The 61,298-nt window shown below is 41.7% G+C and overlaps 6 protein-coding genes across 6 annotated transcripts; all 6 read right to left on the bottom strand.

Moving 5' to 3' along the window:
• Window positions 1-30,569: 30,569 nt before the first annotated feature.
• LOC128712522 (tripartite motif-containing protein 45) lies at window positions 30,570-37,564 on the bottom strand. The gene is made up of 7 exons (XM_053807415.1): window positions 36,702-37,564; window positions 36,335-36,546; window positions 35,452-35,612; window positions 34,680-34,943; window positions 32,610-33,186; window positions 30,899-31,428; window positions 30,570-30,824 (listed from the first exon to the last, which is right to left on the bottom strand). Exons 1-7 carry the CDS (start codon window positions 37,562-37,564, stop codon window positions 30,570-30,572), a joined length of 2,862 nt encoding a protein of 953 aa, XP_053663390.1.
• A 547-nt stretch (window positions 37,565-38,111) lies between these two features.
• Window positions 38,112-38,522, bottom strand: LOC128712521 (uncharacterized). Its single transcript, XM_053807414.1, has 3 exons — window positions 38,469-38,522; window positions 38,244-38,399; window positions 38,112-38,165 (listed from the first exon to the last, which is right to left on the bottom strand). The coding sequence occupies exons 1-3, from the start codon at window positions 38,520-38,522 to the stop codon at window positions 38,112-38,114; spliced, it is 264 nt and encodes an 87-aa protein (XP_053663389.1).
• Window positions 38,523-40,260: 1,738 nt separating this feature from the next.
• On the bottom strand, window positions 40,261-40,674 carry LOC128715374 (uncharacterized). Its single transcript, XM_053810260.1, has 3 exons — window positions 40,621-40,674; window positions 40,396-40,551; window positions 40,261-40,314 (listed from the first exon to the last, which is right to left on the bottom strand). Exons 1-3 carry the CDS (start codon window positions 40,672-40,674, stop codon window positions 40,261-40,263), a joined length of 264 nt encoding a protein of 87 aa, XP_053666235.1.
• Window positions 40,675-42,047: 1,373 nt separating this feature from the next.
• LOC128712520 (uncharacterized) lies at window positions 42,048-44,295 on the bottom strand. The gene is given in 7 exon segments (XM_053807413.1): window positions 42,048-42,074; window positions 42,677-42,837; window positions 42,905-42,998; window positions 43,060-43,159; window positions 43,225-43,521; window positions 43,801-43,981; window positions 44,292-44,295. Coding segments are annotated over 7 exon segments (864 nt in total).
• Window positions 44,296-44,408: 113 nt separating this feature from the next.
• Window positions 44,409-47,073, bottom strand: LOC128712519 (uncharacterized). Its single transcript, XM_053807412.1, has 5 exons — window positions 46,301-47,073; window positions 44,905-45,004; window positions 44,746-44,835; window positions 44,526-44,681; window positions 44,409-44,462 (listed from the first exon to the last, which is right to left on the bottom strand). The coding sequence occupies exons 1-5, from the start codon at window positions 47,071-47,073 to the stop codon at window positions 44,409-44,411; spliced, it is 1,173 nt and encodes a 390-aa protein (XP_053663387.1).
• A 1,909-nt stretch (window positions 47,074-48,982) lies between these two features.
• Window positions 48,983-56,007, bottom strand: LOC128712681 (plasmanylethanolamine desaturase). Its single transcript, XM_053807569.1, has 6 exons — window positions 55,882-56,007; window positions 53,273-53,456; window positions 49,722-49,933; window positions 49,416-49,634; window positions 49,157-49,326; window positions 48,983-49,073 (listed from the first exon to the last, which is right to left on the bottom strand). The coding sequence occupies exons 1-6, from the start codon at window positions 56,005-56,007 to the stop codon at window positions 48,983-48,985; spliced, it is 1,002 nt and encodes a 333-aa protein (XP_053663544.1).
• Between the last annotated feature and the right edge of the window lie 5,291 nt (window positions 56,008-61,298).

The raw sequence follows: 61,298 nt of genomic DNA, 5'->3' as shown, positions 1-61,298 counted from the left end.
CTTCACTTGCCTGCATTCTCGTATACATCATCATTGTATTCTTTACTAAAGGCGGCACCAGTTGGAACAGCAACAAACCCAGCCAAGAACCCGATAAACAACAATTTAGCATAAATTTTACTGCCGCAAATATCTTTACCGTACCCTCGGGCGGCTCTACAGCGAAGAAATCCGTCCCTGGTGTGGCGTACACTGGACGACAAGTTTTTGCCGGGTGCCCCCGAAACCACACCGGCCAGCGACTACCGGGAGTTTGTAAAAGGATACTTAAAAGAAACGCAGGACAGTTCGAAACTGCACGAGGTAGAAAGTAGCGAGACGTTACGGTTGCTGGGCCACTCTGCTCGGGTTTTGCAATTTGACTTTCCCGCAGAGGCCCTTCAGAGGTGCTGGACGGTGATTTTCTGCAAAACGTTCGAGCGTTCAGTGCCAAAACCAATCATCCATCCCGACTGGTAAATCCTCGCCGGGTAAAGTTTAATCGAAAGAGTGCTTTCTTCGACGTGAGGAATGAAACTTTTATGATAGCTTTAACTGGTTAGAGCAGTTCTTAAGACTTTTTCTCCATGTATTATTTATCAATGACAGTTGAGTTATTGAAATGTATAGTGAAATCATGGTAACCTCTCATTAGTTTGTTTCTAGATATGTAAAGCAGCAATATTATTGACAGATCGATTTTCAACAAATAAAAATGACATCACATTATTTAAAGCTTTTCAGCTTTTAAACTCAACGTTTTTCTTTTAAATGTTCCATAACTCTGACGCTTTGTAATTATTTCTTTAGGATTTTATTATTGAAAGTAAGTGCTTATAGCGCTTCAATATGATTCGTTTTATCTCGATTACCAATAGTTTTGCACCATTTAATAATTTTGAATCGCAAAAGTTGAAAAGCTATGCAAAATTACTTTTTGTAATCAATAACATATCTAATTACCATTCTTTCTTATGATTACGTCACGTCCTCAGTGGTGAATTTAATTACATTAAATTTAGAATTCTTCTTGCATGAAAATATGTTAATTAATTAATTAATTAATAATTAATTAATCTTACATCAAAATATGTTTCTTGCCATTAGTCCCAGTTATCATAATAAAAATAAGATAGTATAAACAATTGTACGTACCGTGGAGTACGCACTAACCCATTTACTTCTAGCACATCATTACAACCCTCTAACGGATAAGGCCGATGAAATGCCACTACAGCTCAGGCATGTTTCCGGCCTCAAACTGTGAAACGTGCAGGGAATAATAATCTCGTCAATGTACCACATCCACCGGGGAGCACCAAGAACCCGGTGACTACCCATCTTACTGGCACTTCATCAGCCTATTTGCGAGTTGCTTTTGTACAGGCTCCGTATGGTGCCGGAACGCGCAACCGTGTATGAGTGCGTTTTTTTGCACAGGTACACGTTTACGCGTGGCGTGTTAAAAAAAGGCAAAAAGAAACCCCGATTCACGTTTTGCACCATTTTCAGTTTTCACGCTTTCGAACATCAAACAACAGCTTAAATACATGGAACAGGTCTGTGGGGTGTATTTTTTCCGGAAATAAATCACGTGCTCCTTCATCCTGATGGATTACGACGGATTTTCTGTTCAAAGACCCTAACGAACTAACCGTTTCGCAAAGTCGCGTATCAGCAGGGTACGAACGCAACTGCGAAACATGCCACGTGCCATGTTCATTGCATTGGCACTAATATTTCCTGAACACTGCAAGCAATGAATCCTGTTTATTAATGCACTACTAATTTATGCAACTGCATTGCAACATCCGAGTTCCGGTTGGTTCACGCGAGTCGACCGATTCCGAAGCTTTGCTTTGCAAACTTAAAATAATGAACAAAATAAACTCAAAAGCGTTATTTTTTTCCAGGCATATTTGCACCATCACGGCACATTAGATGAAGTGCATCGTAGCGTACAAGCACAAACAATTTTAATAGCAACTGAGCTACTTTTTTGCACAGGTAATATACGCGAATGCAGATACCGAATGGGGGATAGGGCAGGGTTCTTCGATGCAGACTAAGAAATGCTCTGTTCCTGTTTAATATTCTTGCCATCTAGAGCTGGATGCGGCTGAATTCTAGTTAATTATACACACTTTCCACAAACGAGAGTCAGCTGCTAATGTGCAACAGAAAGCAGCAGGTGCTAGAGAGTTATGTGTGGGAAATATTTAAGCGGGTGGTACACTCTGACACCTAACAAACAAAGATAAACTTAAGTTTTTTTTTACCTTACCACAAATATATGAAACAAATGCATATGATTATTGTTACCCCTTTAAAGAATTTATCGCATTATGGTCAAACTGCAATGGTATAAATATACACCTTTCAACGAGCAAAATCTTACGTACCATTCAACGAAGTATGTAAAAATATTGTTTTCTTGGGATTTTACAGGGTTTTGATTTGAGGATTGAAAATGGAACAAAAAAACAGTGAAGAATTTGCTGAATTTTCTAATCTTCCGAGAAACTCCTAAAAACTTTAAAATTAGCTAAGTAGTAAAGAGAACGATTCCTCAACCATTTGAAGATATTAAGACGATGTGGACAAAATGAGATGCTGATTCTTCTTTTAATCAAGTTTTTCAGTATGAGGTGTACATTATACACATTAAATATATTTTTAAATGTAAGCACAAACCAAGTGGTCTAGCGTGAAGAGAATACTACCCCCTTCAAATGATTCAAATTCCTACACGTTCATTGTATCATTTGCATCTTGAATTGCTGTTGTTTAATAGTTTGATCTAGTACTGTTAATTATGTAGTTTTGATAATGAAAGCATCCAAGAAACCAACGCGTTTTGTTTTGTACGTGAACTTTAAGAAACTTGCTGTACTACCTTGCTTTATTATATGCCACCTTACAGAATCTCCAGTAAAGAAACTTATCAGTTTAATATACGGTACGTTTTACCCACCATGCGGCATGTGTGAAGAAGCGATGTAATAGCTTTTCCGTTCGTACCGTGCATTCAATTTCCTTCGCAGAACGTGAACAGCATAAGGAGTGTTGTTAAGCTGGTAAGCACAACTACGGCTGCAAATGATATTTATTCCTTACACAGCACACCCAGCACTGTGCAGGTGTACTTGAGCTGCAATCTACCAGGAAAATGTGTCCCACTACGAAGAAATTTAAACCCCTTCTCATTCAACCTGGCAGGTCCACAGCAGGCATAAAGCAAACCTGCCCCGTTTGTTCAGTCAACATGGCCCGTATTACTAATACATACCGCATCCAATAATGGGTTGGGACATTCTTGGTCCGCAAGACATCACAAACTACAATTATCAAAACAATCCACAATCGTGTGTCTAATGAATGGTGAGCTAATTCAAGTTTCCTGAGTCGTACGCTAATTTCTTCCACGCCAGCTGATTGTTGGTTTCTGTTCGCCAACATTTGTCACCCGGTACTTTTGGTGGCGTCGTCCCAAGTGCCAACTGTTCACGTTCGCCCTTTTTTTTACCGGCTTTGTTGCGCACAATAATAGTGCAAATGAACAGCAAAATCGGCTAACGAAAATGGGCTACTAAGAAAACCTGTCTCTATTTTCACGCTCTTCCTTTCCTACCATGGCGCCGGGTAACTTTGCGCGTGAATAGCAAAACTTCTGACTGCAACTCTCCCGCTCCAAGATACCACATTTCCCATTGCCCAGCGTTGGGAAAATGGTTCGTAGAAGATCCTGCAACCGAAATGCATACAAAACGATGACACAGAATCCTCCTTTACCCATGCAATAGGTAACGTGAAGCCGGGGAAAAAGAATCGAAAAAATAACAGTCCAAACTCGATTGGCTCCTCCCGGACGCCACTGTTGTTGGGCACTTTGGGCGCTGGCAGCTTTTAAGGTGATGGTATATTTTTTCCATTTTTGAAACTTTTTGCTTCTATTTCCTTCACATAAAACTACCTCTTCCTGGTTCATTGTTGCCGAGAGAGTAGCTACCCATTCCCGTCAACCATGACTTTGGACAGGGGTGCAGCAGCTGCAAAGTACAAAAAAGCTCGCGGACACACACATACACACACCACCGGTACCGGTTGATTGCGTTCGGGCAAAAGTTTGTCCATTGGGGCCGGATTTCAACCGGGAACCGAACGCTTCTCACCTTATTTGCACAGTTGCTGCAGCAATTTAGCTTATTGTCTTTTTTATATGTGTACGAATATGTGTGTTGGCTTCTTTCGGGTTAGTTTTAGCACGCCGAAGCGCACAACTTTCTTGCCAGTTCGATTGCGTGTGATTGCCATAATATTTGCACAATGGCAGCTGTCATGTCGTCATCGAAGTTGTGAATCGAATGGTACAGGGAGGAAAAAAAAGCAAGAAACATCCAAACCAGATAAAAGAAAGCGGAAAGGAAAACATTCTTCTTCAATCAATTCGAAAGAAAATCGCATTTTCACTTCACCGACAAGGAACTACCTTTTCGCTTTTCTTTGCTATTACAATCACCTTCATAAATGTGATTTGTGAGTAGGAGAGTTTTTTTTTATCTGGTTGGTTCCCACGGTTTCAAAATTGTCATTTTTATTGCTGATCTTTTTGCGCGGTGAGTGAGAATTTCCATTTGCATCTATTCGTTAATCCTATTTGTGCGACGATAAGCGGATTTGTTCCTGGGACGAGAACGAATGGGAAACACTACATAGTGTTCATTCGATGTTTGTTGCTCGACGGCAAGGTGTGTAATCTCGTTCGAGTGAGTACTCAACCCATTCCTAGAGCATTAACAGCATTCCTCTTCCCCGGAGTTAAGCGGAGGTGATAATGTTAATAAAACAATTGAAGCTGTGTTGGTGTTCATAAAATATTGAGCTAAACCTTCAGCCGAGCTGGTGAAAGATTAAGAAAACAATCAACTCAATATATAAGAAATATCTTAGTTTTATTGCACTTACCAAAGTGCCATACCATCGCCGCAGTCCTAACTACAAACGATGTAGATCACATAGGATTTTTTTCTCACGACTTTACATTTGCTTAGCCAAATGTGTTCCAAGAATTGTAATAAAGCAGCTCTAAAATTTGCTTTTCGCAATGTGTTCCAAAAATTGGAATAGATCAGCTCTAGTTGAGCAATTTTAAAGCTTTCAAGTTTTACGAAAATGTAATACGAATTATCGAGCTCCAATAGTGCGATTAGACATGCATCTAAAACTTGCCGGGACGATAGTGTACAAGCTTTATTTAAAGTACACCATTATATTAATTAACCAGGTTTCCCAAATAATAAAGACAATCTCTCCTTTCGGGCAATATAATGCCAATACACCAAACACTTTGCCAGCTCAACCATTCCCTGTGTAATATTCATTCGTACTGCAATTTGTAGACCATTTCATGGTGCACCTATTATTTTCGTGCATCCAAAACAAACGAAACTCATAAAACCATTTGCGAGACCCCTGGCGCTTAATGCTGCGCCTTTTGCGCACCGTGTAAACACACACACATAGACACATCTATACTTTTTGTCCTAGAGTAATTTTGTCAACTTATTGCCAAAACGACGAGCTTTTACTGTACACTCAACTGTGCGATGCGTCTAGGTTGGCAGAGTAAAACTTTGTACCCTGTCAGGGTATTGCTCGATACAGACTAATTAACGGTGTGCAGCACTCTAATCACGTACCTTCTCTGTGTGTGAGCAGATATGTGTTTTCCCCCTTTATTTGGGTTACCTCGCTAGCACCAAAGGGATGAAGATTTGTACCAGTTCGTGGTAATTCGTGTCCCTGGGGCGTTGTGTGTTACCTGCATTTTCGGCATACCTTTTGAATAAGGAATAACGATGGCGGTGGCGTACCTGTTGTGCAATAAACCATCATGACCGTCTGGTACTAGCGCGAGTGTTATTACCACTGCCATTGGAATCACAAAAATGGAAGGTGTTACCACCGATACGACGTAGATGCACCAGCGAAAACGCAGCTATAGTATGATCTCGTGTGGAGAAATTTTGCACCCAGAAATACACAAGCCACCGTCACCGAAGACATACTCTCCTGCAAAACCGTAAAGTTTTTCACCTGAAACCGAAGTCAAGATTATGCACAAGTTTTCCACAAATGCAGTTCAAGTGCTGCCAGGAAGTGTACTTTCGCCCATTGTGATGTCGAAGTTGTGGGCACTGTTCGTACCTTTGCCAATTGTATTCCTATTTGTGGAAAGCAAGATCGACTCAAGTGTCGTCTTTATAATACGCTCAACAGTAAGTATGTTCATTCAAAAAACATCCCCATCTCCACCCATTCAATCGTACACCAGCTGTAAAGTAATAGTTTTAACTTCAGCATTGCAAAAAACTTATTCCTTCTGGATTCAAATGCAACGAAATAAAGGGTGCGACTCGTGCTGGAATAAATACAACCTGGCAATCGTGATAAAAAACAGTAAAAAACGGGGGAAAACAACTGCAAAATGAAAAGCTTTTTCAAGAGCAACGGGACAACCACATCTTATCACGGGTAGGTGCTTCATCGTACACCTTCCAAGAATAGGATTATATCAGTTTTGCCGTGTCTTTGCAACGAATTGAATCAAACCCAGCTTGACAAAGTCAGTTTGTAATGCTTGCCTCCACCATCCACGATGCAACTGATAGACCACGTGCACTGCGTCCGCGTGCTAACTTCATAACGTTACATTTTACACTCCATCGCGTCTCGCGATCTATCACAACGATCGGCGTACCCGAGCAGAAGCATGTTTATGCCTCGCCGCGTTTACACTGCAGCGAGAGATTTATGTGTACATACACCGTATGTTACGCCCGATGCTACTGATGTTTGCGCATGTGAAGACTGATTTCATGCCAGTTACGCGACGAAAGAACGCGGCATGATTTGTGATTGCGGTGCATTTGGTTAACTGGTGTTTTTCGAAACAATTATGTTCGGGTGCGATTGCGATGCGATCAGACGGAAACGATGCATATGGATAAAGCGCTGGGTTTGGGAATGCGCGTAAACAAATATTTAATTTGTATACATCTATTTATCTAGATATATCAAATATTTGCACAACTGTAAACCACCACTGTGACAAACTTTGGCAAGTCATTTAACAATGTTCAATTACCAGTTATCCGCTAAAGTATGTTACTGATTCTCTCCACTCAATGAAATCACGTCCTAACTTTATGAACCTACCTACTGTAATGCTTCGAAAGAGAAGAAAACTTGTTTGTGAACGTGAGCGAAATAGTATGATACTTAGATCGAGCAATAAACATTAAAAACTAACCTTGATGCACAGCGGATGACAATAATATTCTGCAACCAAATGTGATATTACAGATTGACTAGAAGTCAGAGAAGAGAAATTTTGGAATGGGAGGTTCGACGGAAACTGTGTTGCATATTAAAATTAATGTTTTTAAACTCTATTTATGCATTTTAGTTTTTTTTTTAAATAAATTTTGCTATAACAGCACCTTGATAAATTTGAAAACAAGAGGGTTCCAAAAGAAGTGAAGATAAGGCTTGCTCCTTACCTGACGTCAATGGACTTCTATATTGTGTGCAAATTTTATTTATCTTTTGTTTTCAATCAATCCGAAAAAATAAACGCGTAGCACGCTCCTTAATCTCATATTCTCCTTGTAAACCTTGTCTTTGTCTCAAGACTCCACTCTTTATAACGTTGTCTGTTACTAGAGAGAAGAAACAAAAAAGATCCGTCTGCTGGTTGTCATAGTTTTTCGTTAAAAATGTCTTTCATCTTGTTAAAGGTTTTTTTTTTGTTCCCTTCCTAGTACGGGAACACAAATGAAATCTGCACATGACCACGGCTAAACTGACACGTCCTGTCCGGACGGTACGTCGAACCCGGGTGAAACAACCGCCCACCATCCCGCCGGCGCGGTCCGTTATCGGCTCTCAACTGTGATCAAAATTAATTCCACTAAATTGATTCAAAATTCCCCGTCCGCGAAAGTAAATTATTGGTCCCCGCTGAGACGCATCACGGCCGCTTTCCCGACGAACTACGCCCTGTTTTGTCCCGTACCGTCTGTGAGTCGTTCAAAGGCCACGGATCGGTGCCCGAAGTGTGAGAAAGGGCGAGGCATAAGTGTCCCTTGTTTCGTTTCCCACTTTCCCCCTCACTCCACTGGGACGCGATGGGAATCCTTTAAACTTCGCAACAGAAACAACTCAAACAACGGCCCGAAACCGTCGAGCCCGTTGCGTTGAATTTCGTTTTTCCTTCCACTAACGGTATCACTATAGTTTCCCATCGCACTATTTACAAAACCCACCCAGCTATAGCGTACCGATTTTCCCGAAACCTGAGGTCTCTTGCTTTCGCTGCCAGTGAGGAACGCGAACAAAGATACTTCGGGCAATTGCTGAGGGTACTGGGAAAAGGAACACGGTAAATTGAGCAGAATGGGTGTAATTGAAGGCGTTGAAATTTATTGTTTCTTGTACTTGAAGCGTACAATTTATATCCCCCACGGATGGATACACAGCCCGCGGGGGTGAGTTTGTTAGTTTGTGGCAAGGGATCGCTTTCCTCCGACTGATTTCCATGCCTTACAGCTATTACTTCCTTTGCACACTCGTCTACAACGCCAACTTGATGAAGCAATTCTATTGCTTGAGGAAAAAGTGTGTTTTCCACGGAACCGGGAAGGTTGATATGGGTAAGTTTTTTTTTTTTTTGAAATGCACCCACGAATAGAAACTGTATTCGAAAGTAAACGAAAATGGAAAAGAATTTAATTTCGTCTACTCCATTGCGCGCTGGCCTAGCCTCGAAGAGGCAGAGGACGTTTCCAAATCTGGTTAATGCTTCAGGTCTCGAAGTTTTCCTACGATACTGGGATGCTCCACGGTTCAAGAACAAAAGGTAATCGTTGCACTCGTTGGAACGCCTGAGAAAGGCCTGAGGAATAAGCACGAACTGGTACAACAACAACAAAAGTATACACACAAGGTGAGCATCCATTGTGAACCCTCCAAATCTACTGTCCGTGGGAGACTAATTCAGTGAAGCTTATGAATAAATTATGAATTGCTCAGGTCCCCCATGACTACGGTGGCGTACGTCCTTTGGCAACAGTGGCATCGTTGGGGTGTTTGCTGCTTCAAGGACTTGTGCCAGGTTCTTTTTTTTTCGTCATCTACATCCCTTTTCCATTCATCCTTTCTCGCTGTTATTCATGGCGATGGTCCTAGGCAAAAACAAACATTCATAAAGTAGTGCAATTACGGTAGGAATACCAATTAGAGCGCTCGTTGCACGGCGGTTTGTGGATGTGAATGAGCTCCTAGGAGAATTTTTCCAAGTTCATGTTCTCTCTCATTCTCTCTCTCTCTCTCTCTCTCCCTGTATATCATCTTCTTCTATTCCCTTTCCTTCGAATAGAGGATTCTACTTCCGGCTCATTCCTTACTATTACAATTCTCGCTGCTACTGCAAATGCTTTGCGGCCAGTGCAAATGATAGCACACGACAAACAGACGGGAAATGAACTTTTAACTCCTTCAAGGCGTTAGCGGTCCACGTTTTGGTACAGGCGAGGTTTACTTTCATTACGCAAACAACATGCTTTTCTGGTCCCGAACCCCCGGTTCAAATATGCTCTTTTTTCATGTGGAAGACTATGTTTTTTTTTCTATCGCGTGTGCATCCATACTGTAAGTGAGTGGGTTGCAGTTTTACGCGAAAACCAAAGCTTTCATGAGTCTACCGAATTGGTAACAAATTGGGCGCCAACCACTACCCTTTTCCAAACCGGATGCGCTGCTATTCAACCAGATTTGAACACCACACCGCAAAGATACAGAGCGAAAACTTTTCAACACTACACCAGGACCGGAAATTACAGACCATTTCGGTAACCGGCCCCGATTTTAGTAGCCGCTTCCGGCACTAAATGGTTCCCGGGTGGTAGTAGCGAAAGGAAACATCGCCCACCAACGTTGATTGGCGGGTTGGCAAGCCACGCTGCTGCTGCTGCTGGCGAACAGCGAACATGCCTGACTTATTCATGGATTATGAGTTTATTAAATAAAAGTTATGCAGTCGCGTTTAAGCCCCATTTCCCGCGTGGGTAACTGTCCTGAGGGAGATTTTTTTTCGTTAGTTGTAGCTGCCTTGCTTTTCTATCTTGAGTATCTTGCCTGGGACAATTATGGCAGCTTGTTTGGAATGAATTATTGCACAATGCACGGCGCCCGGGATGCTAAATTATGCACGTGTGGATTACGGGATGCCGGATGGCATGATCTGGTTTGGCCGCAGCTACTGATTACATGATGATAGGAGTGGTTTTGTCGGCAAAAAAATCGTTTAAGTTAAAAGAACTCAAAGCGCTATTAATCAAGCACAATAAAGAGTTTCGTTCATAAAATGCGCTTGTGTGGTTTTCGGATTATGGCACAAGAAAAATTCTAATTAGAAGATGACAAACCCATTGTTTATGACACTATTAAGAGGCTTACAAAGCTGAAAATGGTGCGCCACATATGGTGAAACATTACCCTTTCAAGGTAAATTGACAGTAATTATAAATTTGATATACTCTACTTTCGAAAAATTTCCAGAAACAAGGATCAAACGAGATTGGTTTCACTATCCCCAAAGCAAAAATGAGTCGAAAGATCGAAGAAATCGAATTATCGAGGAATTAGAATAGTGTATAAATATATTAAGTAACATTTTTGTTTGGTGCGGCCCAGTGGCATGAAGGTAGCGGCGCCGATCTTCACACGAATGGACCGGACCTATCCCCCGTACGCAGGACTGACTATCCAGCTTCGGGTAAATAAAGTCACAGAAAGCCAGAGATGGCAGGCCTAGACCTCTTGAGGTTGTTGTTGCCGATAAAGAAGAAGATGAATATATTATGTAATATTTATGGTTAGTTGTTGTAAGTTCTAAACCATTCTATATGGTGGATGGAAGTAAATAATCACAAGCAGTAATGAAATAAAATTCATAACAATTGCCCTAATTGAAACTAATCATAACAGTTTTCATCACTACAAGTTGTGCAAATTAAACAAGTTCAACGTCATCGAAACAAGAACTAATTAAAACACTTTCCTCCATTTACGGCGCTTCAGCAACCCTGAGTCCTGTTGACCGTGCATCAGTAAGCGTCACTCGTCCCAGTAATAATCCTCGAATCCGTCGCCAATCCAACAACAGCAGCTGAGGTTGGAAAACAATTCAATAACACTAGCTCGCCCTACTGGAAACAATGTTGCAGGAATGCAGATTTGTTAAAACACAATCCAAAAGCAACAAACGGGTAAACCAGCTCGAAACTTGTTTCAATTAATCCTCAACATTGCAAACATCAATTTACAGTGCAGTTAAATAAATTTTCTAATGAATCAGGGAAAGTTATTTGCAACTTTTTCGGCAACGGAAAAACTTTCCCTGTCGGTGCTGTTCTAAGTCAACCGGGGTAAACGCCGAGCGTGGCCGTGGTAAAACGGAAAAGGAACGGCGAAGGATTCCAGTTTACCGTGCAGCATATTTCAACATCATCGTTCATTCTTTCATTCTTGTACTCTCTCCCACACACACTTTCCTATGTCTCTCTGTCTCGCTCTACACTTCCCTCTAGTACTGATCCACTCCGTATTGAGTGCAGGAAAATGGTGACGTGTTATCGTGACGCTGTGCAACGTGGCGAGACCAAGTTAATGGCTGTTTGTTGTTTGTAAGGACGAAAGTTTTCGTGATATGCTTCGTGCCGCCAGCTTCGAACGTTCGGTGATATTTACAAATTTCGTACTCGACAAAGTACCATGGTCCCTGCACACCCGGTGCTCGACGAATCCGGTCGCTCCCGGTTCACGTTGGTTCAAAGCGGGAGAGGAATTTAACCCATTACGACCGATTAACAAGAAAAATCAACAATCTAAAACGCTTCAATATACTCGCTTTTGGTTCCAGTTCTCTGGCCACCCGCTCCTTTCATTTGAGATGGGATTATGTAATGCACATTCTTGCAATGCTCTCCTCACTGTTGCGGATGAACATTATGGGACAAGATTAAGTTTGAATTAGCCCTGGGAAGATAAACTGGGTTTCCAAATGCATCCCGAAGGATGCAACTAGACTGAATTGGAATGAAGCATAAATTCCTTGGTTTGAGTCAAAAGTACGTATTGCGTACGTTTGAACAATTTGAGCCGCAAATTGTGTAGTTGCCGTCTTTTAGTTAGGAGATTCAATGCTTCAAAAACCCACTGAAGATTTCGATTCCCATTCATCTCACCTGGAATTGGATCCGGTGACTTTGGGCTTTTAGGTGACGTAAAAATTGTTATATTGGAATAATTCTCATAGGCGGCTGCACTCACATGTACCAAATTTTGCACACTGAGTCAGAAGAGTCATTACTTTGATGTCCCCCGATCTCCTACCTCACCTACCATCTCCTCTATCCAATTCCCCTTAGTTTAGGATTTGTATTTTAGGGGTTAAATTCCAAACATTGCTAAAATGTTTATATTGTACAAACTTTTGTTATATTCAAAACGAACGGACAGGCTGTTTTACCTAGATTTTAGGGTATCGTAACCTTAAGTACAATTCACAGTAGTTACCAGAACTATGAATATAAATAAACATCAAATAAACTAAACGAAAATGTTTGATATTTGAATATTTAGGCTCTCTAATTATTGTGTACATGAACTTAAAGTGAAAGAAATCATTTTCCTTTATCACTTGTTTTAATCTTCGCAGCGCTAGGCATATTCGAAATAACAATTGCTTTTTAAATGAATCAAACCAGTGTCAAACTTTACTTTACCTTACCTTCCACTTTATTGTCAAATTTGACCATTTATTGTGAGTCAATGCCTTTATTCTCTATTCAGCATATACTCACACATACTGATGGAAACGCCTGGTCTCAGCATATACAACAAATAAAATGGCCTGGCAGCATGTATGAACTTTCACAGAACGCACCGGTTATACACGAGCTCATAACCGAACAGCTTTCCTGGAACAATCAGGCACACTCTCATTTCGGGGTAGCAAACCCCAGAACCCTAGGAAAGGTAGAAATAGGTTATCACAATTGTTATTCTTTTCCATGCGACGGTTCAGAACACCGTCGGATATGGTGGCCTGAACATCCTTCCTGTTCTGCTCACTGTTGCTTTCTCTCGCACAGAATGTTGAAATACAGGATGGCAGTAAAATGGCATCGGCGACACGATTCTTCCTTTCGCAAAAGGGAATGCTAGAACGTTCTAACAAGAGCGAGTCTCGATACAAAATACAGCCCGAGGAATCGTTGAATGCTGCTACGAGCGAGCGGGGTGCAACAAAAGTCCTTTGTTCCGACGTTTATCAAACCGACACTATCGTTTCCCTTCAATATTTTCCTCCGAAACCCAAACACGGGCTTTCGGGCTTGTGGGTCCAGATAGATGGCCGGCTACTAGTGGATGGCCATTGTTGCTGCTGCTTTATTCAGTGAAGGCCAGTTGGGTCGGCCTGGCAAGTTGGTCGTCGAGTTGGCCGATCTATTCACGCTTTCCAAAGCAACGAACCCGTTCACAGGAGTGCCAGCACTCGACACCTACTTCGGACGGTATCTTAAGAAGCAAAACTGAAGCATGCACTTTGGTTAAAATACCTTCTACCGAAACCATTAGTGGTATATTTGATTTATACAATCTACACGGCACGGCAGTTAAAGCTTTCTTCCCATTTGAATCATGTTTCGGTGTAGGTGGGTTTAAAGATTGATATACCAGCCTTAGCATTGTCTCTACAATCTTTGCATTCGTTTTGTTTCCAATTTTTCAATAATATGCCCCGCCTTGTTGAACAATGTGTTAACTTTTTAATAAATTAAAAATGAATCTCACACAGAAATCTTGATAACGAAAAACAAAGGACTTGCATGATTATATTAAGTATTTCAATACCAACGATCGCTTTTGATAAGAAGCTATAAAAACGAATCAACACAATCCACCTCTTAAAATTTGCATGATGAATGCAAAATGTGAACACCTAACCGTTTAGTCCAACCCGTTGCTGAAACGTTAAATGAAATATGGAAGTTAAACTTGACGTTACATGCAAACCGCATGAAACTTGCCACTGGTGCAATATCCCAACCAGGTCCAGAACACTCACCACTACCACAGCTGAAGCGATCATTAGAAATGTGTTTAATTTCCACAGTACCGGAACACACTCGGACAACCCAGAAGCGGCCAACTCCAACCATCTTCAATCGCTAGTTGGCGAAACGAAACGTTCATGCAACAATTATTTCACACATAAGTTTTGCCATGAGCTCACGCGAATGAACAAACCCATGCCGTTTGTGAGCCTCGGTGATTTTCCCACGTCCCAAGCACAAGTGGGAAGAGCAAGCAGTGGGCGTAAGGGGTTTTGTTGAATTGTGCAAAGTAAACACACACGGGCACCGAGCGGGACCGTGCCGGAACAACTTTAACGACCTGCTGATGGTCGCAAATTTATGCTTCCAAAAGCGAAGACAAACCACCACACCCGGCAGGGCCACCCAACCCACTCGCGTAAGGGGCTTTGTTAACGAAATGGGACGGTGCAGGATGAAAAATTCCGCAGAAAAAGGAACTACAACCCAACGTGCGGTGACAAAAACTATCAACACAAAATGCTGAAACTTTTCACTAAGTGATTAAAATGAACTATGGCGCACCGTTTGACTGAATGGGCGATACCCGGCAAACAAAACCGTGCGCTTTGGAGAAGTGATTGTCAAATAAATGTTGTAAAAAATATTGCACTTTCTTGGACAAGTGTTTTTTTAATAAGAAAAACATTTTACGTTTAATTGAGTTGCGTATATCACACATTAGAGCGTAACATTTATTTATGCTATAACTCCAACTTTAATGAACATTGATGTACTGTTATGATAAATTACCAAATTTTTATTTCATATAAAAATAAAAGTAATTATTAATAAAATACTTAATTATTCCATATGGCTATAATAAATGCCAGTGCAAATACCAATAGGTCCAAAAATGTTACTAATCAAGTTTTCTTTTCAACTGCTCTAATAATAACAAAAACAATCTTATTTGCATTCATCCAGCATTGTTGGTTAAAATATCAGCACATCCAAAAACTCAATGTGTCCCCGTATGCCCGGATCTACATTGCCAATCAGTGAGCTCCTGCGCACGTCTACCAGTGTAGATTTGAACTGATGCACAAGTTGCAACAAATTAGGGCTACTTGTTACGAATGCGAGATAATCGTTACCCACGGTTGGCACACTAAATCATCCCCATGCGCTGTGGGGATCTGTCCACACAAGCAGGGAAGGCACTAAACCACCGAAACGCTAGATACAATAACCAAACTTCAGCTAAACCCCATAGCACCGGATATCCTTCCCATTCCCCCAGGATCGTGTACCATTCGGATGCTCTAGTTCAGAATCGGAATCCATTACCCGCAACTTAAATGACCACCCCGGCGCCATAAATATTCGCTCATTATAATGAATTTTTCGGCCAATCTCGTTCATTCCGGGGTTTGCCGAACCGGTTGCCTGCCTGCCTGCGGCAATCTCCTGCACGGAAAGGATTATTAGAACACGCTGGCCGCAGGGCGCATTGCCAGTTGCCCGGTTGCCATCAGATTGGTGTGCATGAGTACGCGACCGCACATTTCATTTCATGCTTCTTTCTTCATATTTTAGATGAAATCCTCCCAGCGCTATGCCTGACCGTCCCTTTTAGCCAATCAGTTGAGTAAATCATAAGCCCTCCAATATGTCTTCATTATGCGAGTTCTTCCTGAAAACAGCACCTATGTTTGGGCAGTAACCGATGGACATCGTCAGTACTACATCACTAACTGAAGTAATGTTAGTATGGAGAAAAACAGAGAGTTTCAATGAAAGTAAAAATTTGATAGAAGTTTACAAAATAAATTTTTAAAGTCAAAGCAAAGCATATTTATTCCATCAACATGTTTAACAGACAATCGATTAATGATCATTCTTTCAATTATTCATTCCAGTATGACGACATTTGTCGTATTAGCAGTACTGTAATAAAATTGTTAATAATAATAAAGATATCAACCGATTAATTAATTAATGTACATAAATATCTTCCGAAAATAAGACAATTTTATAATAGTGATCCAAAGCTTAACTCGAAACCAGTTATTAGTATATGTGAGTAAACGAGCGCAAGAATTCTCTTTTACTCGCCGCTTCTGTGCTGCCGTGTGCATCTAAAATCCCCTAAAGCATTATGCCACTGTTTCATATGCACATTTTTAAACGTATTCATAGTCACTAACAGACCGTACACGATCAGGTCAGTGCGATAGTATTGTCAAACCGTACGGTCATTTCACACATGCTGAGCATGTTGCTCCGGGAGCATTATTTATAAATAAATGCAAAAGAATCTTTTAAATACATGCACGATACGCAATGCAATTGCAATTGCATATATGTATACACACACACGCGCGCTTACACAAAAAATACATATACGTGTACATGACCGTATATGGCAGCGTAAAGAAAGGGGAAAATAATTTCAGATATTTATTCCTGGCTGAAATGGCCATCGCAAAAACACAACCCTAAAGGACGATCACCATAGACGTGGTGCGGTGAATAGCTCAGCCAACCATACTGCACAATACCAGTTGCCAGTTTTGCCGCCCCGGGGGCGCGGTTCACTATCTTCCGAGTGCTAGAGCAATTCGTGCGGCTGCAAATGCATTCAGAAATTATAAATTATTAATGAAATATGTACGTTTTCAACACCCAAACCGCTGGCAGATGCTGGCGCTGGATAGCTTTAGCCAGAGTGTGTATATGTGAAAGTGGTGTCAGTAGAACATTTTTCATTTTAGTTGATTTGCAATCTTTATCTAGTTTATCCGAAGCAACCGGGGAAACGAGCTAAGCACGCATCGATGTATCTGGTTGGCTGTTTTGTTTCATCGCCAACCATCATCATGCTTACTGTTTTGTTCAGCTGGCTTATCAACCCTTTTTGCCTCGGTTGAAAATCCCGTAACCACCAGTAAGGATTTAATAATTCACCAGAAGGAAAGTAGCATAGAACCGTTCGCAGTAACCATCTGGTATCCGTTTGCAAATTTGCCACAAATCATTTGATCATCTTATCTCGGTGCTATGCGATAACAGTAAGCAAATAGCACAAACCACAGCTAAAACGGGTCTTATTGGCAGATGCAATGTAAGCCCACAGTAACAACACACATGATCATTTTGTGCACAATGCAATCAAACCAAACTGACGGCATCCGGGGGCTTTTGAAACTAGAAACGAGAGCATAAAACTGATCCTTCCTGTTCATGGATGTACGGTAAGGAGGATTCTTTCTGCGAAGGAGAAAAGTGAATTTCATGAAATGTGTGCCTCCACAACTACTTCAGAGCTAACTATACCACTGTGTACCGGCATGAACGCCATGACTTCTCCGTCTCCAGTATGTGGTTCGTTCGTTTGTGCCACGGCTGCCACTTCGTTTGTGTTTGCAATTTGCAGCACGCCTCTGGTATAATATTTATCATCTTCGCTTCCAATCTCCAAATGCTGCCCGAAAAGAATGAAAGCGATTATTTCCTTGCTAAGCTCGTTCTCGTCCTCACCGTGCATAGCCAGCCGCACACAATGCGTCCCAAACTTCACTATCACAAGCATGAAGACGGGAGGGATACGTCTTTCTTCGCCCGCTCAAGTGGCTCAAACTCATCTGCAAAACCCGACCGACCAGACGGCACGTCACGCCGACGAACTCGATTTGTATATTTTACCATACAGATGGTATCAGCTGACAAACCGAGCTGCTAGAGACGGAACCTGGCGTTCTTGAGCGAAGGAAAAGAGGATGGGGTTGAGACATCACGACACCCAACATGCAACGGTATCGGAGTGCCGGAATCCGAATGAGCGAGCCGTGAAAGTTGAAGTGTTTTCTGCCACTACTGACCCGTTCAGTGCCTTGGAGCAGTTACCCCCTTGAGCACCCTGTCCGACTCGGATGTACTGCTGAGCTGCTGATGACGGATCGAGCGACCGACTGTGCCAAACCCCGAAGCTATGGCCCGTCTGACATCTAGCATTCCCGGTACAATCGAAAGGATGACTTGACCCACACGAAAGATGCTGGGAGGCTGTCGAGTGGAGGTTGAATGCTAAGCAGCTCGTCAGTCTTTCGGAAAACGTAAGGTACGTGATGATTACTGGGTTAAGGCTTCATTCTCTCCGAACCACCAAAGGCAAACCATTTCGGACCGAGTAAGATCTAGGGACAAAACCCGGAAAACGGTTTATAGTTCAACGGGAAGATGATCAGCTTCACGCCACCCCGGTTTGATGTGACGGTAGGACACGCACACACGCGGTATGGAAATGGAGCCAGAAATCAAGACCACATGTGCTGTTCGCTTACGGTAGTCTTGCCGGAAATTCGAAAGCATCCCTTTCAAGAGCCACCGGTTTCCCCGATCCGGTGCAACTCTCGTGCCGATGTGTTGTAGGTTGATTTTCAGTAAATCACCCGTCCATCTACCGACGCCCTCCAGGATAACGTGCCCGTTATAAATAGGTTATATCTGATCGGAGGGATGTGTTGCTGCCAGGACACACACTCACACGACTTCCGAGTCGGAGAAGATTCACATGCTGCATGCTAAACTCTGTCCCTCTCCGTTCTTGTTGCCCTTGCCTGCTTAAGGTGTAGAGCACTGGTGGAACTGCTTGGGACATACGGAAGCGCTATAACTTCATCATACTCAACCTGTCGTTTGCCCGGGAGGGTGGTGTTCAGTCAGTTTGGACACGATCTCCACGATGGTTCGGAGTGTTGTGGAGTGTGGAAATTTCAAGGTAAGGATAACAAGCTATTCCCACCCCTTTCCCAGGCAATTCCCCACACACACATACACACACACACAGTGAGTTGAGCTATGCTGAGTGAGTCGCATAAAGCAGTACGAGTGAGTCGACCTTCAACAGCAACATGACGTTCCCCATCCTAAGCGAAACGCACATACAATTTTTTTCCTTCAAAAGCATGCACAAACTGCCCTCGGCAGGAATAAATAGGATGCAGTTCACATTGCATCTCAGCCTCCGTCTCCGGGTTGCCCTGTGCTATCGCTGAGAGAATCGGTCGCAGCGTGCAGTAGCAGCAACAGGATTGTATTCGCGTCTGGGCCTGAAACGTAGTACTGTATTGAGGCATCAGTTTCGCTCGCAAGGAACTGGCTGTGAAGCTGCATTATACATCACGGCATACTCCTCACAACTCCTTCGCACCGCCTACCACTCCAAAAGACGGGACAATTTGCACAGTGCCGATGCATATTTTTGTTATTTTGGGCACACAGCCACACTCACAGCAATCCCTTCGGTGATTCCAGCACAATGGGCGAGCAACAATACCTTTCTCGAGCGTCGACTGCCATTTGAAAATAATTCCTCTCCCAGTGAGAAATAATCGTAATGTGTACACAGCGCTGGATTCACACATATATCCGGTTTTGTGCCACCACGATCGCTGTCACCGTCATGCACACGGCTGCTTCTACCTGCTATTGCTGCAAGAATACAAAAAATAGCAATGAATGCAACTTGGAGACGCTTTATCTTCGGGTCGGGCTCAGAAGCCTTGACTATTCTTAAATAAAATGTACTGTCTCAATCTTTCAGCTAAATCCCCTTACTTTTGCCATTTATAAACGAAAAGCAAAACGAAACACTGCTGCCACCCCAAAATGACGGAGAGCAAAGATATGGAATTAACTTCCTAACGGGTAGCTAACAATGGGAAAATGCACCTCTTCTCTACGAAATTGTTCGCACAGCCACAAACTCACACACCAAACACAAATGTTGAGATGCTTCCCGCTGCCAAAAGCAAAGGAATTGTGGCCCGTGCCGGAGCCAAACTAAATTTCAGACACATTCAAATCCAGAACCCCCTCCGAAACCCATCCCGAGTTTTCGATGCCATCCGTTCTCGCCTGCAGCACAATCACCGTACGGGTGAACTTTCAGCAGGGGATTAAAAAGAATTACCAAGCATAATTTGTATCACAAGACGCATTATTGTGGATTCCGGTGAAGCATACGAACGCCGCAACGTGTGCGAGGTGCTCGAAAGAAGAAAAGTGCAATCACACCCTGTGGGGTTTCGGATGCAGTTGGTTTTTTTCCAGTTTCTTTCGTTGTCGTGATGCGAATCTCTGCCAATACCGTGTGATGGTAACGTTTTTTTTTTAAATCTTCCATCCCATTTGCTCTTTCAGTTTGGTATAACGAGAAGGTATGCTCAATAAACATTTAAAAAAAACATCCACATAGAGTGCATTCCGTGCTTTTGCAATCTGGAGAACTACCACCGATTTCCGGCTGATACCACAGCGTAATCTGATGTTGGTTTATGTTTTGCTGCCGTTTTATGAGCATTGATTGGCAAAAGTTTAATTCGAACTCATTTTATGCACTAACTCCTAAAAGATAATTGTTTCGAATGTTACTCACACGGACACTGAGGGCGAAGGACCCTGGGGCGCTTCAAAACTTACAAACAGTACCATTTAAATTGATCGAAGTTCGAGGTACTTGTTAGCAGCACCTGGTTCTGGTTGTGTATGAAAGCATTACCCGAATTGCATTTACGTGTGGTTCCTCTGATGAATATTCAGGTGAATTCACTGTTAGTGAAAGCATCATGAATAACACATTTCATTGTAGCTCGCGGAAATTACATCAAAATGTGTGGAAAATGGGTCTAACAGATCGATCTCTTATCAAACGTTCATGGAATGCTTCGTGGCAAATTTTGAATTGAAAATCACCACGAAAGACTTAGCGTTTCTAAATTACAATGTTCTATTTGCATTGAGTTTTCAGCGAAAATAGGTCGAACCGTTATAATCGCGTGGTCCTCGCGTCAGATGTACCCGAACTGATGGGTCCAAATTCAAGGAATTCTTATACATAATCAAAGTGCGTCATGAAGGTCTTTATTGGATTGATGAGAAATCGTGCTCCGACTTTGTGTTCGAACACGTTTGTGTACTTTTCCGTCGGATTTCACAGAGCAGCATATTCAAAAATCAAACTCAGTTCAACATAAAAAAATAAAAGCCAATTACTAATAACTTCAAGTCTACTCATGAAGATTTCTTGACGCTACTGTATACCGCATAAATTAAAATCACAAAACCGGGAATTTCCTCAAACTTGAAATTCTGGAGATACCCATTGAGCCTATCGATTGAGATCATGCTATTTATAGCAAATTCATTTCATTATATTATTCATTTCATTTGCACTCCTGTTTTGTGCAGCCACCGCAAAACTACCGATTGTTCGCATAGTAAACACAGTCGCTCCATCCATTATCCACGTTGACACAGCGCTGGTTACAGATCGGATCATTGTCACAAATCAAACCTACGCAAAGATGGTTTATAATTACGCACCATCCCAAATTGTGTGGAGGTATGGGATATTCTCCTGCACCGTTTCGATGATTATCTGATTGAACGGCAAACATTGCATAATCAACGCTCAACTCCGATTCCATCCACCATTTGTTGATTTGAATAAACTTAATAAATTCCCAACATACCATTAATACCAACCCTTCGCCGCTATCGCAGTTTCCCATATCCACTCGTCATTAGTCCCACCACACACCTAGGCAAATTAAACCACCCACACGCCCGCCTACGAACAGAACAGCACTGAAACAAAAACTTCAAATGCAAGCACCAAAAACTGTCCGTATATAGTTAGCATAAGCATTAGCCCCGACCCGTTCCGAAGTATCATTCAATTGCTTTCCAAACACATTCTTTTTGCTATTGTTTTTGTTCCACCACAACACTTCGTTTGCTGCACCGACAAAAGCGGTTATCTCCGATTGGCACTAATGAATATAGAATCGGGTCGACGCCGGCTCCAATATCCGCAAACGGCAAACAAAATAAATTATTTTCCCGGCGCGCTGTTCCCGATTCAACTCCCTCCGGACGGTCGGACTGCACCAGGAAGATTGATTCTGTATAAATTGTTTAACTTGTTTTCTTGTCCCTTCGTTGACCACCTTTCAGCTTTGACCGATTGTGGTTGGAGCATCGCTTTGGAGAATATCCCGATGATAGAAACATAATTTAACCGCAATCGCACAAAGCACTTGCACTTGCAACCCTTTTTGCCGTCGCTTAATGCAAGTTGCAGTGAATTTAAATTGCACTTCACTCTTGGAATCGGGACGTACCAGGCTGGGAAGCGGCCACAGCAGAAAGACCTTGCACTGTCATCATTCGTTGGAGTTTGAACTCGCTCACTAAGTTTCTCAGTACAGGAAAGATTTTCCGTTCCCTCGCTAAAACAGTTACCGAATCCAATCAACAATCAAATATAATGGAATGCATATTGTTTGTGAGAGTGTTTTTGAACATGGATTGGACTCGTTCTTCGTTGAAAGAAAAGATGGTAGTAGATGAGTTGTAGTCATGGCCTATGTAAGGCGAACATTAGGAATTTTACCTGTCAGATTTGATGCAACAAGACGATATGAGAGTTATCCTATTCAAGTATGATTTGTTACGTTTATTAGGAATCGAACATTTTGAAAACATTATTTCCAACTACTTGGGATGTGTTGTTTTTTTATTCAATAAGGATGGCCAGGCCGTATTGCTAGATGTGGTTTAAAAATCACTTTAAATTGTTAAATTGTGGAGAGTTCCAGTATCGATTCTTCAACCAATTCTTATACTGCCTTGCACTCTTCGTAACTGATAACAGATAACTTATTAACTGAAAGCGTGTATATATTTCATTCTACACTCCAAACAATGCTATCAATATCATTTAAAAAAAAGTTTAAATTGAATTGCACAAACGAGAAGTTAAACACTCGGATAGAAAGAGAATACCGAAAAAGGACGACAACGTTCAGTACCGATTCCGGAAAACGAGCAGATGAAAGTAAAATAAATGCTGCACTGCATAATAAATTCAATGCCCTCGTTACTCACCATCCGCCAGTTGTCCGCTATTACTGTGTCCCCAAACAAAGGCATTGCCAAATTCCACAAAACACGTTCGGTGTAGTAGAAACCGGTACAAAACTTTGCCCCGTAAAACTACCACTAACCACCTGGGCCATGGGTTGGACCACACCGGGCAACATTAACCATCGGCTCGGAGACGCTTTAGTGTTGTATTTGTGTGCCGCTGCGATGGTTCAAGCCGTGTGTACCAATGCATTGCATGTCCTGCACATAAAGCAAGTGCAAAGCATAACAATTAGTGCACACCCGGGAACTGGCAGCAATGGGAATTAGCATGAGCACGAAGGAAACGGTTCCACCGCTGCCCTAACGCGTCCGGTGAAGAACGGACCCAGACATAGTCCGGTGACAAAGTTAGCAAAACGATGGACAATATGTCGTTGCAGTTTTCGGGCTGAAAAGCACAGCAGTCCAACACAGTGTCCTAGTGACTTTGATGCTCCCTGATGTGTGTTTAGAGAAAACCGCGGGATATTTCGCACGGATCTTCAGCTCGGAGTCATGCTTAAATCTTCCACAGAGAGCGAGAGAGAAAGAGAGAGAGAGAGAGAGAGAGAGAGAGAGAGAAAGAGAGAGAGATATGACCCACAGAGTTTCTTAGGATGTCGACAGTGTTAAATATCAGCTGGTGCTTTGTCGTTGGTGGTTGGTGTGAGACTTCCAACTACAAAACCAACAGCACACACGACAACATTTGCCTTCTATCGTATTTACATTAGATGGAAAGTGCTTGGTTTTATTTTTCTTTCGCAATTGAGTTGAAAGCAGTACTGGGTTGTGTTCTGCACTGGACCGCAGGTCACAAGCTCGAAGGTGTTAACTCGCGGGCCACAGCACTCAGTATTCAGGTGTGAAGAATTTCCAATTTCGCCTACACGAATATTGTACCATAACACTTGCGAACGGGCAGTTGAAACAGTGAATATCAAACGAGCAACCGTACATGTTCTGACAGTAATAATATTGTGTAACAGCAGAAAACATATGTATAATCATAAAATTGTAGTTTGTTTCAGCTCACTTGCAGGTGAGTTTCGTGAGACATGTTCAGCGTTTCACCAACCACAATCAACAGAACGGATGAGTTCTTTGTTTTCTTGTGAGTCACATTTCCTGGATTTTCTTTGAGCTGTCTTGCAGTGTCAAGTACATACCACCGATTTTAAATCACTTTAGTTTTTGTTTATACCTTTCAGTTTCATCGTTTTTGAACCGGAATGGTTAAGGTAGTGTGATGATGTTGCTTCAGTTTTTTCAGTTTAAGTTCTTTTAATATTGTGATTAATGGAACTAGGACTATTGCGCGTGTTAATCTTTTTCATTCGAGTTTTATCTGTAAATATATTCGACGAGTAGAATAATGTTCGTACTATTCAATAAATACGCAAATGCTATGCATTAAATATGACAGATATTTTACCCTAAAAAAGTACTCCATCCACCCATTCCTATGAAGCCATCAGCCATTTTCGTTTATTAAACATACAACGCAATTTTAAACATGATATTTTAACATGATTGAACTGTATATTATGTCCACAGTCCTAGAACTACATAATAAAAGGTAAAATAATTAATTATATAAAATATATTAAAAATTATTAATTATTGATTTTAACCATATTTTATGGTAAAATTTTATCACGAATTGTTTACGTAAAATCGAAGAGCTTACCATAGTTATTTAATTTTTACTTTTTTTCAAAATACTGTGACATAAAACCATACACAGTAGTCATACTTTTGCATCACGGTACGCGCAATTATCGCTAATTTGCACCTTGATCTGCCCATTGATCTTTACACTCGTAGTTTGCCTATCGGCTGAGCAACCACATCCACCGTACACCTTTAAAACGCACAAACCCCCGGAACGAGGATAGATAGGACGGAAACAAATACCATTAATAAACCAACAATCACCTCAAACAATGGAAGCAAACATGCTTGGTCGCACCGGGTTTCCCACGATCGAACGCACGCAAGCACGCACGCACATACCCGATGGCGCCGTGTCTATCGAACGACAATGGCTTCCGGGAACATCGGATGCCACTTTCTAAACAACACAGGAAGTAAGGTCAGAGAGAGAGAGAGTGAGAAAGAGAGAAAAAGAAAGAGAGTGTAAGTGAAAGAGGGACATGTTCCCGCTGTTTCCACTACTATTATCATTTTCCTAATGCCACAGGTATATGAGCATCGGAAAGCTGACTGGGCTCTGGAACGCTTGTGGAAAACTAAACTGTGGCCAATCATTGACGACCCGGTCACATCCAACATTCCCATGCACCTTTTGTGGCGCAAGTGAAACCTATGAAAATACAAACGTGGGATAAGGATGCGAATACGCTGGAGCTTTCACTACAGTATCGTTTTAAACTGATCCGGCAAACATAAACTTTGCCCGGTGAGCATGGGTGTTAGTATCAAACATGCACATAATAGATTAACATTTGGTTTGTTCAATTAGCAGAAAGCCAGTCACATGCTTGCCTCTCGCTTGCTCACATTTCCCTTTCGCTTTGTCGCTCTTTCTCAGTCACATTATTTATCTCTCCCTTTGTTTCACCGTAAGCAAATACACGCACATACTTCATCATAACCGAACGCAACGAGTTTTCTGCTCGTGATCGAAAAACACTTGTTTTATGTTTCACGGTTGAAACAAGCGTACGCTTACCCACATTCACACCGGGTTGAGTTCTCGACTACGGACGATCGTCCTAAGCAAATCTACCTTCGCGTACGTAGCCCATTATGTCTGTCCGGGCTCACCTGTTCCACTCGCAATGCTTCCCACAGACCACCGACCGAAAGAGGGGAACTTTGCGGACGAAACTAAGAATCGAACACACTCCGCACGACATGACTGGTACCGTTCCCGGGGCAATATTGGCCGCTATAAAATGATAATTTCTATATTCATGATAAGACTCATCCGGTGTTGTGGTACGCTTTTTAGTGAGATGCATATCATAGTACCATCTGCCATGCTCTTCTACCATTTCCCTGGCCACTCGAACCCCCATTACCACATCGCGACGCTCATTTGCCAAACCCCACGGCACCAACAGCACATTGCCGGATGCTATACGCTTCGAAGCAACGACCGCATTATCGTCTACCGTACCAGGTTCCGCACCAATAGCGCTACTGTAGAAGCCGAATCAACGCGATCCGGCCAAAGCATATTTGATATAGCTTCAGGTTTCCGCGATACCACGCGGATACCAAACATGCCCAAGTTCATACATTCATTAGGCATGGGGTGAAATATTTATCTTTAAAAAATCAATAAATTTTCATTATCATGCTTTTCATCACAATCACACAGCGCTTGTCGAGTGCTCGCTGGCTCGCGAAAGAAAGCTACCGGGCGCCTCCATATTGTCCGTACGATCCAGTTTGCGTTGTGTCGACGAATTGAGGCACGATGTTAGCCTATCCTAGGTCTGTGCTTGAATTTGATAGCAGACAACCCGTCCATGGGTTATCAAGCACGTGGCGTGAAAGTGATTGAAGATGAAATTGCAAATGCCAGGAAGATCGTTTTAATGATTCGCGATTGCGAAATGCATCACACTAACCGTTTGTTTTTGATGCACGGATGTCCCTACGAGGGCTCTGCTTTATGCATATTATGAATTTTGTATGATGCAATCAAGTACGTGTTTCACGATTATGTATTAAGTTTCACATCAATATGGTGCAAAATATTAAGAAATAGTTTAAATTTGACTTGTATACTGAATATTTTCTGCAATACGTCACTTATCTGTAACTAAATAAATTAATCAAATGATTTGGAAATTGAATTTTTTAAGTTCTAATACTTTCAACACATAGACAATCAACATCTGCAACAATCATGGAAAATGTTAGACAAAGGTTTTTAAATGCTGAGATTCCTCAATTATTTCAGTAAAATGTTTACGTCCAAAATCAACAGCGGTCAAGATATCATACCTAATACCATGTATTAATCACCTTCTCATGGGATGAAATGGCTTTACAGCCGGATCTTGACATCAAGATTTATTGCGTAATCCATCGGACTCTCGAGGGCCATCTGTCGCAGGGCAATCATCGGTGATTTGAATATTACATACCACCGAAGGTCCGGTGTGTTTATGCTAATGGCATCACAGTCATGCAGTCTCCACGTAACCGAACGATGCATCTACACTGTTGCATTTCTCCGTATGCATCGTTAGACGACTTGGCTTAGCTCTATCGCAACCACGATGTCCGGTGCTGATTTGTCTGCAATTCCCATCGTCAATAATTGATGCGCCAAGAAGAATAACAGCCAGCAGCCAGCACCAAAAGACACCGGTCATTATCCCGCTGAGCAAGTCAGCCCAAACAACTGAACCAGGAACGGTTGAAGGGATGGGTCCCGTTTCAGCTGCTGGCACAATTGACAACTGCTGCCGAATAAACTGCAGTGCAGTGCATCTGCAGAAATCAACTTCCGGACCCGTCAGCAGCAGATGTAGTGCTGCCGTTAGCCAATCTCGCTCCAGCCGCGTTGAAACCCAGACACACATAAATCTTCTGCATTGAATGCACAAACCCACCTCTTGATTGCATCGATAGTGTTGGATGGTTTTGTGATCGGAATGAGGAGAATTTCATAATCGCAAACGCCATCATCTGTCACCGGGATGTTAGCAACGCTTGGCTGAAGACGGAAGGTGACAGCCTTTTCTCCGGAATTCTCCCGCTTACAAGCCTCTTACGAAACACAGCGTCGATATCGCAGCAATTGCATTGTATGTGCAGTGCAGCGTATTGATCGTCAATCCGGGACACAGCTGTCGGTGCGATACAGATTGTTACTCCATTTTACATTTCAAATCAATTCACTTTTTACCACCTCGCTGTTTTGCAGTCGAAATGAACTCTCTTTTTCTCTCTTTCTTGGTTGTCTATGACGAGCAATAAATGTAAACGACAAGCTTGTACCGTGACATTGAGTGACGTTTCTTCAATGCCAAAGGAAGAAAACATCAGACCAACAACGACAAAAAAACTTTTCTTCAAGTAAACCCTGTCCTATCGTTTCTGGCATACAACCTGGCGCAATTGCATTCGCCTCTAATTGAGCCACAAATCATTTGCCGAAAATGACCCGTCTTCCCGAAAGCAGGGAATTATTCACCTTACGAATCGGCGGCGCTTGCAATAGCAAGCGTCATAAATTTCCAGCATCCCAATGGGCACGGTAAATTTGCGTCTCACCATTTTATGCCTGTAAAAACACTCACACCCGTAAAACCGGTACCCGGTGCGGTGTAATGCGTACGCAAAGTTCGATAAATTATGCTACATTAAAACGGGAGAAGGAACGTGCAAAAAGAAAGCCAAAAATAACATTAGACGCAACGCAACATGGAAACATTATTGCGGAAGTGCCAAACAAAACCGAAACAAAACAGCAATGGAAGGATGAGCTTTTTTTATTTATTTATTTTTGGTTTTTTCAACGCGAACAGCGTAAATGAAGGGAAAGGCGGATCGTTTTTATTTAATACCCTGCGCCAAACCCTTGCACCCCTTGGTGGATGTGAGGGGATGAAATATTTGATCAATTAGTCCCTGCGTGGAATCCCAATCATTTTCATACCGATCCACGGTCATTCAATACTACGCGCACTCACGTACAAAAAAAAACCCATTGCCCAACGGCATAACGCAGGACGGACGATAATGTTGCATACAAATTTGTGTCGTTATTATTATTAAAAATGTTCAACATCAATGATTACTAATTTGCACTTTACTACTCGTTACACTAACTACTCTACCAATGTCTCTATGTAATGTCGGCAGTAGCATCAGATCATTAACTCTGAGAATTTGTAATAACGATTGAAGTGAAATTAATTTTGCCTCGTTTTTGAATGGCAAATTACACAACATATTTTGTTCCATTATTTTATGGAAAGAACAACGTTGCTTTAAACTGCAAAACGGTTATGCGTTCATTTCCAAGAACGGACACTTCAAACATACTGGAAAATTTTACTGGTAGTCATTATGTGATAGACTGGTAGTCCATGTGTAATGATTTCGAGCTTCATAAAACAGTATTTTATTTTGTTTTGATTTCAGCTTATTAGTCCATCCTTTTGCTGGCATGTTTCCGTCGTAAAATAAGCCCTGCCGTGAGTTAAGTTAGCAATAATTCGTTTCTGTAATATTCAATCAATACGACTGGAAATTCTCATTTTCTTGTTATAGTGTATTATACTAGATACTACTAGAATGCTATATATCGAGTTTAGAGAATTTCAATAAATAACACAATGTTTTCTCCAATGATGCAAAGTAGTGACCATTTTGTTATTCTGGGTCTGGTGCATTTCGACATGTACGATTCTTGAAACATTGCTAAATGTAAGTGAAGTTTAAAAGATTTTTAACATTTTCAATTTCACCACTATTAAATTCACTCTATTTTACTCTAATGTCAATAGCATCAATAGCTTTGGTTCCCCAACAACCCTATTTTTCCAGCGAGCAAACAAAATTGCGCTTCACATTGAATCAATCCATTTGCAGAAGCAAATATTAAATCAAACTACTACCCCATTAGTTATTGATGCAAGCAGTACCGTGCAGTGATGGTCTTATTTATCGCGCACCATTCATTTCATGCTCGGTGCGCTGTATAAACGGATCTAGCAAACAAAAAACTTGCAGTCAAAAATTGACTAGAATCAACTAAATCAATTACACGTTTTGTACCTCACTCTCTCCCAACTCGGAACTCGCTCCCAACACGCCGTCGAAGCTAGTGCTCATTTGATTTAGCGGATATTTACCCGTTGACCGTTTTTGAAACCCTTCGCTTTTTTAATCCACCTCTAAGCACAACCACCACTTCATGATACGGTGATGGGTTAATAGTTTATTTCCCTTTGTTTCAAAAGTCTATAGCAACGCGTTTTGCGATTGTGGTTACGGTGAGCAGGATAATAATTCTTTCCGTATCGTGGCACAGTTTTCCGCGTTTGATGCCATACGCAGAATTGGAAAACAAATATCATCGGCAACATTGGAGAACAATGTACAATTTATTGCTTCAAATCTCGCGTACAGGCATGCATCGAGTAGCTAGCGGGGCACACCTCCCGAATGAACGTTTACCGGCATCGTACGCGTCCATAAAGAATGAACGCCGTTACTCGACTGGTGCTATTTGTTGATTTGAAATGAGAAATCGCATTAGCTTTCTGGTTGTGTGCGTGTTAATGTATGTAGATGCGACTCCAACGGAAAGTGAGCTTTTCCGAAAAGTGGTCTTTTCCCCACGTGGTGTTTTTTGCTCATGCGCCGTATGGAAACCGAACCTCACCCGAACACGAACGTTTGAACGTTCTTCGCTAAGCTTGGTTGCGAAGATTCCCGCGAGATGGCTATTCTACTTTTCTACACATGCTGCTGCGTATCCTTTCCAGCCGTTGCCGCACAGTCGGAGTATTCCTGCAGACTCCCGCAACACGACCAGTGGCGCTGTCCGGGATGGCCTGCATGTCCATGACCGCAACCTCGGTATCCTCCGGGCATGATACTTCCACACGCACACGAATCACCCTTGGCACCACCGCTCGAACAGAACGAACAACAATGATACACACCGTAGTGCGGTCGAAGTTTGTGAATTCTCAAAACTACTGGACATTCCTGTGAAATAGGACAAGTCAAACATAATCAAAACGTATCAAAACACAGCGCTTCCCGGAGAGAGCGAACCCTACCTCCAGTACCTTCCCGTCGACGAACAGCATCAGATGCATTACACCGGGGCGTGGCGGCACAAACGTTAGTCCGTAAGACCCGTCTCTATTATCAACGATGGACATCGCAACCGAGTGATCTTCGTCGTCTCGAAAGTGGAGATCCGTTTGCACGGTAATACCACCGTGCCCGAGGCGTCTCCCTTCATAGTCCCGCACGACCAACGTCAGCTGGACGCGCTTGTGTGCCTTCAGTGTGGCCAGCTCGCCAGCCGAATGCTCGATTCCGCTCTGCCGTGGATCGGCTTTCTGTGTGGTTACGATGCCAAACAATGGAACACCGGTCTGTACACGGACGCTGGGCGCTTCCTCGTCGGCGAGAAACTGTACCGTATCGGTAACGGTGCTATCGAGCGTTCGGGTCGGTTTGAGGCATTCTTCAAACCGCTTCAGTAGTATGCTGACAAATAGTAGATTTTCCACGTCACTACCCTCTGCCATGAGCTCCTCGGCAAAGTTAATCGCGGCACGAGCGTTCTGGGAACGACATTCTGTAGAGAATAAATTGCATTAAAATTCCTATGAGTTACTAAATTATGTTTCAAAAGGAGATCGTTCTTAAAAAGAAAAAAAAATAATTTAAAAACCGCGAAGGTGATGCATAACTTTAAGATATTTGACTGATTTTATGTTTATGTTTTAATCTCGTGTTAGAGTAACTCAATTGCAACTTCACGCTAGGAGTGGGGCTTGATAAATCGTTTGAGATGACCCATTTAAATCAAGATTCAGTAGATTTTTAAATCTGTATCTTTAAGATTCAAGATTTCTTAAAGAGTTATACATTTTAAAGGATTATTTAATCCAAATAGCTCCAATGATCTCCATAGTCATAGATTTCCTCACTCCTCATAGATTTATGATTCCTCCTGGATGTATGTTTTAAATGTTTGAAATAAATAGTCTACACAAGTACCACATCTCTTATTTTGGAATTAAAATTTACTCTAATTTACTCTCTAAAGACTTTAAATTTCAAAAAGTCATAATTACTTTAAGATTCATTCTTCTGTGAGGATTCGTAAAGCTTGGAAGATTTGTGAATCTTTGCAGATGAGTAAATCTTACAGATTCCTGTCGACTTTTTATGAACAACATTATGAAACATGGCTGCAAAGGAATTGTATTTAACATTTAGATTAAATTCCTTTGATTTGCTAATCCACTAATGGTCTGACCTTTCGCCGACTATGACTATGAAACAACCATCTGAATGCTCAATATACATCTCACACGTAATCCATCATCAGTGCATAAGCTCATTACACAGATATAAATACTTATTTTTCTTTTTTTTGTAATTAACAAGAACTGTGTACATGATCAAATAAAATGCACCACATAATGGGTTGTACAATTAAATGCTACCCGTAGCAAATAGTCGGAAAAAAGAAACCATTACATAAACGCCACAAATTACGCTGCCATTTTCCTGGAAGGTAGTTGAAGTTTGTTTTTTACCGTTAACTGTTTTCCCGACTAAATGGGTTGTTTAATTACAAATTCGTTTTACGTCATTTCATCACTTTATCCCTTCGTAACGGCTACAACGTATGCCTCACATGTCTTTAGCGTTTTGGGAAATTCGTTTCGTTTTCCCGTTTCCGTGAGGGAATTTGTTAATCCTCAAATTTGCAAACTACTTCCCTGTCGCACGCGTTTCACTGCTTACCAAGGTCTAGCTTCTGTGCCATAATCATCTCCATCTTTGCCTGGCGGATGTTATTGATCTGCTCCACCAGGGCACGCCGATGCTCCTCGAGTGCTGCCACGTATTCGTCCACAAATGCGTCAACCTCCTGCAGGACCGCTTCACAGCGGCTGTTGATCCGCACGGTCAAATCGTTCAACCGTCCAACCGACTGAAGCGCATAGTCCTCTAGGGGACGCGTCTGTACGATGGCACCCCGCACGAACCGCCCGTACACCTTCCCGGCCCGTGCTACTGTCGTGCAGCGATGGTCCCGGTGCAGCAGCGTGCTACACTCGCCACAGATCACCTGGTGGCAACTGGTGCAGAATAGGTTTAATTGATGTTCCGGATGCATCGGACATTTAATCGAGCGTGGTCCAACCGACTCCGTCTCCCCCGAGACGCTCAGGTTCCGCCGGGGCCTTACTTTCATCAGCTCGCTCAACCCAACGCCGAGGCGCACGATACCGTGCGAAGCCGTGCCACGCTGCCGCTTATGGGCTTCCTTGCAAAAGTTGCACAATTTTAGTGCACACGTTTGACACGAGGCGGTTGCCTGCTGGAAATCAATGCAATACCGGAACATAGATGCACAGTAGTTTGGATGCGATTCATTTTTTTAAGCATTGCATATGTACGTAAGGGCAACCGTTGACGCGAAAACCCGTTCGATGCGAAGGGTGTGAAGTGCACATAAAAATGGAAAAATCAAATTAGTTTTTAACTGGACTATGGCACGTGAAAATTGAACCATGAGAAAAACACTGTTGCGCTACATCGTACTTTTAACGCAGACTAACGTGACGATTTTGAGGACTTTGTTGGGGGGCAACAAGAGATTGGAAATATAATTCCATACAAGTCTGCCCTCAAACTAGCACCATCGTAGCGCGCGAGCAACAAAACAAAAAAAGAAACGACCACAACACAAAATGGGGACAACTATTGCAAACCGGAAAAAACGAGCGAAATTGAACCCAGCGTGGCTGGGTACCGCATGGTATTGCGGTTGAAATTGGTTCCGCTGACCGCTAACCCCGTTTCGAAGCAATTTGATTACGAGTGATGTGATGATGAAAGATTAGTGGGTTAGAAAATGAAATAAAGCTTAATGCACAGCGATTGCAAAAACCGTACCAGTTGCTAAAGTACGTAGCGGAAAGTTTTACTATTATTTTGTTTTGGTTGTTTTGATGGTATGACTTTATGGATTTTTAATTTATCCTGTAAACTGTTTGCATCTTTTCTGTTGATAAGATTACGGCCTCTTTAATTTATAACGACACTTTGAAACATTCACCAAATTTTTCCGACGGTCGAATACTAGTATTGAGCTCAATTTTGGAGTTTGAAGAAAAACCTTACTTTCAATTAACAGCAATCGTTCAGTTGAGCCGTTTACATGTTGAATACCGGTAGTTGAAATTGATTTGAACAGTTTTCTCAACGCCACATTCTTCAAGCCTTCTCTTTAACCTAATTGTAAATCAACTTACACATTATTATTCAACTACTACTCCAAAAGCATTCTGTCGCATCTGTTCTTTCCCAGTGAAAAGTTATTTGCATGTGATTATTATTATTGTCTTGTAAGTTTCCAACACTCATTCGTGTACGAAGTTTTGCTCAAAACTGCTGAGAACTGTAACTAAGTATTGTCCCTTTTTTTGTCTCTAATCAATTCAAAGCATGTTTTTCTTCCAAATACCGCACATAAACAAGCCAGAACATGTTTTACAGCAGCTATACGCTGCACATATTTCAAACAAATAATCTGTGAAGATCAACAACCACAAAGTGCTCGTATGAAAATGGTTGCAACAAACGAAAACAAAAATGAAAAGAAAAAAAAGTTTATGCATTGGATGATAAATGTCAAAACTTTGAGCCACTCTCCAATCCAATCCAATCCGATGTTTTCTCTGCGTCCGCTTTTTACTGACACACGCTGCGGATTCCTGTCCTTCTCGAAGGCACCATGGGACCCAACAAGGTGTAAAACTGATATCCTTTTTACAGAAAATATTCCCCACGTCATGTATGACTTACCGTAACCTCGTCAGAGCATAACTCGCACAGCGCCAATGCGATTGATGATGCACTGGTGGTGGGCGATCCGAGACGGGATGAAACCGGCGACGCCACATGCTGGGAAATGATGTTCTCGATTTTCCTTGCCAGCACAAAGTGCTGCGGCAGTTGGCCAACACCGCCCGGACCGGCCGGCAGCTCCGTCGGATGGTTACAGGTGGGACAGACGAGAACTTTTTCCCTGTCACCATATATTACCTTGGCCTTAACTTTGTCCCTTCCCTGCAAGAGACGAAGGATGAGAATGGGAGGCATACACGGTACACGCTGATCGTTCTCCAGCCTGGGTACGTCATGGGCTACCTTAGAAATATGCTTTTGAGGGATGTGCCTGCTAACGGTGACACCTGCTTGGTGCGCTCTTTCCAGGAACATGTTCACCAGAATGTGTGTCATCTTTGCTTGCTTTGTACGACGCGACACCGCATAAAATGTAGCGCAAATTGAGAGCTATTCATTTTGTGCGGATGAGCTTTAAACTGTACGCTGCATGTAACCTGAGCTACTATCTCAGTTTCGGGGATAATCTTGTGCTGGTTGAACCATACGTTACACTACCTGTCTGTAAGGATGTATCTTTATGTGCTTCTTACCACCGTCCACTTTTGGATAGCGTACGACGTGTCAAATGGAGTGATTGGTTATGAAACTAAAACCCTACAAAACGCTATTGATTTACTGCATTCTGTGTAGCAACGAAATCACACACTTCAGAGGTACAACTACATACCTTGTCTGGCTTTACCGGGGATCGTAAACAGTTCTGCTCGCGAAAGCTCTGAAAGGAGGCGCGCAACTGCTCGAAACGTGACTCGCCGATGGTGCCCAACAATGAGGATTCATTATTATTGTCCGTTTTCCCATCTTCTGTACCTCGCTCGTTATTCTGTACTGATGAACAACAAAAGCAAGCAATTCGTATTTAATATTCTTCATAAAAGCGGATCGTATTTGTCTGCGTGGGACTTATTGCTTTCGCGATGTACAACAACATTTACGTTTCAGTCTTCACTTTTTTTGCACTGTTTTGTTTTCTAAATGCTGAATATTAAGGTTGTGTATTAAAAATTTAAAAAAAACTTTGTTTTACATATTTAGTATACAATTTAATTCTAGTGTTTTTTTGTGAAACATTGTTAAAGATTACAACAGGGTCGAATATTGTTGGGATTTAACATTGCTCATTAAGAATACAGGAACAGTACAAAGTGATAGTCTCACTGAACACTTCACGCTAACACCCCACACAAAGTAAGTGTAGGCGTAAATCATGTTAAACCATCAAATTAAACGTATCGTACAGGATGAGCAAAAAAAACACATTACGACCTTCAATTGTTTGTTTGCTCTAGGCTCAATGATAGTTTAGCCACGCTAAAGAGCAACCAAAGCCGTTACAGCAACAAAACACACCTACTCACATCGAGACAAGTGCTACGACCGAAGCCATACCGATAGCGAACGCAAAACGTGCCCCACATGTGGCCCCAATAAATCTTTGCTTATCGAAGTCATACACAGCCAACGAACTGAGGTGCATCACACAAACACAATCACACACACACACACAACCCTGCCAATAGGTTTGGCCTTTTGGACGGCACTCAACTTACGGTCCCAATCGAAGCTGGCACTTTCGTTGACGCGCTGCCAGAACAGTGCACTGTCCTGTCCGTGCGTGACCGTTGCTGCTGCCCGTTCTAAGCACGGCCGGCAAAACGTGTGCAGACAGTCCAGCACACGTGGCTCCCGCAGTAACTTCTGGCACAGCGCACACCGGAACTTGTCCGGCAGAAACTCGGTCGGAAAGTGGTCGTAGATTGTACTACGGTACCGTCAGGTCATCGCAAAGTTACAGCCGGCTCCAAATGGAACGATGTGATGGGAGCATGACGATGATAGAAGCAAAAGAAAAATGGTACAGTGGCGGAAATCGGGATGAGTGAGTAAACATCGATCGAACGCCGACCAGGTACTCACGATATCTCGTCAAATTTATGTTGTGCCCTGCGTTGGCCACCCATCGATGCCCTCGAGCTCAACGAACCTCGCGAACCATTGACATCCTCCGAGCGACCGCTTTCCGGCGGTATCATCATCAGCATCATCTTTACCGCACCGGGCCCAGTCGCCGATGGATGGTTGCCGGAATGTTCTTCGTACGATAGCCCAGAGCAACCCGGAACTGGCTCCGGATGCTGTTCCCCGGCGAGCTGCTTATCCAGCTCCGATTGATTGCTGTACGCCGAGCTGCGCCGGAGGCTACTCTTTCGTGGGCTATCCTCGGCAGTAGGGCTGTCCGTGTTTGCGCTAAGTTTCTCCGGTGAAAGAAGGTACTCTCCGGCGGTTCTACACTTTCTACCACGGTTCGTACGTTCCGTGGCGTTTCGCACACCTAGCTGCTCCGGGGTTAGATTAAAAGTCAATTTCCCACCACCCTTGGGCAATGATTCCAGCACCGTTGGCACCGCTCTGGACGCACCAAGCCCATTCGTTAGCACAACAACGGACGCTTCGATGTGCTCTTCCTGCAACCGGACGTATCGCTGCACTGCATCGGACCCTTCATCGGCGGGCGCTGGAGGTCGGGGCGACGCGGGACGGCCCTTGACCGATGGGGGCCGTTGGCCATGGCAATCAGTCTCTTCACCGTCCGAATCTTCACTAGCCCACGGTGGATGACCCGTCGCGTCTGCATCCACCCTGGTTCGACCGCCGCAGCGTGCTCTCGGGGATTTTCGTCGATCGTCCTTTACCTCACTGTCCGTTGTTGTCGTTGAATCAGTGCGGGCAAGTATAGACGGATGGCACCAACTTGAAACGTTCGTTATTTCACGATCCATTAACAGTTTTCAATTCACCAAAGGCCACCGTCAAAGCAAATCGAGCCCAAGCAAAACCCCGTTTATCGATGGTGGAACGTGACCCGACGGACATCCATTGCCAGCGATACACATTACTGAACTAAAACTCAATGCTGTCCGACCAGAACAGCACAGCGGTATCGTTAAAACACACTTAGAATACCTGATAATTGAATTAGTGGCCGGACGGAGCTGCAATTCACCGTGCGTTGAAGGGCCCATATGCTTAGCGTTCCAGGTGTAAGTGGCACACAATGAAGAGAATTGTTTTACAGATTGACTTGTCATCTAAGTGGCATAGATTTCGAAATTAATTGATTGGCAAAGTTTTGCCCCTGCATGGCTCTTCAATATTTTATGCAAAGCAATTAGCATACTCGTGTTATTATGTCGTTATGTGTAATTAAAATCTGTTCACACACTTATTGCAAATCTACTGGTGCGCGTGTTTGTTAGAGCTGTTTTACAAGCAATACTTGCAGTCCAATTAAATGTAGCTTTTCTATATAATAATATGCAATATGCTTTACTCAACGTACTGCATGATCATTACAAAGAACTGATATAAACCTCTCAACACCTATTCAAGACAGTATGAAACAATAAGTTACATATTTCGCCTAAAGGAATGGTAGATCCCTGCTATATAATTACTCACGCTCATGTACGCCTCAAAGTTCATCGGGTGAAACCCATAAGCTGTCAACATTAAGGGACGCTGTTGTCTGGATAAAAGGTAACAAAACTCTTTCTGTTCCTTCGGCGGGAGCTTATACCATGGCATGGATATGACCTTATCATACATTTGATCAATCTTTAAGAAACACAAATAGACTTATTCCATTTATAACACTGAAGATCACATAAAACATTACAAGTATACCTTAAGTTCAATGATATGGCCAACCACGAAGTAAGCTGTAAGCTCTGAAAACATAACCAACAAAAAGCAGTACGTAGGATACCAATCCGTCTGAAAGATAAGTAAAGAACTATCTGTTGTTAATAAATTATTACAGTCGAACCAAACAAGCAAATCAGAAGATTCACAGCCTGTCGAACCACCTTGTAATGGTGGACAGATTCTTTGGTTAAATGAAACTAGAACTCACCAACATTACTAGCAGCATGCAGTCACATATTGTAAACACACCCATGACCACCTGTGCTAGACAGTGGATTCCAAAGATGTCTTCAACGGTGTTCAAGAAGCTTTGATGATCATGACGTAGAAAATCAATGGGTCACTACATAACATGATAAATTTCACAACACTTTAACCTCAACTTACTTAGTTGCCTGCTGATGATCGCACATACACTGTGTCCACTTCTCTCGTAAGGCTGGTCTCTTTGTATCATCCTTCATGGGATCGTTCAGCATGGTTTCAAGTTCAACAAGGTGTAAAATAAAGATATCTGCTGAAGTCATTGCGTACATTGCGATCATCAAGTACATGAAATCAGCCAGCAGAAGTCCCACAACACCGTTAACGGCAAGGTTCAATTGAAACAACATATTCACAACATATCCAGTGATGGTGCTAAAATTAAGGTATGGTAACTCATGCAGAAACAAAGGTAATACTACATTTGTCGCGTAATATGCGAATATTGGATATAATAAAAAGCCAACACAAGTAGTAATAAACATTACTCTTATAACTAGAAACATAATCCGAAGAAAGCGACCAGTTCGGCTAAGCATAGCTACTTCTTCAGGTGTTCCTTTCTGATAACGTTCCAGCACATCGTGCTCAATTTTTTCAGTTAGTTCTTTTACCGTATGTGCCTTTGAGTGGGTAACAAAGTATTTAATAAAAAGCTGTAAACAAGAAATCGTTTTTGTCATTTCAACCGCTCTAAACTAAGAAACTACATTAAATCAAACCTGTATTGAAAGGCCCAAAGTAACGGAAATTTTCATCAAATGTAATTGATCATTCTGATACTTTATCACTGTACATAATGTGCTGATAACGTAGATGACCATTTGAGTCATCATATAGTACGAAGCTGGCAGAAATTTTCCTGGAGCCGTCCATATTTCCAATCCTAACAGTTTCGAATATAATACCAGCGGCTTCAAAAGCTGGCGGAAGCCTTCAACGGTTGCCATTTGTAAATCAAGTATATCACTAAATAAGATAACCGAAGAACTCGTTTGTAAATATACGTTTTTTTAACAGATAATCTGTTCTCGACCTATCAAAATGCTCACCAATGTGCAACTGATAAATAGTTCTTTCATGGCTCGCTTCTCCATCATCACTTTATTGTTGAGGTATCTGCAATCAACAGTTTATTTGCTTCATTACTTATTACTAAGCGTGAGGAACATCTGCGAGTATTGCAGCATTGCAGAGAATTCATCCAACATCTGCTACACAAAGCTAAGCAATTATACGTGCAATTAAAATACCCGTGCGAAACTGTGAATCAAACTGATGGTAAAATATTACAAGTGGTACAAGTAGATGTTTAACTGTTATTAACTTAATTGTATTTCCGAAAGCTATTTTTTTCATAAAGCTTCAATTCACAGTTTCATTACGCAAACGAACTTATTCAGCATTTCTGATTTTCATGGTGCAAAATAATAGAATAATGAACTGTTTTTAGCACTATTTTCACAACTGTTGTTTAAAATTTACGAACTGCTTTCTAAATTACACCTTATCCGACGTACTGCATGACCATTACAAAGAACTGATATAAACCTCTCAAGACCTATGAACGAATATCACAAAAGATGCATCAAACTTTTCATGTAGCCCAAATAATTTAATTTTTTAATACACCATTACTCACGCTCATGTACGCCTCAAAATTCATCGGGTGAAACCCATAAGCTGTCAACATCATAGGACGCTGTTGTCTGGATAAAAGGTAACAAAACTCTTTCTGTTCCTTCGGCGGGAGCTTATACCATGGCATGGATATGACCTTATCATACATTTGATCAATCTTTAAGAAACACAAATAGACTTATTCCATTTATAACACTAAAGATCACATAAAACATTACAAGAATACCTTAAGTTCAATGATATGGCCAACCACGAAGTAAGCTGTAAGCTCTGAAAACATAACCAACAAAAAGCAGTACGTAGGATACCAATCCGTCTGAAAGATAAGTAAAGAACTATCTGTTGTTAATAAATTATTACAGTCGAACCAAACAAGCAAATCAGAAGATTCACAGCCTGTCGAACCACCTTGTAATGGTGGACAGATTCTTTGGTTAAATAGAACTAGAACTCACCAACACTACTAGCAGCATGCAGTCACATATTGTAAACACACCCATGACCACCTGTGCTAGACATTGGATTCCAAAGATGTCTTCAATGGTGTTCAAGAAGCTTTGATGATCATGACGTAGAAAATCAATGGGTCACTACATAACATGATAAATTTCACAACACTTTAACCTCAACTTACTTAGTTGCCTGCTGATGATCGCACATGCACTGTGTCCACTTCTCTCGTAATGCCGGTCTCTTTGTATCATCCTTCATGGGATCGTTCAGCATGGTTTCAAGCTCAACAAAGTGTAAAATAAAGATATCTGCTGAAGTCATTGCGTACATTGCGATCATCAAGTACATCAAATCAGCCAGCAGCAATCCCATTACACCGACCACGAAAAGGTTTAGTTGAAACAACATATTCACAACATATCCAGTGATGGTGCTACAATCAAGGTACGGTAACTCATATAGCAACAATGGTAATAAAACGCCTGTTGTGTAATATGCGAATATTGGATATAACACAAAGGCTGCTCCACAAATAATACATGTTAAGGTGGTAACTCGAAAGATAATCCACAGATAACGACCAGTTCCGTTAAGCACTGTTATTTCTTCCGTTGTTCCTTTCTGATAACGTTCCAGTACATCTTGCATTATTGTTACATCAGTAAGTTCTTTCAAATCGTTCGCCTTAAAAAGGGCGACGAAAAATTTCATATATAACTGTAAATGATACAAAATTGAATTCGTTTTCCAATACTTCAAATACATTCCGATCATACCTGTACAGCGGTGCCCAATGTAACGAGAACTTTCATTACATGCAATGGATCGTTCCGATATTTTATCACTGTGCATAATGTGCTGATACAATATACCGACATTTGAAACGAAAGATAATATGACGCTGACAGAAATTTTCCTGGAGCCGTCCACATTTCGACTCCAATGACTTTCGAAAAAAATATCAGCGGCTTCAAAAGCTGGCGGAAGTCTTCAACGGTTGCCATTTGTAAATTAAGTATAGCACCAAATAAGCTAACCTGAAGAATTCGTTTGTGAAATATCCGTTTTTTAACAGATAATATGTTCTCGACCTATCAAAATACACACCAATGTACAACTGATAAATAGTTCTTTCATCGTACGTTTCTCCATCATCACTTTATTGTTGAGGTATGTGCAATCAACAGTTTATTTGCTTCATTATTTATTACTAAGCGTGAGGAACATCTGCAAACAGTGCAGCATTGCAATTATAAGTGCAATTAAATTAAATAAATATAATCAATTAAATAAATTAATCTGCAACATTATTTTCTAGTTATTATTGAAAATTATTGTATGGCTTAATAAAAGGAATTTTAAAAATTTTAGTGCAGTTTAAAGGGAGATTTCCAGTTTCCTTCCTTAACAGAATATAGCCCTTTCACATAGAGTGTATTGATATTGTTTTTTCCAGCTCTTCATACTTTCATTCTAAATGAATGATTTTTCCTGCAATTCTTTTGATTCCCTCTCGATTTAACTTGCATGCAGCTGCAAAACTGAATTACTTTTGTTTATAGAATGCTAAATTCGGAGCATTCGTTTCTTAACTAAACACGCAAGTAAAATTAAATTAAACGGACATTATTAATCATAACGTATGATTCATTTCTGATTTTGGGTGCATATTGTGGAAAGCGCCAAACTGTTACAAACTGTAAGAGGCATAGTGTTTCATGCAACATACTGCATGATCATTACGCAATTCGTTCCAGTGGAAATGAGTTGTGATCCAAACATTATATTTCGAACGCCGGCTGAACAATTCCGAACAACAGCATACTTACGCTCATGTACGACTCAAAGTTCATGGGTATAAAACCGCAACCTGTCAACAACATGGGACGCTGCTGTCTGCAGAGCAGCAAGAGAAACTGTTTCTGTTCCCTAGCCGGTAGCATATACCACGGCATCGAAATTATTTTGCTGTACATTTCATTTCATCAAGCTTTACAAAACAAATATGTACTTATTTGTCGTATTCGAAGCGCACTTGGTATAATATTACTTAATGCTTACCTTAAGCTCTAGAAAGTTGCCGATAATAAAATAGATCGTAAGCTCTCCAAACATAACCAACAAAAAGCAGTACGTAGGATACCCATCTGTCTGAAAGAAGCTTTTCCGTTAATTGCATGAACGAGAAATAGTACGATGTACAAGAACATACCAACGCTACTAGGAGTATGCAGTCACAAAAGGAAAAAACACCCATTCCAACCATAGCTAGACAAACCAATCGGAACGTTTCTGCTGCAGTGTTCAAGAACCTGTGATGATCGAAATAAAATTGTCAATAAATAAAACATATCACTGCAACTGCAGCACTGTTTACCTAGTCGGCAGCTTATGAACGTTAACGCACTGTAGCCACTTCCCTCGTATTTCCGCTCTCTTTTTATCATCCTTCGCGAGATCATTCAGCATGGCTTCAAGCTCGCCCAAATGTACCATGAATATGTCTGCTTCGGTCAATGAGTACATCGATCGAATCAGAAATAAAAAATCAGACAAAGTCAATCCCATTGTTTTGGTGATTGTGGACACATCGTAATAGGGTATCTCGTACAGAAACAAAGGTAATACTACTCCACTTTTCGAATAGGCCAGCAAAGGATACACTCCAAACCCGCTGATCGAGATACTCATAACACGAAAGAAAATCCACAGATAGCGACCAGTTCGGTTGAGCACAGCAACCCTTCGCCCTTGGTTCCATTCTGATATCGTTCCAAAATATCTTGTTTTACGTCTTCAGTGAGCTTATGCTTGTGCTTTTAAAAGGTCCATCACAAATTTTATGTATAGCTGGTAAAGAGAAACAATTGCGTACATTTATCCCGACATGTTCACGCTTACAAATCTTACCTGTACAGCGATGCTTAATGTAACGAGAATTTTCATTACATACGCTGGATTGTTGCTGTACTTCACCACTGTGAATAAAGTACTGACAACGTAGAGCACCATTTGTAACGACAGGTTGTACGACGCGGGCAAAAAAAATCCTGAAGCAGTCCATATTTCAACTCCTATGATTTTCGAATAAAATATCATCGGCTGCAAAAATTGACGGAAGTTTTCGATGGACACTATTCGCAAAACAATGTTAACACTCAATAAGGAAAGTATCGGTAGATAGTTTGAACAGAATTTTGAATTTTCTTAACAATCTTATTTAAATTTGCCAATCCACACCTCTATGCACAAATGTATCTTAGGTATGCTAAAACAGGAGTTTCCCAACCCCCTGATTCACTATTGAGATGTGTGGAATCAACAGTTTATCTCCTTCTTTATTTTTTAATAAGCGTGTGGAATATCGAAGAATGGTGCAGCGTTGCAAAAGCCTGCATTAAACAACTGTTTCCTCCTATTATGCAATTATAAGCACAATTAAACCCATGGTAAAATGCTAAACGTTCTGATGGAAATAATGGTACAAGTCCTACTGTCGCTATGCTAATCATTTTGTGATGCGGTTTTTTTTAATTGTGTTCAGAAATATCCACCCATGCTCTACTTCAAAACATTCATTGCGAGTGCAAACACCTGATATAGCATTTTCATAATCTGTATTGAAAAAATAGATCATTTTAACATTTTTTCCAACACAACCCAAAAATGTGTGCTTACCTGTGTGTAGGTTTCGTAATTTACCGGTGTAAGTCCAGCGATCGACATACCGGATGGCTGTTGCGCTCGTAGCAAAAGCAGCTTGTATTCCTTCTGCCGTCGATCGTCAAGTAAATACCAAGGAAAATAAATCAAACTGATGTGCAGATCGTCGACCTTAAGTCAATGAAGGAATAATATTAACTTCCAGTTCTAAATATTTCACCAACATTCTTCTCACCTTTCGCTCAATGACAGCTCCCAACACAAAATGAACCGTGAGATCAATGAACAGGGCAAAGATTATGGGATACGCTGCGTACCAATCGGTCTAGAAAACAAAATACAATTTGTAAATTCTTTTCTTCTGCAAGTAGCACTTAACGGTTTTGATAGTTACGAGAAAAATTATCAGCATATTGGCGCAAATTCCGAACACACTGCAGCCCACTTGAGCTAGGTTGATCATACTCCACAAGTCGGAAAATTTATCAAAATATCTAAAAATTAGGATGAATCAATCCTTAGAACCCTTGGAAACATTTTTGGACAGAGATTCAGCTGCATTTTCTTCAATTGGTTTGTGGCGAACCGGCCACAAACACTACCACTACAATCTACAACGCACGGCATCAGAGCCAACAGCAACAACACAGCGTCTTCGCAGGAAATCCACCGGCGCATCAATAGCCACCCGAGCAGCAATTCCCTGAATTCAGTTCCCCGTCCTGCAAGGCTTCAGCGCAAACAGTTGCGCTGAAGACAATGCACGGGATTGTATTCAGGAATGCAACGCGCACACACACGTTCCTGTGCAAAGCAGTTCTGCACACACATCAGCCAGTCTGCGATCAACTGCAGAGGGATAAGACCTGAGTAAGGACTACTCTGCCGGATGCGATCAGTGTTTATACCGCGAATACAAAGCTACACTAATTCCATGATACACAGTGCTATAATATCCATACCAATAAAATATATGATAGCCTACAAAACCCCTAACCTACAAGGCTACAGGTTCTTCATTATAAGCTTTGCATGGTTAACGAAAACTAATTGCCCAGTAACATAAAGCCACTGAGTTTCATTGTAATTAACAAACGATCATGGATCGTGAATAGTGTTGGCTCGTGAGCGCTAGAGCTACCTCAATTGCTCAGCTCAACTAACAAAACGAGCTCAGAGCGCACAAAGCAGAAATAGGTAGCTCAAAGTTCAAACGATCGCTAAAACGAGCGATCTCTCACTGCATCCTGCGTGGGCAGACAATGAAAACTTTGTGTGATCGATCAACGAATCGATCTCCCGTGCTCTATCTACGTGCTCTTGACAAAGTAAGACCGTGGTTCTTTTGTATACACTTTTACCTTTCAACTGTGATTAATAAAATTTCTATATATAAAAATACGTTTCGCACAAAAACACTGGTCATTCGTACAAATTTGAAAGCACTTGTTTGAGTTCGACGCGACCAAAGCGCTCAACGAGATCGAAACGTTTAACGCGCTCAAAACACTAGATGCGCTCAAGCGCTTGTTTGAGAGCTTTGAGCTACCTCGGGCGCAACGCACGCCTTGTTGAGCGCGAGCGGTGTGCTCAGCTCATTAAAATGAGCTACTTGACCCAACACTAATCGTGAAGGATTGACTGTTCAGATATATAGTCAAATATGTCTAGAAATCCATTATATGGAATGACCTGGTCGAACATTATCTCAAGATCGAAAAGAGCAATGAGTTGAACAATTTTGAAGATACAAAGATATCAATTAACTTCAATATGATAGCGATACTTACTCCACAATCTGCTGATGTTCTGCCAGAGAATGTCTCCATTTACGATTAACCTTCTCGATTACATCCGTTTCTTTTCGCATTTGATAGCTAGTGTCACGCAACAGCTCACTCAGCTCGTCCAGGTGGAAGCGCAAAATGTCCACGTAAAGTAACCCATTGATGGTGAAATAGGCACACAAGTAATCGACCAAAATCAACCCACAGACCCCGGTGCAGTAGAATGCAAACTGCAACGTAATCGTGAGCCAGTATCCTCTCATTACAGTCCAATCCACGAACGGGATTTCACAGAAAAATAGCAACATTATACGACCCTCGGTAAAGTACATGAACAATGGATTGACGAAAATGAGAGACAGCGATGAAAAGTAGCCCACCATCATGATATATCCGCCATAATACAGCACACGACTATACTTCCACACCACCGGATATTCGTTGGACGTTTCCGAATACTTCATGTACATCTCCGATTCAATTTTGTTGGTCAGCTCGCGGACTGGTTCACCATTCCGTATCATCGTAAAGTATTTGATCATAAGCGCCGCCCCGGTCCAGATGAGCGATTGGGTCTCCAGCATCTCGAGCGCACTATGTCGGTACTTGTATCCCGTCCAAATGTGTAAAGCCAGAAACAGAAATATCTGCGTCACACTCCTTATTCGTCCCCAATTAAAACCGTCATATTTCTCCCAAAGACCAGCACCAAGAAGACGGCTGGAAATCTTCAGCCGGTTAAAACTTGCGTTGTAAATCTCGATTGCGGGTCTCATTTTGAATTGGGACACTTTCCGAAGAATGTAGCTTCACAACTGTTTGTCTAGCGTACGTAGAACTTCTGTTCACAATACGTTCTTGCCACAGGTACATATTAATTTATTTATTGTGACAAGCTTTCTGTTCCGATTGACAGACAATTGCATATTTTATTGCATGTGCTTCAAACATGATTGGCAGAATACGGGCTCAACTAAAACAGTAACGCAATGTTTTGCGCAGAAAACATTCAACGCATTGTCTAGAGTAGCAAAACAAACGAAAAAAACATATCCACAATGCTCTTAAATTTGCATCTCACCTTTATTAATCATACTCTTTGCAATGTTATTGATTCTTGCTTGCAAGCGATGCATTCTGCAATGCATTCTCTCTCGAAACGTAAGAAAAATCAACTAAAAGCGAATTACTTTCATTACTTTACTCTTTTTACTGTTAACGTCTTTTTGTGATTTTGTTTTCACTCTGTTTTTACATAAGCTACAGTACAAATCTAGTTTCCTCCGCACCTTTTCGACATAAAAAGCTTTCCTGTGCCTCCGTCCTTACTCCTGCTCCAACTTCTTTGTGTAAATTTGTTTTCTCTTTCGCATCGCCTAAAGCTCCAGCAAATATCTTTGTCTTGAGTGTATTTTATGTACTTCGTTGTGGTACTATTGTGTATGTAGACCATTCACTGCACCGTATTTGTAAACTAACCTCTAAGCCTTACACATTAAAATTGTAGCACAGTGTGTTTATTGTTCCCCGAACGTTTCACCGATTCAGGCCGCTATAATACATTCGACAAAACGTGATTGTACGATTGAATCTTACGCTAGTGCAACGTAATCGTTTTCTGATAAATAAGGTGTTTTTGTGTAAGTATGATTTTTGTTGTGTGCTCTTACGATTTAGTTTGTAATGCGTTTGTTTGTTGAACTAGTTGTTTTTGCTAGCTTTTGTGCTTAGTAGTTAAGCAGGCATCAGGTGTGATAAACTATAGATAAACAATTTCAGCAATACATTTTAATCAACAATAGTTTGAAACAAAACATACTTTCTCGTATACCTCTTTGTTTCACCTCACAATCATGTTTATTAAATGTTATGTTATTAAATTAAACATTCAAACAAACCTTTAGCAACAATCCTACCAATGCCGTTACCGAAGTGTTTAAAAGAATAATGTTTGCCAACAGAAACCTCGTTTAAGATTTTTGATAAGAAAAGTGATAACAAAATTTATAATTCAACATTTAAAAACTACATGCAGTAGTGTACAAAAAGCTCTGCTGAAACATGTATTGTTATTTACTTCCTTTCACTATTTTTTGCACCTTCAAAAGCGTGAATTCCCATCCAATAGAATTTGCTTTTTTAATAATCCTGAGGCCTTGCTTGTTTAAAATATTAAAAAGTAACGTTGAAAGCCGCTCTTGTGCTCCACAAAAATTGAAGCACTTTAAACATCATTAAAATGTTTAATTTCATACGTTGATTCTGCATGCGGAAAAATGTGTAAAGATTTCATTATAATTTCTCTTTGCTCTCTTTAAATTTTTTTTTCCTGCTTCTAACTGACGACGGTTGCGTCCGTATAAAGTATCAAAATTGTTCAAAACGCACGTTAAAATATTTCCGAAACGCTAGTTATAATGTGTGCAAGTGCACAAGCAGCACAGAAGCACTCATTAGCTCTCTTTCTCTTTCTCTCTCTCTCTCTTTCTCTTTCTATTCCCGTTTTTACAACGCTACTGTGCAACTACAATGTTTGTGGTGGTTGCACAAAATGCGATAGTGCTGGTTCGTTTGTATGATTCCGGGTAGTATGCATACTGTCGTAAAATTCAAAGCTATTGCTATCACGCGGTACAGTCCGGTCAATGTTGGATGGGACAGAATGGATGCGACGGTGCGACGGGATCAAGTATGCTTTTGGGCCCATTTTAAATCATCCGCCCGAGGTTTGTGTCCGGTCGATAACTCGATGATTGCCTCCAGTGTGGACCAGAATCTGTTGGAAAGTAAAATGTAAATGATTAAATGCTCCCGCATACAAGAAATCAACCTCGATCTACTCCTAAATATGCTAATTACTTTATCTTTTCTAGCGGCCAGTTGAGCCATCCTGTCGTTATGCAAAAGTATGTTTCGTGTGGTGCGACGTGATGAATACGATGATGGCGTCGCGGCAGAATGATGTGGTGATTTTGCAGAAACAGTACCCACCTCGGCAGACCCCAGTAAGTGTGGGACCATTTGTGAATCTGGCAAAGTACAAAATAAACATCAACGTTAACCAGTCCAATCGCTCACCAACTACTCCACACTAGGCAGTCAAGCAATAATGTCTTACCTGGTTAGTCATAGCGATAAAGATCGAGCAGAGGAAAAGGTACGCGCTGATAGCATAGTCCTGCTGTATTTCCGCGTTCGTTCTCGTGAAAAAGTTCCACGCCAGCTTGCCCAGAATTGGCAGCGCGACCATAAAGTTGTCCCCGTTCGTTTCGATGAAGTCATGCCGCGTGATCGAGGTCGGGTCGATGTGATGCTCACGGAATGGTCGAAGGAAGTTCTGCCAGGAAAGACAAACAGTAAGTTCATCGCAGGTGTAACTGTTGAAGGCGCGAATTCTGAAAGTACATTCCCCCAAGCAACTTACCTTACCGACAATGGGTAAATCAACGGACCCCCAGGTATCGGCACCCCAGTGCACCAGCCCGGAACCGAAGTCTGCCGTCAGTATGCCAAAGATGGCCGCTACCACGACGTTGCTGATACGCTCGAAACGAAAGTGTCTTAGTATTAGGGCGAGATTCAGCACCATCAGCGAGATGCAGATATAAACGCAGACAAGTTCCTGAGTTCGTTTTCCTGCAAAGATCAGCACATAATTAATTTATGACTTCAATGCGAATAACAAGCGCAAAAGTTGTTGGTTACAACTGCCCACCGCATTGGAATCCCACAGCATTTTTGTTCGTTTTTGTTCAAACCGCAATAAATGGACGTGAATTTGATGCCGCACGCCTTAACCAGAGACACGAAAAAGATTAAAGGCCGTTGCGCGCTCGAGTGAAGATAATTACATCAAACCGCAACGAAATGTCAATTATGGGTTTTTCAAAGGGTCATAATGTCACCAGCTCATTTCCACCATTCTACTTTTTTGCCATAGGTCCATTTTCGGTCTAGAATGCGGTTAATTAAGAGCTAATTTATGTTTATCTTCGCATTGTGACCTTCAATATTGCTATAAAATTATGTTAATATATCAAAGCTTGATTAAAAAAGGTATTCTGTAGATCAGTTCAACTTAAGTCAACTTTCAAGGAAGAGTTTTCAAGAGACTGAACTTATTGAGACTAACTTCAAATAATCATTTTAAATGACATATTCAATTAATGATGATCATTATCTTGAATGAAAAACAAAGAGATACAAATCACAATTCAAACAGCATTAGTGCGTCTACTGCTGAAACGGGTCATATTGTCCTAATCGATAGAAAGTTCGAATCAAATCTTATTTCAAATCCATCGATCGTCACTGACGGACACAACGCCTTTGTCCGTGCAGTCGTTTCTCCACGGCCAATTTTGCAGTAATCTCCAATCAATTTATGCTAACCGCAAATCCCGTGACCGACTAAGCATGCCCCATTAGTGTAGCGCACTAGTTGTGGGCAGGTTGTGTTGCTTAAACACCACCTGTACCAGTATCGCCGTTCGTACAAACGTAACGTGTCCGGTCGAAAGAAACAAACAGTGCCCAAAATGGAACCACTGGTGCTTGAGTGCCAAGCGGAAGGAAGTAAAAGTACGGCCAGAGGGTAAATATCAACAGTCAAATCTCATTTACATAAAACAATCTTTCGGCACCGGCTAATGACCAGGCGGCTCCACCGTCCGAATTGGAACCTGTAGCGAAAGCCATTCAACCGAACATGGCTTCTGACCGTTGACGATCGCCTGTGCTGGAACTATTTATGTCCAGCCACGCGAACAATGTCGGGCGCGAGTTCTTCTCCGTGAGTGTGTGTGTGTTTCTCGATGAAACCCACTTCCCTTTCGCAGTCTACAGTGCCGATGTTTCGAAAAGTTTCGAAGGATGAAGGATCGAAAAGTAGGAGGTTGCTGGACCGTGCTCACAACGAGACCACCAGTACATTACATCCGGTTCCAATGGCTTTCCGTTCGTGTTGTGCCGTACGCTAATGTTTCCTATCGCTTCGGACTCACACCGAGCAACAGTGCTAATATAGCAACCAGAAAGGCACGACGGGCCAAAAAACAAAGTACACGTAGCCCAACCTCATTCAACAAATATCATCCAGCAAGGAGCGTATGTCCGCGCAAGACGAACACTCACACACACAGTGAGTGCTTTTATAATTGCTATTGTAAAAAAAACACAAACACAATCCCGCTCCGGGGTTCTAAATATATCCGACATTTGGTTTACTCCTTTGTTTCCCCTACTAGGACCCGTTTTCCGGGTCGCGATTCAACTCCAGCAAAAAAGCTGGACATATTTATAGTACCATACGCCTTTTGTGCGCATTTTTCAAGTGCCCGTACGCTGGCAAAATGGAGCATTTATTGTCATCGTCATTTAAAAGCTTCCAATTCCACGACGAACCAGTTTGACCTTATCCGTACAATGGAGCGAAACTGCCTTTTTTTTTGGTTTGGCTTTTGTGTGTCAACGTTTGGTGCCAACATGAAACGGAAAGAAATGATCGAAATATCGAACATCCTTGGCCGTCTCAAGGTTTTAGTTTTCGTTCGAAAGGACTGCAACAACGGAAAGAAATTATGCAACTGTCTCGTAGGAACAGCAACAGTATGGCGGAGAAAGTGCAACCGTTCGATGTATAGCCTTGCTAGTGAAGCAACAAACGGAGCCATCACGTTTCGTTCGACAAACGCTTTTGGCACCATTGCAAACGCTCTTCAGAAGACAGCGATGCCAAAAATATTTCATTTTAATTCCCTAATCAAATGGACAGCTTTGCATAAATTTTGTTCATTGTCTTTTGAAATGTATGCAAACTTTAGTGATGCGTTTTGGCAAAAATAAATTAATATAATGCAACAATATTATTATTTTAAGAATAGATTTTACAGGAATTATATGAAATTTGTAAACATTCACAAACATCGCTATATTTGTTAAGAACAATTTGAATTTACCCTCTTCTTTCTTATTTCTTCATCTTATTCATCTTATATTATTCATCTTCAAACTTATTTCATTTTTACGATTGTCAAATTGTGAACTTTTTCCGAGTTTACTGTACTGATATTTGGTCTAAAAGCAACTGAAAATCAAATTGCGCATCATATTTCAAGTTAATGTAAATGAAAATATTAGCCTGGTTTAAAAAAATCAATTCTGCTGACCAAACGATGAAAGTTGATGGTTAAAAAAAATAATTAAAGTTTGTCTTCATTTTGTTCCGAAAACAACGGCTGAAGATCAGAAATTGAAACGACAGAAATTTTACAACAAGAAACCAACTTTGGTTCGTGGCTGTCTGTCAGAATATATCAATTTGGTACACCGTTTTATCCTTTGCAAAATTCTCGTATTCCATTCATTGTGATATATTGTCGCCATTTTCAATAAAAACAAACTCAAAAATCCACATTTCTGAAACCCATTAGCTTTGATTATCATTTCGCTAAGTACTCTCCAACACTCAACCAACATGGCCTGAACCGTGGTTTGACAATTTAATAACCTCACTAACCAGCACTAATCGTCAGCACAGCTCGTTCGCTGTAGACAGTGATTAAATCACCCTTAAAGTGCCCGCCCAATGCCTGTCCGGTCCGGTAGACGAACGCAAAACCCACGACTTAATGACAGTTGTGCTGGCCGGTGGCATTAAAATATGTTCATCCCGTATGTTGTGACTTCCGACCCTTCCACCGCACAAGTGCATTCTCGTTGGAGGTGGTGTCTTGTGTTTTCATTCCCGGCATCTTATCGCCGCACACGATCGGGTGCACACGATGAGAAACGCCCCCGGGAAACCACCCCATATGCAGCGCATAATTAAGGCATCAGCCAGCCTTTGCTGCAACTGACAGGTCCGCGGGCAGACGAACAAAAGCCCTAACACCGTTCCGACACCGTGGCCGTGTTGTCCGCGCGATTCGATTATCAAAGCAAAAACAGACCGCATAACCGCTACGCACTACCTACCGTTACTGTATAGCTTCGCCAGTTCCTGTGCTCCTTTGTGGCGTGGTCCCCATCGTGGCCGTTTTTCGAGATGGTTCGCACTGTTGCCTCCGGTCAGATCGGTGCTCGCCAGTATTGTGTTGGAATTTGGATCGTCTTCCAGCATGGAGTTCTGGAGTATTTCCTGGTCCGTCTTGACAGGCGTCTGGAAGCAGATTGCATCGACGGATTAGATTAGAAACGGTTGCATCCGATGTACAGAGCAAAAAGATCAAGTTCAAGACCTACGGGAACATCGACAAAGCCAACGTATTAAGCTGTTGTAGCAACAACTCCGCATAACCTTCCCACCATTGGTCAAACAGTCCCGGGAAACGCTACCCGCTACAGTACGCAAACCGATGGCGTCAACATTCTTGGCGTCAGCGTTCTTAACAACCAGCGCGGCTCTCGTGTGATGGTACAATCCCTTCCCACAAGGTAATGTGCTGCGACGCCGTTATCAAATTCACTTTGCGCGCGAATGAAGCTGCAGTTTGTACTGCAAAAATGGGCCACGGAACCGGGCGGCACACGCAACTAACCGAGTTCGAGTTTTGCTAGTTTTCTCCCGTTCAAAAGCGTGTACGGTACGTTTGCGTGCAGCATGGAAGCAGCGCACACAGCGTGGCGCCCGACGAATTGCAACCTGTTCAATGAGTGCTAATGCTTCGACAATGGTGTCTCGTTTCCCACTGGAACGGACGAGGTAAGGGGAAGTATGGGAAGGGTACCTTCCCCATAGGATGCACAAGAAATGACACGGTTCAACGGAACGGCACAAAGGACACCATCTCCTTTCCCGTCTAATGGAGCGATTCATTGGGAAATTATTGTTTTCCTGCTAAAACTAACCTACACACTCGCTGTCTAGGATGAGGCGATGATGATGATGACAATCATGATGCTCACGATGTGGCGATAGCACAATGCAGTTGCTAGCACTCTGTGTGCATGTGTATGCAATTTAATGCACGTACCGTTTCGCCTTAGAACGTAGCACCGCAGGGACTTGCACAATGCGTTTAAGAAAATCTAATAATGTGACGGAATGATGCCTCATCAGTCGCACGCGGTGATGTCTTTATCTTGGGCGATTTTCTTGGGGTTTCCCATCGATGCACGGTAAATAATATTTGCATCAGTAATCAATCAACAAACAACAGGCCGGGAATAGCTGCAGGTAACTATGGTAGATAGCGCTTTGCGAACCGTAATTATAGTCAGCTCTACTTCATGCGTTTATAATACGATAAATCATCTGTCTGTGAGGCGTTTAATTGTGCTTTTCAAGCGGTGTATTGTGGGTTGGTAGCAAACGATGCGTTTGGTAATGGAATTTTTCTAACAATTCAATGAATCATGCATAAATCACTAGAATCAATCACTAATGAAATCAACGGTACGATCTGCATGTTTTAATTGCGTGAGGTCTTTAAGAGGTTCAATTGGATATTGGGTGTATAAGTAAGCTAGCGGCGTTTTACAAAAACTAACTTCAACGGTAAGTTTTAGTTTAATTTTTTATCAAAATCAACATCATATCAAAGTATTAACCCACGGAAAGTCATGATTACCAGCAAATCATGGTATCAGCAAGGGTGTTGCCAATTACGCGCTGCTTTCGAGTGATGAAAGCGTCATAGAAGAACAGTATCCTACTCATCTTTTTTTCTTTTGGATGAGCATTGAAAACGGCCGGAATTTGAGATTACATACTAATTAGCAGTTTTCTATCACAATAATGAACGACCAATTGTTGCCGTTTCGAATAATACCTATTTGGGTTCTACCTTTACCTGGATATAGGATGATAAATTCTACCTCACTCACCTTAAACTCCAGACTTGGGACTAATCGACTACCACTTATTTAGAACGATGCAGAACGCATCCTTCCAAAGTACGATTCTCATAAGACTAGAATTTGTTTTGGCTATTGTTTAGCAGAGAATTAAAATAAATTGTAGTTGCTGATAGTCGGATTAACATTTGATAACAATTATGCACAACAAGTCCGTATATTTTGTTGACAAAAAATTGCTGGAAGCGAACTTGAACACCCAATAAACTTCATTTATTTATTTGTTGCAACAATCAACCCCACAGCATTTAAAGTCGTTTTTTTTTAAATTTCAAGTCGTTATTAGCATGCTCGTATGAGTTGAACTTTTTTATCGAATATTTCATTTTTAATCGTGGGTTCCTCACTCCATGACCATAATACGAACCTAGGAAAGTCCTGTGCGTAGCTAATTGTTGATTATTTTCTAAGAATCATATCTGACTTTGAATAGTTACGTATGCTAAAATAAAAAAAAAACAGGATGAAAAAATTGGTCTTATCACAAGCCAAAAGCTATTTGGATTTCTTTTCTTCTCTTCTCTTTCAAATAATCTTCAAGTCGCAAATTCTGAGAAAAGTTAAACAAGACAAATCTTCTCGCCCCATTTGTATGGAAGTTCAAAGGCAAGCAAACCATTACCATCGATATTTCCTTTTCACTACGTATAATAGGAAGAAACTCCTGACCAGTAAAGCGTACAGTGGGGAAAAGTTATGTGCCCGCCACGGGGTAAAAGCCAGCGTACCTTTAAAAATGTCGTCGAGATCTTAATCGCCGAGGTGGACGCCGGCGACAACGCCATCGGTTGCTCGTTCGCCATCGTCGTCAGTTCCAAGCGTCGCGAGCAGGGTGGAAGCGATATCAAATCCATGCTAGCGTTCCATGAAAACCGAAAAACCGTTGACCAAACACACACTTTCACGTACACATGCGCCCGAGCACTGATACACACGGATATAAACGGTTACCGTCTAAGAAGCCGGCCAACCACTTCTACCCAGGCGGGCTGGCACAAGTGGCTACACGATTTACGATCCGAAGCAACAGTGTGGGACCTTCCGGTTGCTTACCACCTCACTTCACCACTCACCTACACAAACTCACGAACAGAAACACTTAGCACGCGTGGACTTTATTCGGGGTGCCTCAAAATGTAAGATATGCTTTACAAACAAGCACACGAACTTCGGCTAGCCGGCGATACAAATAACACTTGAGTCGCCCCTTTTTACTTCACCGTCACTTCTTTACACAGAGACACCACTTTCGTTCCGTTTCGTTTAGGATACAACCTTTTTCGTATCCCCTTGGGGCGCTCGCGTATCGCATATCATTCGATGACCCTAATCAGCAGCCACAGCGCTGGTTGCACTCTCTGGTGTCATCCGTATCTGGGTGGGCAGGACACTAGCGCCCAGTAGAGAAAGCGAACCAGCACCGAATCTGTGTCCTTTTCTTGCCAGCTCAAGTTATTTATTCAATTGGGTGTATATATCCTTCGCCCCTTTTTTTGTGACCCAACGTGCTAACGCCTTCGGATTATCACAGTTTATAATTTTTATCTAAACAAAAGCGCTACGGATACGCTTTATGAGCTTGCAGAGCTGCTTTCCTCTCCTTTGTTAGTGTTCAGATGTAAATGTAAAGGCGACCTAAAATGTAAAACATAGATAACAGACCGCTTAAATGTGGGATGTGTAGTAAAGTATCTTTTCGAGAGAAAAAAAACCCCACGGAGACTCCAATAAGGATGACTTCATTATACAACGCCTGCGGCTGACACTAAATTAATCCACTCAAAATTCACCGTAAGCTTGCGCTGAGTATGCTTTGTTAGGGTTTTTTTTTGTTCCTATCAACAGTAATAATAAAGCAATAAACCACCTGTTGGAACCATTTTGGTACAGAACGATAGCGGTGCTGGAACAAAAAAGGACCTGAAAGCATTCTTCATACATTCCACAGTATCTCGCATTATCGTATTGTCTCTTTTAATGGATGGATGCGTAAAGCTTTAAAAAAAACATTATAGACACGTGTTCTATACCACATGTTAGTTCCCATCCCAAGGACATCTGTACAGTGCCGGTAACAAGAATTACTGGGCGCCTCCATCGGGAAGAAACGCCCTGACAGTACATTCTTGCGTGAGGTTAAAAAGTGCAACACTTTCATACGAAACCACACCAGCCTGTCTGAAATGTTCCCACAATTAAATATGTATCGAATGTGGTGTAGCCCATCTTCCCCGTAAACCAATTTCGTTCGATCGCATGCTACAGGCTGGTACACGCTTGAGGTTAAGGGAAAACCCTCGTCCAAAGTGATGCGATTTGTATATTTCATTAACTCGCCCATAACTTATTGATGGGGAGCAAATGCTGCTTTTCTCACGAAAGTATCAAACCACTGAACCAAAACGGGGGCTCTTCCGATTCCATTTTAACGGCAAAGCCAAACAACAACACAAATGTTTGTCTTCTTCACTTTAACCCATTGTAATGACCGTAGCTAAACTTTGTCCAGTGTTGGAGCATCAAGCCACGGGGAACGCCGAGGCCAAACTTTTCTTGCTCAAACAGCGAGCACAAGTTACATTGCAGTAATTTCTGAACCATCGGAACGATGTGCCAAAATATTCCACAACCAATCTAACCGTCACATTGACCTTCGATCAGGAGGAGGGAAAAAATCCCATCGTCCAAGGGGTGCAGTGTCACACCATCCATACGACGGGTTGACATTCTCTGTCTGGGGGCCAACGGAAGAGAATAAAATAACCCATCATCGATTCTAGCTCATTCTCCAACTTCTCGGTCAAAGTGTTTAGAAGTGAGTGCCGTAGTATGACGTCATACTCATCACACCATGCACCTTCTACCCTTAACACTGCAAACAAACAAACAAAAAAACTGTCCGACACAACGGGTGTGTTACCTTGCGTGCTGGCATACTTTTGTGACCGCATGCAGCCACTCAACATTCGTTAGCGTCCACCAAAAAAAAAAAACCCCCTCCTCACGATGTACATTTCATAAAACTGAAAACCGATCCGTACCAAAGGCGAGGTGACACAGCGTCATCGTGCTCGTCGTCGTCGGGCTCGCAAAATTCCTGTGACCTCGATGATGGATTAGGACAAAACCGAACTACAGCCCGGCTAACGGCACTGCAAACGGTGCAAGGAAATTCGGAAGCTGATGGAAATGGTTTATGCCCCGGGGAGGCAGAAGGGCCAATTTGGTGTCCGAGAGGAAGCCAAGGAAAAACGACAACCGAGCGGAATGAAAATTCGAACCGACTCGGTAGTTATATCCGGACGGTGGAACGGAGTTGATGGTGGTACGGACGAATGAGGCACGCGGTACGGGTTACCTAAAAATAAAACCTCCAAAATGAGTGGAACGAAAGTGTATGTAATGTTTTTCTTTTTGCCGGCCGTGAACGGTGAGTTTCGGTGAGCGTTTGCAAGACTGCGTGGTACGACAACCACTGAAGGTGTAGCTGTCGATCGTAACCCATCAACGGACCGACAATGGATCAATCACATAATTGAGCTCGTTGTAAACACGTCATGTTGTATGGGATTTTTTTGTGTGTCTAGCGCGATGTTTGGCTATGCGGTATGTGGGGTATTAGAAAATAAAATAACGTTCTCCGTAGTTTTTTTACATTTCTGGCTGGCTCTGTTTTACATTTTGAAACAGAATGTTGAAGTTATTCTGCTCAAGGTCATTTTCCGATTTTTTTTCTATACGGATCTCTTCCTCAGTTATTGGATTGGCAGTATTTTCGAGAAAGGCTACACGTTCGATAGTAAATAAAACAATAAATTATAGTATAACTACACATATATTGAAAATTTGACGGATCATACAATTAGTATTGGACAAGAAATTATCAATAATTATCAAAATTTAAAAAAAAATCAAATCTAGTACTTGTCGAGTTTAGTATTCAGAAATGGGATTCGGATCCGATTCTAAGATTCAATTATGGATCCGATCAATTCGGATCCTCCAGATATCGTGTACAAATTAAAGATTAGGATCCAAAACAAGAGACCAGATTCTTCTTGATCTGAATTTATCATGAACGAATTTTGATTTTGGGACCCAAAACAAGAATCCAGATGCGAATCCTTCGGGATCCAAACTTCTCCTGATTGGAATGCGGAACTGGCATTCATTTCTGTCAATATGTTGTTGTTCATATTTGAATGTGAGCATTATAGCAAATTAAAAATAAATCTGACCATAAATCTAAAACTAATGTTCCATGAACTTAGGCTGTTGGTGTGTAAAAAAATTTAGAATAAATTATTTGTATTTCACTCAGAACGGACAAGCCATAATGTACTATTCGTTTGCTTTATTCCCCGAGAGCGACTCGAGTAGGATACGGAGGATCGATCTCAAGACTAACCACATCGGTCAGATGTGGTAAAACTCAGTTCACGAAAAAAAGGTCTTTTCTCTCTTTTACCAATCCTCTTCAGACCACAACATTTTTATTATATAGTATAATAAACCTACATCAGAAAAATTTTCATCACACTTATCAATCCACCTTCATCTACTCGGTCGAGCCACTTTATTTGCCTACTTGATTTGGAAGTTTTTACCGCACATCTTCGTTACACTACCGATGGGTAGCTGCCATTACCAGTACCAGCCACAACAGTGGCCAGTCCGAAACCGTCGTACCGCTTTTTACTTCGTGTGGCTTATGAAAGGTTAAACTTTGCTTGATGAGCCATCAATTACTCGGGTAACCAAGTGAATTGACTCAAGTGACGGTGAAATTTGCCCCGGGCCCGAATGAAGCCGAACGAAATGCCGAAGGTACACGGTACACCAAGCCCGACAAACTCCCCCACTCGGTGGGGAACCATACACAGTGCGATTACTATAGTACGGTTACCCATTCCGCTCGTTTATTATCTTTCATCCATTAAACTTATGACCAATGTTGGTCGCATGGGCGTGCGTGATCGTCAAGCCCGGCAGGTACCATTTGCCGTGCGGCGGTCTCGCGAGTACGCGGTGCGTTTGCTTTTTTGAGCTTATCAATTATTTGATCTGTTTGGAGTTCGTCTTTGCTAAGCTACCGAATAAAACTCGGAGCGAGTCTGGTCAAGGAGTGGCAGGTGATTACGAGCACAACGAACGTTTGAGTTAGTGGGACGGATGAGGGTTGGTTACAGAGAATAGTGAGAATGTCACAAAACATTACTCACGTAGTCATTTTAAAATTTCCCCTGCTAATTGAGATATCCTTCAAGCTTCAAGCAAGGTGCAAGGAAAATGGGGTGAATATGAAATAATTGAAATAAAATAACAAACTTTAAGAAGGCTCGTAAATACATAAATTAAAGAATGTGAAATTTAAATGGTATTTCAGATATTACAGATATTCTCCAAGATGAACTCTGCACAGGAGAATCAGTTTTAAGGACACAAAATTAAATATTGAACCTTGTACCTTATACCTTGTACCTTGTACCAAACAGATATTTTATTTAAATAAACAAAAATGGTTACGTATGATGACCTATGATGTCCGTTTATTTGTATGAATTTGAAATACCCAAATAAAAATACCCGAATGAAAATAAATACAACAAATTAGGAAAACCAAAAAATTTTGTTAAAGCAAAAACAATTTTATATTTAAAGCTGTTTATAAATAATGATCATGGAATAAAGCAGCAATCCTCCAACCAAGCATCAATTTCCTGCTGTACTATTTATGTTTGATTTGTTTTCCTGATTTCTACCATCCCGACCTAAACGATAGCATAGCCAATGTCCTTTCCAAACAAGTACACCACCGATGTACCGATTTTGCAACGGTCTGCATGCACAGTCTGTCTGAATTATTAAATGACTAACGGCGCATTTTATGCGCTTCCCAGGCAACGTTTATGTACAGTAAATTCTGTAAAACAACCATAAAAATCAACAGCTGCATCACCCCGATCGACGGGTCGGTGTCGGTATCTTATCGAAATTTATAGACCCCGATGGCCGATTCTATCGCTTCGTTCCGCATGGCTCGAATCGTAAAGATTCGTTCACAGATTTACGATACCATCCATCGATACCTGGATTGCACCCTGCTTTACTGAACGTGGAATGCACCATGCAGGAATTCATGAGG

Source organism: Anopheles marshallii, chromosome 3 (genome assembly GCF_943734725.1).
Source record: "Anopheles marshallii chromosome 3, idAnoMarsDA_429_01, whole genome shotgun sequence".
Classification (NCBI taxonomy): Eukaryota; Metazoa; Arthropoda; class Insecta; order Diptera; family Culicidae; genus Anopheles; species Anopheles marshallii.
This window is presented reverse-complemented; position numbering and strand designations above follow the sequence as displayed.

Bases quoted from the DNA above. Each gene is read 5' to 3' on its own strand.
- LOC128712522 (XM_053807415.1), bottom strand. From the start codon at position 37,564: ATGGATCGTGAAATAACGAACGTTTCAAGTTGGTGCCATCCGTCTATA. The intron at 35,613-36,334 runs GTAAGTTGAGTG...GTTGTTCATCAG, and splicing joins TGCCAGCTTCGATTGGGACC to TACAGAATAACGAGCGAGGT. The intron at 34,944-35,451 runs GTATGTAGTTGT...CGTCTCTTGCAG, and splicing joins CCCCGGTAAAGCCAGACAAG to GGAAGGGACAAAGTTAAGGC.
- LOC128712521 (XM_053807414.1), bottom strand. From the start codon at position 38,522: ATGTTTTCAGAGCTTACAGCTTACTTCGTGGTTGGCCATATCATTGAA. The intron at 38,400-38,468 runs GTATACTTGTAA...TGTTTCTTAAAG, and splicing joins GCCATATCATTGAACTTAAG to ATTGATCAAATGTATGATAA. The intron at 38,166-38,243 runs GTGAGTAATTAT...TGTCTTGAATAG, and splicing joins ACTTTGAGGCGTACATGAGC to GTGTTGAGAGGTTTATATCA.
- LOC128715374 (XM_053810260.1), bottom strand. From the start codon at position 40,674: ATGTTTTCAGAGCTTACAGCTTACTTCGTGGTTGGCCATATCATTGAA. The intron at 40,552-40,620 runs GTATTCTTGTAA...TGTTTCTTAAAG, and splicing joins GCCATATCATTGAACTTAAG to ATTGATCAAATGTATGATAA. The intron at 40,315-40,395 runs GTGAGTAATGGT...ATTCGTTCATAG, and splicing joins ATTTTGAGGCGTACATGAGC to GTCTTGAGAGGTTTATATCA.
- LOC128712519 (XM_053807412.1), bottom strand. From the start codon at position 47,073: ATGAGACCCGCAATCGAGATTTACAACGCAAGTTTTAACCGGCTGAAG. The intron at 44,682-44,745 runs GTGAGAAGAATG...CATTGACTTAAG, and splicing joins GAGCTGTCATTGAGCGAAAG to GTCGACGATCTGCACATCAG. The intron at 44,463-44,525 runs GTAAGCACACAT...TTTTCAATACAG, and splicing joins ATTACGAAACCTACACACAG to ATTATGAAAATGCTATATCA.
- LOC128712681 (XM_053807569.1), bottom strand. From the start codon at position 56,007: ATGGATTTGATATCGCTTCCACCCTGCTCGCGACGCTTGGAACTGACG. The intron at 49,635-49,721 runs GTAAGTTGCTTG...CTTTCCTGGCAG, and splicing joins ATTTACCCATTGTCGGTAAG to AACTTCCTTCGACCATTCCG. The intron at 49,074-49,156 runs GTAATTAGCATA...ACTTTCCAACAG, and splicing joins TGGCCGCTAGAAAAGATAAA to ATTCTGGTCCACACTGGAGG.